The sequence below is a fragment of the Podarcis pityusensis genome, assembly GCF_964106645.2.
Source record: "Podarcis pityusensis genome assembly, chromosome: 2".
Lineage (NCBI taxonomy): Eukaryota > Metazoa > Chordata > Lepidosauria > Squamata > Lacertidae > Podarcis > Podarcis pityusensis.
This window is the reverse complement of record NC_138029.1, coordinates 100,328,082-100,399,703: the sequence shown is the minus strand read 5'-3', so window position 1 is coordinate 100,399,703 and position 71,622 is coordinate 100,328,082. Positions and strand designations below refer to the sequence as shown.

General features: G+C 44.4%; 1 protein-coding gene and 1 long non-coding RNA gene across 6 annotated transcripts; one reads left to right on the top strand and one right to left on the bottom strand.

Annotated features, from left to right (window-relative positions):
- Positions 1 to 13,251: 13,251 nt before the first annotated feature.
- On the bottom strand, positions 13,252 to 39,948 carry LOC308471668. 3 transcript variants are annotated; one of them, XR_013983048.1, is made up of 4 exons: positions 39,808 to 39,948; positions 35,795 to 35,887; positions 13,557 to 13,669; positions 13,252 to 13,364 (listed from the first exon to the last, which is right to left on the bottom strand). It is a non-coding gene; the product is annotated as an uncharacterized lncRNA (long non-coding RNA). The 3 variants fall into 3 exon arrangements; XR_013983049.1 differs by lacking the exons at positions 13,252 to 13,364; positions 13,557 to 13,669 and adding exons at positions 23,590 to 23,608; positions 31,079 to 31,207; XR_013983050.1 differs by lacking the exons at positions 13,252 to 13,364; positions 13,557 to 13,669 and adding exons at positions 25,702 to 25,716; positions 31,079 to 31,207.
- Positions 39,949 to 40,108: 160 nt separating this feature from the next.
- Positions 40,109 to 69,355, top strand: KBTBD8 (kelch repeat and BTB domain containing 8). 3 transcript variants are annotated; one of them, XM_080995755.1, is made up of 4 exons: positions 40,109 to 40,238; positions 54,389 to 54,599; positions 56,904 to 58,018; positions 64,698 to 69,355. In XM_080995755.1, exons 2-4 carry the CDS (start codon positions 54,451 to 54,453, stop codon positions 65,159 to 65,161), a joined length of 1,728 nt encoding a protein of 575 aa, XP_080851881.1. In that variant the 5' UTR covers positions 40,109 to 40,238; positions 54,389 to 54,450; the 3' UTR covers positions 65,162 to 69,355. The 3 variants fall into 3 exon arrangements, with proteins under 3 accessions (XP_080851881.1, XP_080851883.1, XP_080851882.1); XM_080995757.1 differs by lacking the exon at positions 40,109 to 40,238 and adding an exon at positions 40,442 to 40,501; XM_080995756.1 differs by lacking the exon at positions 40,109 to 40,238 and adding an exon at positions 41,495 to 41,539.
- The last annotated feature ends 2,267 nt before the right edge of the window (positions 69,356 to 71,622 follow it).

The window sequence follows — 71,622 nt, the reverse complement described above, 5'->3', positions numbered from 1 at the left end:
TGTGTGCATGCCCGCTTGCATGCCCAAAATTCTATATTTTGACAGTGGTTACTGATGTTCAAGAGGAAGACTATTAACTCCATCTTGGACCCAGTTCCAAGAACTATCCTATTTTGTATTTCATCACACTGTACTCCACAATATCATCAACCTTTTTACCAACACAAGTTGGCATTTGTTTGTTTGTTTGTTTGTTAAATGTGTGCCACTCCCTCTAGTTAAAAAACCCCAACAAATCTTGGGTGAAAGTACAAACTGGACGCACAACTGTATCTTTTTATATTTGAATTCACACAAACCACAGTCCAGGCTGACCTTCTGTATCAAGAGGCTTCTGTAGTGTGGAGCTAGGAGTGAACGCCTGACAGCCAAAGCTGAGCACTGAGCAGATGGAGAATGAGATCAGGCAAATAGCAGCTCTGAACCAAGGTTTGCCTGTTCTATGACTGGGAGCTCAAACCACGGTGTAGGATGCTTTATTTGGTTAGCACAAACCATGGTTTTGCATTATACCTGAACTGAGCCATTGCTTGACTCTCTGCCTTGGGGAAGAAACCACCCTCTTGTTCTGAAGCACTGGATGTGCTTTGCTTAGACCTGCTCCCTCCCTCCCTCCCTGAACGATTATCAATTTCTCGTCTCAGTGTAAAGAAGTTCAGGTGTGAGCGAATAATAGTCTTTGAATTCAGCCTTGCTACAGGCACCATGCAGAAATGATTTATTGTCTCCTACGCCCCTTAAAAAGGATGTCTGACAATTGATAATGTAATGGAACAGTAATTAAGCATAAAGGAGGCTACTAAACAATTGATTGCCACTGTCAGGAAAGCATGATTAAATTAGATGCTTGGAGAGCTGAATCTGCCCACCTACAAATTAATGATTAGTAATTAAAGTTACAGGCCATGGCCGGTCTCCTGCTGGTACTTCAGTTAGGAAACAAACACAGGGAGTTGCTTAGGCTGATTGTTTTCAATAGCATGTCTATGCCCAATTTTTGCTGGCCAGTACTGGGGTGACCAAGTGCTTTGAGGATTTGGCTCTGCAAAAACTGCCTGTGCTCCCAGCTCAGCAATTTTTCATAAAACCGCCATATAAGCAACTCTGAGCAACCTGGGGGAAGGATGCATAGCAGTACAATAAAGTACATTGAGATAATCTTCTGAGGCCCTTCTTCGTGTGCCTCCTCCTCAAGAGGTCTGGAGGGTCGCAACACAAGAACAGGCCTTCTCTGCAGTGGCTCCCCATCTGTGGAATGCTCTCCCCAGGGAAGCTCGCCTGGTGCCTTCATTATACACATTTAGGTGCCAGGCAAAAACATTCCTTTTTAACCAGGCCTTTGGTTGATTTGATTGACATTCTATCAGGGCCGTCTTTAGCATACGCACCACCAGGATGCAAATTTAGTTTAGTTTCCCCTGGGAGGGGAAAGCCAAAGTTGTTAAGTTGTTGACCTTTTTTTACGGGAAGTGAACTCAAAGTTTTTTTTGGGGGGGGGGGAAATGCTCACCTGTAACAACGACGCAGTGGAAAAAACTGCTTTTGTTTCCTGGCTCATTGGGAATATTTGATGCTATGGAGTAACAGAGCGACAGAGGAGGGGCGGGGACTTTTGCTCCAGTGCTTTTCACTGCCGCCAATCGAGAGGGACTGGTATACAGTAAGTATACATTTCGCACCCCCCATAATTTGGTGCCTGGGTGCCCAGCACCCCTTGCACCCTGGATAAAGACGGCCCTGCATCCTATGCCCTTTTAAAATGTGTTGGGGTGGGTTATTGGATTGTTGTTGTTCTCATTTTGATTATGTATGCTGTAGTTTTATATTCTGGTTTTATTCTGTGAACCACCCTGAGACCTGAAGGGAATAGGGTGGTATATAAATAATAACAGTGCTCCCCCCCCAAAAAATGTTTAGGGGTACTCTCATTTGACTCAAGAAAATCACCATTTTATAGTTCAAATTGGGGAAAATAAATACAGTAAATGGACAAAAGTACAAAGATTCACAAAATGTTTAGGGGTATGTGTACCCCTGCGTCCCACCAGAAAAAGGCACTGAATGATAATAAAATAATAATAATAGTAAATGGTCATGAATTTGCCATCTTTAAAGAAAGTACGAAGTTGTGAAGGACGTTGCATATAGACTGTACCAACCCAGGATGACTCTGTGATTTGATTGTGGTTTTTCCTCCACCTGATTGCACAAGGATGCTGTCAGCGGTGGCTGGTGTTCATTGGCACTGGTAGGGCAGAAGGCCAGGGAGATGGCCAGCAAACGGTGACATTGCCTGTCAGATTCTTCCTCCTTAGTCCCAGTGTTGCCCTTTTAGCACTCAGCAGGGAGGAGGATGGGGACAAAACTTGAATTAGTTGGCTCCATCTATCATTGGCTCTGACTCCACCTGTTGTTGGGTCTCCCTGCCTTCCTCCCTGCCGCTCTCAATGGGCCATCACAGTTTACTGAGCATTCATTCTGATTTGTTTGCTGGGCAGTTAGCCAATGTTTTATTAAGCACAATTTACAGTGCATTTTCCTTGCCCTTTGCTTATCACAGAAAGTCTCCTTGTGTATTTTGTGTATTTGGTGTTTTCATTTTTTACTTTTATGTTGTGAACTGCCTTGGGATTTTCGGATGAAGGGTGGTATACACATTAAATAAATTAATAAAATATAATAAATCAATTCATTCCGAATAGTTTGAAGGAGTGTGTTCTTTTCCCCCTGTCCTGGACCTGTGTGTCCTAGAGGAGTTAAATCATTCAAAGATGACAGAGAGAATCTGTGATTTTAGTTCGTCCTAAGAAATGTCAGGATTCTAATCATTAATGAGCAAAGGAATGCCATCAAGGGATGAATTATGTACCCAAGCGATATATTAAGTTTGATGACAATCAATGGGGGGGGTCATATATTGGAATAGCTGAGAATTATATTAATATTGGATTAAAGACCTAATGAGGAAATTAAAACAAGAATGGCTTTTGAAAAGCAACTATTCCAGATTTGTCTGGTTAAGAAAAATAACAAATTCATGGAAGCCTGACCTAGATTCATAAGATGTTATGTATGGCTGAAATTTCTGTATGGATAGACATGAAGGAGGCAATAAAAATGGACTTGAGGCAGATGAAATGTGTATTTTTTTTAGTTTTGGGCATGTGCTCTCAATTGGTAAAATTAGGTAACAATTTTGGATCAAGTGCAGGCTGATTATATATATTTTCATGGGTTTGCGGGAAGGAAGGATCCCCTAAAATTCCTGGATGCCAGATGTTAGATTTAAAATGCAGGCTAAACCAGGAAATCACCTGTGGGGGGAGAGGGCCATCAAGGTGTAATTATGGGGCAGTGACCAGCCATTGACCCTCTGCCCCAGCTCTGGTTAAATAGCAGAGCTAGGAGGAGGAAGATCACAGGAGGCATGAATCAGCAACAGGAAAGCGTCCTTTTAAAAGTGAGGCTTGGGATAGTGGGCGATAAGTGGGGGCGAGCAGACAGATGGGGAAGAGTGGCTTGGGTTCTTGAGAAGAAGACAGGAAGTGGGAAGAACTCTATGCGGCACTTGCTAGAGGAGGCTGCACCAATAAGCCAGCGGCCATAACTGGGTTCTGCTTTGGACATGAGCTGGCGAAAGCTGTGAGAGAAGCTACAAGGGATGCTCTTGGGATGTAATGTTCTGCATCTCCCTCCACTGAAGCCTTCCAGGTGTAAATATGTGTAAAATAAACCATATTTCTTAGACACTAGTATCCACTGTGCCTAGATAGATAGATAGATAGATAGATAGATAGACAGACTGGTACATAAGAGGTATGTGCATTTTTTTTTTTTTTGGACATCTAATGAGATCTGGAAAACAAGGGAAGGCAAGGTTGACTGAGTAGTTCTGATGGATCGGCTCAGTCCATTTGGCTCAGTCATGGTAGTCCTGGATTACTGTTTACCTCATTAAAGAAACAGGTGGGCATATTGCAGATTCCTGAATATGTGCTTTGGAAGTGTGATGTTGAAAACATGTGAGAAGGCATGTGGTCCCATGAATAGGATTCCAATATGAGCTCAACTCTCTGTTCACAGGAAGCATTTTGTACTGGCTGAAGGAGATAAAAGACTGACTATACCATTGGGTATAGGGACGCGGGTGGCGTTGTGGGTTAAACCACAGAGCCTAGGGCTTGCCGATCAGAAGGTCGGCGGTTCGAATCCCCACGACGGGGTGAGTTCCCGTTGTTCAGTTCCTGCTCCTGCCAACCTAGCAGTTCGAAAGCACGTCAAAGTGCAAGTAGATAAATAGGTACTGCTCTGGCAGGAAGGTAAACGGCATTTCTGTGCACTGCTCTGGTTCGCCAGAAGCGGCTTAGTCATGCTGGCCACATGACCCGGAAGCTGTCTGCAGACAAACGCCGGCTCCCTCGGGCTATAGAGCGAGATGAGCGCGCAACCCCAGAGTCGGTCACGAAGGACCTAATGGTCAGGGGTCCCTTTACCTTTTTATACCATTGGGTAACACTTAAGTAGTTACGAATTGTGACATAAGTAGCTACCTCGGATATTAGGAGTCACGCTGTTGCTACAGCAAATGTGAGACTTCACATATGTTTACCAAGGAGCTGTCAGTCTAAGTTCAAGGTGCTGGCTTTGGTGTATAAAGGCCCTGTGCTTGGTATTAGGATACGTGAAATTTCCTATCCCCCCTTATATACCTATTTGACCACTGTGCTCTATAGGTGAGGGCCTCCTGTGGAAGCCATCTTATCAGAATGTCCTTTCCACACAACATAAGAATTGGGCCTTTCGTATTGCGGCACCTGCCCTTTGGAATTCCTTTCCCTTGAATATTTAGACAGGTGCCACCTCCATTGTCTTTTTGGCATGTACCAAACACCTTCCTTTTTCAACAAGACTTTAAAGTTACCATCTTTCCCAATCTGCATCAGTACTGGAATTGTTGTTCAGATGTCATTTAGATGTTTTAAAGATGTTTTTATTGCTTTATCACTTTTTTGGCTGCTCTGCCCTCCTTTAGAAGGGCAAGGTATCAAATAAAGAAAAAAAGGAGGAAGTAAGTAAATCTCCTTTCTCCAGTGGCACTTTAGAGACAATCTTCCCTTTACATTACATCCATTTCCAATGGGCCATGAATGTGTTGTGAAGAACCCACAGAGAGAACAAGCAGTGATTACTGCTCAATTCCCCATTTTTGTGTATTTCTCTCATGGAAGCCCGTGAACACAAGGGCACCATTCTCAACCGATGCCAGGAACATTATTTTGTACTCACAGCATAAGATGTCCTGTCAGAAACAACAAATCAAAGAGGCAATGCCTTAATCAGCAGATGGATTCTGAATACACAACAATAGATGTTTCTAAAGGTTGATATGAACACACCCAATAAGAAAGTGGGTGTGGGTGGGAATGTATTTTATGATGATGCTCCAAGAAATATGAATCGCATCAAAAATGAGAAGCCACAATAGTTGTCTTTTGAGTAGATCCAAAACATGCCGTAGTGATTAAATGGCAGTGTGACTTTTCGGGCCAAATTTATTTAAACCCAATCAGTGTGGGAAGTCAGCAACAAAACGTAATAGCCACGGATTTATGAAAGATGCTAGATCAATTTAAATCCTCAAAGGCAAGCTGTCTGACAGAATTATTTGCTGTTTTCATCGTAGCAAATGTTTCCCAAATAATTTGGCTGGCAGGGGTTCATGTGAAGATCACCCACTTCAAGCACCCCAACCTGTTTTGCACAGTGAAACTACTACAGACAGCTCTTCGCTAGCAAACATACAAAGAACGCCTTTCTAAACATGTGGTTGACTCTTAATTTCCCCCAGTCCTCTGGCAGATCAACATGTTCATTGGAAACACTGACACAGCCCTGAGCGTTTAAATGTTTAAAGCTGCCGCAGGATCCTTGGTTGCTTTTTCCTGTGACAGACCAACATGGCTACCCCTTCAGCATTCGCAAGATGGTAAGTGCCGGTGTTGTCGTTTGTCAGGATGACACAGGAGTCCTCCCCGGCATACGTTCAGAGCAGACAGTGCCGTAATTACCCCCATACTTTCTCTAAACTAGCATCTGGCACAGGCCACTTTCACTGACAAAATACAGGATTGGACAGGATCACGGAGACATTGGTCTGACCCCTCCAGATCTGGTCAATGTGAACAGCTGGAACAGAGCAGCCCAACAGCTTTAAGAGAGACCCATGCCCGACAGAAGCCTACTCAATGTGCTATAAATACATTTGCCATCTCCCAGGAGCTTGACGCGAGCCATTTGTCAGCGGAAAAGTCACATGGGCTTCCTGTTGTCGCACTTCATCCTCTCCCCTTTTGTCAAAGCGATAATTCCTTCTTGTTTGAGACTGTAGCTCGGCATTCGCCAGGTGTAGGGTATTTCTGCAATAAACATTGGTACTGACAGCTGCTGCGCCAGGTTTCTAATTTCCAGCCAAGCTGGCTTGGGGTATAAGATGCCAGATGAAATTAAGCATCTTTTTCTGATGATGAGGCTCTGCATCACCATCGCAATGCACCCTCCGCAATGACCTATCTCAGGAAGGGTAATATTGGAGGCTGCTTTCGCTCCAAGGAATTAGCACGAGAAAAGAGCAAGCCAACACATCTATTGACTGGCGAGGACGTGTTGGCTTGATTGGTAGAAGTGCGATGCAACATTGCTGTCAAAAAGCAGCATAGCCCGTGATTAAATAGTGGCCGCAAGAAGATTAACCATATGTGATTTATTTAATAGAGAAGCCACTGTTGTTTTCTAGGGGACACAGTTAGATCTGTCCCTGACTACTTCTGACATAATTTCAATTTACTACACCCGTCCATGTTCCATCCCTGTTGGAAGGAACAGCAACAATAATAATTACGTACAAAAATTGTATTTCATCATTCCTGTGAGGATCTCAGGATGGCATACATAGGATTGCTCCATTCCATTTTCACGACTATCCTGCCTTGTAGCTTAAAGTTGAGAGGTGGGGCCTGGCTCAAGGTCAGCTAGTGAGCTTCATGCAGAGTAGGGATTTGATCCCTCTTTGATTCACTGTTCACTCTACCAGACACGGGTGGCTCTGTGGGTTAAACCACAGAGCCTAGGACTTGCCGATCAGAAGGTCGGCGGTTCGAATCCCCGCGGCGGGGTGAGCTCCCGTTGCTCGGTCCCTGCTTCTGCTCACCTAGCAGTTCGAAAGCATGTCAAAGTGCAAGTAGATAAATAGGTACCGCTCCGGCGGGAAGGTAAATGGCGTTTCCGTGCGCTGCTCTGGTTCGCCAGAAGCGGCTTAGTCATGCTGGCCACATGACCCGGAAGCTGTACACCGGCTCCCTAGGCCAATAAAGCGAGATGAGCGCCGCAACCCCAGAGTTGGTCATGACTGGACCTAATGGTCAGGGGTCCCTTTACCTTTACCTTATACCAGACTGGCTTTCCAGAAGGATCTGTTGTGGGATTAGGTCTGGTAAATCACTTGAAAATGGGATTAGGTCTGGTAAATCACTTGAAAATGAGCCTCACTTGAAAATGAGCCTCAGGAACATGGCTTTCATCTGCCAGGCTATTTAAAAAGAGCCAACCTCATCCTTCCTTTAACTTTCCTTGTCATTGTCCGGCATAAACTGCAAATCTCTGGATGCAAAGGTATCTGCTAGCCACATTTTTTTTTACTTAACTTATACAGCTGTCCTTACAATAGTTTACTCGTTCATACACACAGCAATGCTATGGAGTACAGTCTAAATTTAAATCTTTTCCTCATATGGGAGCTGCTCCAGCACCTTGATCATTTTATTTGCCTTTCTCTCCATAGTTTCTAGTTCTACAATATCCTTTCTGAGAGGCATCCACCAGAAATATACACAGTACTCCAAGTATGGCTGCACTATAGACCTGCATGAGGGCACTGCGGTATTATCGGGACATAAAATGTCTGTCTTGGCTGGATCCTGCAATCACTGTTCACCTTAGAGCTTTTCCTCCGAGTATGAGACAACCCAACCCCATTTCCTGCATTGTTCTTCTCTGGAATAGACATCCCCCCCCCATCAGCTTTTCTGCCATATTTGGAGCACAAGAGGACACCCTCTCACCTTCACTATCTTTCTATCATTGAAAACTCAAACACGAGCATTGTTTAAGGAATATTGCTTCCCGTTTTGAACCAAATATCACTGACGTGGATTTTGCATTAGATCATGCTTGAATTTCCAGTGCCTTGGGCTTAAGCTACTGCACATGTGGCCGAGTTATGTGAACATCTGGATATTTATGAGATTGGCAGGCAGTCTATTCTACTATTAACACCTGCATAATATATTCGGTTCTGGAGCTTTGGTAAAATGTTTATGCTTGACACAATTGCCACTAACCCCTAATGCTTCTGACATTGAAGGCTGCAGATGGTGTCCTCTAACGCATGCCAGGCTGAAACCTGCTCCCTAGAACTCCATTTATCTGCGGAGACAAAACGCTTGCTGTTTGCCCTACATTTTGCTTGATGTCACGTTCTGAATCACTTCGTTTTGTTATCCTGCATGTCATTGTTTGAAAGGAAGCTGGAATAAATCCAAGCAGTTTTTATCCCACCCAATTTCCTGCTCCTGGTATTTTAGCTTTTTTTATTATTTTAAAAAAGGGCCAAATTCTTATGGTCACGGGACTTAGCAAACAATAGTGAATGACTGGTTTGTGTACAGCCTCTAGTACACAAGCCTTAAAACCTGAGTTGCTAGGCTTCTGGGGATTAAGATACTTGTGTGTGAAGCGTTCATTGGTCAGGGACTGTAACAACGCAATGTGTTTCAGCTTTGTCCTCAAGTACGTCTGATTGAGTTGGCTTGTACGCTGCAAAGGCACAATTTCAGTTACATAGCTTAACAGCAAACTTTTCCTCTTACTAAGATTGTCCCCTCGAGCTATTGGTTGAGCCGCTCTGACATCATGGAATGTGTGTATGTGCCCTTCTTGGGTCTGACAAGGCTCCATTTCATAACTTTCTTGCATTTTGGCAAGGAAACCAGCAACCTAAGCAGGTTTCCCCCTTCACAACTGGCTTTAGGGGCATGGATTTTGTACTCGTCTATTTGTGCCCGAGTATCAACAGTATCTCAATATGTTTTGAAAAGGGCCCTGTGGTGGTTTTCTGCAGATTGCAGACCAGATAATTTGGTGCACTGGCAACCAATTCCAATTCCAACCCCACTCCTCCCCCCTCCCCAAATCTCTTCTATGGAAGCTTTGGCTTGGAGATAGTTGGGCAAAACAGGTGACTGAAAAACAGTTCCAGGGCATGAGAAAAGCCCTTCCCCAAAGAAATCTCAACAGCTTGAAAATGAGCCTCAGGAACATGACTTTCATCTGCCAGGCTATTTAAAAAGAGCCAACCTCATCCTTCCTTTAACTTTCCTTGTCATTGTCCGGCATAAACTGCAAATCTCTGGATGCAAATCTCCCTGTCAAAGGTACAGGCAGACACCTGATCAAAGGTCATCCTCTCTTTTGTGTTTCTATTTGATACTGACATTTCTATTTCATTTTTTAAGTGCCATGGTCAGTTAGAGGAACTGCATTTTGATGGAGAATTACTGATGTGCTTCATGTCTTCTCCAGGAAGGGGTGTGTGTGTGTGTGTGTGTGTGTGTGTGTGTGTTTCTACTCATCTTCTCCCATCTCCCTGCCTCTTTTCATATCTTATGGGTGTTTTAAATTGAATGTGTTTTCATTTTTAATGGAGTAGTTAAATTAGCTTTGAAAGTGCAGCAGCTCAGTGCTTCTGAAGATTGCCTGCTTATTAACTGAAGCTTGGTTTACTACGAGACGATACCCTGGGAACTGATAAAATAATTATCATTATTTTATTTGTGGCTTCATTTCATTCTTAACTCTCAGGCAGCTTGCGGGATGTGAAAGGGCCAGAGAGACAGGATATTCAGTAAAACGGGATGGGGGCGTGCAGGGGGAAGGTTGGAATACAATGCGCTGCTAAGTGAAGGTTCTGTCAATGCCAGGGTTTTTTTCTTGCACAATGGAAACTTCCTCTTGCACAAAGAGGAGAGATGAAACATTAAAGCAGGGATGGAGGGCTTTTGGCCCCTGCTGGGGACGATGGGAGTTGTACCTCCAGGTATAGGACGGTATATAAATTCAATTAAAAATAACCACCACCACCTCTGGAGAGCCCAAGACCTCCCACTCTAACATTAAATTGTGGGGTGTTATGTTTGACAACCTGAGAGGACACTTTTCATTGTGAGTGATACATACTAGCCCTATTCAGGTTATTGCCAGAGGGAAGAAGCAACACAAGTACAATGAGGTCCTGTGTATATAAAGTCACAGAACATTTGTGTTGAAAATGAAGCGCCTGTGATCAGCTTCATGGATGATTTCAACAAAACTGACCTTCCAATGTGACAGAAAAGCAAGTCTGGGAAGAAAAGGATAGAAGAATATTTGTTCCTGCAGCAGCAAAGAGCCTGCATGCTTTGTGATTTTGCTCATCTATCGATCAGCTGGGATTAAATTCACATGTAGGCAGGTGGGATTGTAGCATTTGTTAAGATTTACATTAAAAAAAAGATGGCAAGGAAATAACAGCTTGCAGTAGCCAACACCTGGCAGTTCTAAAGCTACCCTGTGGGGAAAACACATCAGGAACATGCTTTCATCTGGTCAGGAAAAAACAGTAAGTGATGCATGCCGGTTTTCATTCATTCTGTGCCTGAGAGTGCCTCTGTTTTGAAGCTGGAGAAGAAGATGGAGAAACACTTTCTCATCCAACTGCCAACACTTTGGGCTCTTTTGAAGACAAGCTCCCAGAAGATGGCAGCAGAGCACTTTTCATTCAAACTCACCTTGATGCGTACGGAATAGGATATTACAAATGCTGGAATGTTTTCCTTCTAAAACCATCAAGGTTTCCCCAAACAACTTCCAACACATCTCTGATTTCTCACTTTAAAAATATAATTATGCAAAGTCATTGTGGCATCTAAAAAAAAAAACGCTGATACTTTTTCTTTTGCAAACTGCCCGGAGAAATAAAATATAAATACAACAAAAGAAACAAACAAATGTGAAAGAAACAAACCTTAAATCTCGAATTATGCCTATTACTGAGATTTAAACAAAATAAACAAACTTTCACCATTTTTAATTGATTTGCCTAATTTATTTCAAGTCCAGAAACTTGAGCTTCTTGGCTGAGGAGTCAAGATCTCTCACTGTAGAACTGACCTAGAGATGAGGGAAGATAGCCAATTCAGTTTGCATTTAAAGGAACACCTTCCTAATTTGCCCTTTTCAAAAAAACGAGAGAGCTGAAATGCAGCCATCCTTTGACATTCACACATCTCTGAAATTTGCAAAGCAGTTGTCCTGGGCATCAGGGGTGGGGATCCATTAGAACTCCAGGTGTTGCTGAACAACAACTCCCATCAGCCCCAACAAGCATGGCCAATGGCAAGGGATGAAGGGAGTTGCAGTTCAGCAACATCTGGAAGGCCAAAGGATCCTCACGCGATGTAGTTAATAGTGTAGATAACACTGAACTAGATGGACCAATGGTCCATCTCAGTATAAGGCAACTTCCTATGTTTCTATGGAAGAGACAGTGTGTTTTACAGTTGCCTTCTATGGCTCTCTATCTTCTTTCAAGCATGGGTGTCGTTCTGAGGGAGGAAGGGGCACCCCCTCCCCTGCATTTCAGACCACAGTTATTTCATCAGGAGCACATCTATCACTAGTTAGATCATTGGTTCTACAGGCAGAGGGCCACTTTTCATATAACTTTTTTTTAGGTGTACACCTAAAATGTTTTATGCACACAGCTAGAAATCTTAACATGTGAATGTGAAAAACTCATGAGAACATACAAATTCTACAGGGATGCTGAGCTTGTCAGGCATCTGAAACTGACCAAGCTCTATGTTCAGGTTTGCTGCTGTGTAACATGTGAAATGGGCCTGAACAGCTATGGATATTGACAGGTAAATTGGCCCAGGTGAATGCATATTCCTTTGATTCATTCCTTTGCTTTCCTGTGCTGATAACATTGCTGTAGTTACAGTAAGGTGTAACAAGAAGAAAAATGATCACAACAAACAAATGCTCTTAAAATATGCTTTCCCACAACACATATTTAAATATATAGTCAAGCAGCAAGGCTTTGGACCTTGCAAAATGTTACAACCTCTCCTACCCTCCCAAGGTTTGGACCATATTTTCTACACCAGTCACCCCAATCCTATTTTAAGGCTGGTCACCTCTAAGACTAGAGGTCTTGTTATGCTTGTTATACTCAGAAGAGATCCACTGATGTTAATGAACTTCAGTGACTCACCCATTCATTTCAATAGGTCTACTCTGAATATGACTTAAGTTGGCTATCACCTTATATGTCTCTGGCCTGTCTGACACCTTACATAGTGTTAGTAGCAAACAATGCTATTGGGGAGGGGGTGGGAAACTATAATGGCGGTGGTAAAATCTATTGTCTCAAGGATGGTCTCAAGGGGGAGCAATTTAAAAATAAAATCCAATCCAGGGAATTCCCATAAAAGTTATTTAATTTGGCTGGCAATGTTATGAAAGATTGGCAGGTCGGTATGTTATGTGCTGGTGGATAAAATATTGCTCCATTGTATTCCTTTCAAACCAAATCAGCAGGAGAAACTTACCTTCAGTCTCTTGTCAGCAATTCATTGACTGGCTTCTATTACCATTTTGATTCTGCTTTTCATTGCATTTATGACACTCCCTAAATATTTATTAGCTTTCACACTGATTATAGGAGTCAGTCAATTTTACCTGTTACTTACTGGGCCAGTTCAAAAACCATTAGCATAAGAGGCATGATGCAATAAAGATTCTCATGGTAGATTGCAAAGACAGCCTAACCCTAACACTTTAAAATGCAACTGATTAAAAAGAGCACCAAATGGGTAATTCTGAACTTTAAATAAATAGGGGTGTGTGTGTTTTTAAGTGTAGGCTCCTGCAGGAGCTGGAAGCCTGTGTGATGGGGACCGCACCTTGTGTAGAAACAAAGGTAGGTTATTGGTTTGTTTTCATTCTTGTATTTTGTGTACTCATTCTGGGGTTTTTTGGGTGAACCACCCTGTGATCTCTGGATGAAGGGTGGTATACAAATTTACAGAAGAAGAAGAAGAAGAAGAAGAAGAAGAAGAAGAAGAAGAAGAAGAAGAAGAAGAAGAAGAAATGCTTACACGCTCCATGCAGAGGCACTGGAAAACAGGACAATGAAGCTGGGATCAGACCCAGCAGGTCCTTTCTATACATAGGAGGGGTCATAATAGAAAGGCCCTTGATTTCACAACCTGTGGAAAATGAAGAATGGCATGATACAATCTGTGTGTGCGCTTGCTGGGAACCATCAACTCTTCTTTCTCTGCTGGCCACATATCCAGGGAACAGGTTCTGATGACCTGTCTCTACTGTATGTACCAGCAGAGGCACTATTGTGTTGCACAGGTAGTCTGCGTGACTTGTGGAGAGCTGAGTGGACATACCCATTCTGGTGCACATCTAGGGCTAGTCCACATGCCACACATTTCCTATGGGGGTCATTCCACGCCAAATCACCTGGTTTAATACCCGACCATGCTCTCACGTCTCAGATTTTCTTCAACAACAAAAAAATATTTATGTGTAGATACTTATGAGATAACCTCAAATTAAATTTTAAAGGTTTTTTTGGTCCAAAACTGAGTGCAGGAGAATTTTTTAAAAATTTCAATTTTTGCACAATTTAGGCTAATGTAATTTCTGTGTCTGTTTAGAGAAAACCTCCTGTTCTGCTTATTCTTCAACCAACTGGGCTTATTTCGGTATCAAAATAACGCTAATTTTGGTCTCTTTCAAAATAAGGTATAAAAATGGTATGAAGTGCCACAGAAAAGGGTCACCAACCATTCAAAGTGAATTTTAGTCATTTTCTACCTTGGTATGTTCGATAGGCCATAGCGCACAAACCACAACTAACACATATATCATACTTTTTTTGTAGAATGGGCAAACCATGTACTTGTTATGTTTCAAAAACAAGAAGGGTGTTTTTTGTAGTTATAAAATATTTTTTTTTAAACTAAGTTTTGTTAATTATTTAATAAAAACAAAATAAAAACAAAAGAAATATTGCAAATTTCTTGCTATATGGCCTCTTGTGAGCAGAGAAAAATCAGAGTACAGCATTAGAAAGTACAAATAAAATACTGGAGTTTCAAGCCATTTGAACATAAAAATGAGTGCTCTTCCCATATGTGAAACTGTACACACTAACTCCTGCATGGAACAAATATCCACATAGGAAATTCACTTGAGGACATTAGCTACCATCTCATTCTATTTGATCTCACTGGCCAGCAAAACTGCCCTGTCGCTTATGCACTGACACAGGTCTGCTTCTCACATGACAATTCTGTTGATATTACCAATCCTTACATATGAGTTTGTTGGATATTCTCTGGGAGTGTGAGAATCATTTGTTCCAGAAACAAAGAAGTTTCAAGAAGCAGCAGAAGGCTGAGATTGTTTTGTCTACGCAAGGACATTTTCTGTGGGAACTGTTCTTTGGACATGTGCAGTATGACAGGAAGTGCTGATAACAATAGTTCTGTGTAACTTGTTGTGAGTCTCTTGCTTGCGCCATGCAGTGAGAGAAGTAGAGAGAGAGAGAGTCTTGGACTCTTGTTGGACTCTAAGCATGCCTTGACCACGGCAGTGGTGAATGTCTGTACATATTTGCTACCAATATGCTTTTATGCCTGTCAAGTAAATTTCTACACTTGACTGAATCTTTACAGCATCCATGAGTGTTTCTTGCCTTCCACTTGCCTTCTTGTACCTTCAACCCCGAAGAAGCTTCCAAGAAAGGAGCTGCGCTGAGATGTAACTCTGCTGAGTATGGATACTAGGACACACGTGCAGCAAATGTGATGCAGGACCCAATCCTTTTAAATCACCCATCAGAGGTTGAGGGATTGATCCAACAGAGTTTAACATGTTATTAGTAATGTACAGATGGACACATGCTACAAGTGCCTGGAAGCCAATCCTAACTGCTGAGAGAAATGATACAAGCCTAGACACACGTGTTGCAAAGCACATGTGCCTCCGTGCATGACTCACATAACTGTGGCATTTGCCACAGTTCCCAGTGGTGGGATGGCATTTTGCCACCAAGTCACATGGAGCAAACAGCCCAGCAAAGCCATTCAAAAAACCAAAGAGACTGATTAAACACGTCTTAGCCGACTGGGTTATCTATAAAATTTTCATTAAAATCTCAAGTGTTAAATTTATTTCCTTGCTTTGTCACAGTTTTCTTTAGTCGGTAGCAATAATTACGACATTAGAGATTAAATGAACCTCATATGCTACATCTTTGGGCTCTCCTAGGAGACTCGGAAAAGTGATTTAGGGAAAGTGCAGTTGCTGTTGCTCCTAATCAAGTTACAGTAATTGTCACCTATAATTTTGGCTTGACTGTTGTGTGTTTAATCAGAAGCTTTACCAAGGGATCCATTGCCACAGAGCTCCCCCTTATCACCACACGCACACACACGCACATTCCCTTTTTCAAGAACGAGCCCCCTTCAAAAGAAGCAAATCCTCACTTGCTGTCCTGCTGATAAGCTGGCTTTCCCTCCAATTTAAAGGCAGGGAAGTAAGATGTGGACAGTCCAAAGGCTAAACTCACTTAGTGGTTTCCAGCAGATCATAATCTAGAGCGACAGCGGAGGGTTTTCAGTGCCCAAATACCATCTCAGAATTGACAGGCAAAATGTGGAAGGGCAGCACAGGTTGTTTAAAGAGCCATACAATGAGCAGAACTTTGTGCCCTGCTGGGGTGCTTGTCACGAGACAATCATATTCTGATAACCGCTTTTCTATGTATGAGAACCACCTGCTTTAATTGCAGAAATGGAGATTTTGGCCTGCTCAGACCAAGAAGCTGATTTAGCTGTGAGGGCTTTTGTAAGGCTTGGTGTGTCCCGTGAGGTCAACTGACTGCATTCATGCCAGAAGAACAGTAGCCTAGAGGGTATACTTGTTCCAGAGATCCTGAACTGCCTGGCTTGTGGGGATCCCAGCGCTGGTGGTGCCAGCAGTATGGTTAATGTGCTGCTGTTCATATGTTGCTGAAGCTCCCATCATCCCTGACCAGTGGCCATGTTGGCTGGCGCTGATGCGAGTTGGAGTCCCACAACATCTGGAAGGCCACAGGTTAGGCACCTCTGTGCTAAGGACCAGGCTGGGAGGCTCTGCTCCTTGGTGCCTTATGCAACCCTATAACTGAGCGTGGTGGGGATAGTGAGTCTTGAAGTTGGCATTCGGTTCTATCCCCCATTATCAACTTTTACCGCTCCTCGCTTTCTTCATCTGAAACACAAAGAGCATCTTCAGTGCTGTACTTGTGCTACAACTGTACGAATCAAAGCAAGTGCCAATTAGAGCAGGATTGGAGCTGCTTGTAGGAGGCCAAGCGATCCTAGGTTTTCAGGAGTAAAGAGAATTGAAAATCCATGTTGGGGGACCCTTGCATGTCTCTCTTCCCACTTCAGCTCTAACTGGAATCTGTGTATTTGCACCAGGTTTGAAGCTTCAATCATATGCAAAATAACCGAAAAGAAACAATAACCTGCCCTTGAATAATTCATGCTATTTGTGAGACACTTTAAAAGCTTCCCTCTTAAATCGCAGATTAGCATTTTTGTTGCTTTCCTAATCAAAGGGTGTTTTTTAAAACAATTCCCAGTGCTTCTAAGATGTATTTCCACTATTTTGACTCTGGATTCGGTTTTTGTTTCTTTTTTCTCCCCCTTTGTGGTTTGATTTGGCCTTTGGAAAAAGCCTCATCGCTTGTTCTGAAGCCCACAAAGTTCAAGAGCTTTCTGCTAAATGGTGAGTGCTTAAAAACACACACACAAAAAAAACCCACCAAGGAAGATATTCCCCAATTTGTAAAGAGTCCTTTTAAACTATGTGATTGAGTTTCCGTTACAGGATTTAGGCTGCAATCCAAGGCACACTTATTTCGGCGTACGTTTCAATGAACTCGGCAGGGCCTACTTCTGAGTAGAACATAAGAAGTGGTTACTGGATCAGGCCAGTGGTCCATCTAGGACAGCATCCGCTTCTCACTGATGCCTATGGGAAGTGTACAAACAGGATCTGAGCAGAAGTGAGCCTCCCTGCTTCCTGTGTGTTCCAGTAACTGGTATCCAGAAGCATAGCTGCCTCCAACTGTGGCAGCAGAGAATAGCCATCATGGCTAGTAGCCATAGATAGCCTTATCCTCCGTGAATAAGTCTGATCCTCTTTCAAAGCCATCCAAAGACAGATCTACACTCATGGTTTATAACGTTAAAAATGTGTTGTTAAAATGTGACACTAGAGGGCACTGCAGAGCAGCGAGCCACTGGCCAAGGGAAACTGCAGTAAATGTTACAGAACATTATATCTAAGTAAAAGGTAAAGAACCCCAGGATGGTTAAGTCCAGTCAAAGGCGACTATGGGTTTGCGGCGCTCATCTTGCTTTCAGGCCGAGAGAGCTGGCATTTGTCCACAGACAGCTTCCCGGGTCTTGTGGCCAGCATGATTAAACCGCTTCCGGCACAATGGAACACCAGGACGAGTGCCAGGGCGCACGAAAACGCTGTTTACCTTCCTGCCGCAGCGCTATCTATTTATTTACTTGCCCTGACGTGCTTTCGAACTGCTAGGTTGGCAGGAGCTGGGACAGAGCAATGGGAGCTCACTCCGTTGTGGGGATTCGAACTGCCGAACTTCTGATCGGCAACCCCAAGAGGCTCAGTGGTTTAGGCCACAGCGCCACCCACTAATAATGTTGTTGTTGTTGTTGTTTAGTCGTGTCCGACTCTTCGTGACCCCATGGACCAGAGCATGCCAGGCACTCCTGTCTTCCACTGCCTCCCGCAGTTTGGTCAAACTCATGTTGCTAGCTTCGAGAACACTGTCCAGCCATCTCGTCCTCTGTCGTCCCCTTCTCCAACATCAGGGTCTTTTCCAGGGAGTCTTCTCTTCTCATGAGGTGGCCAAAGTACTGGAGCCTCAGCTTCACAATCTGTCCTTCCAGTGAGCACTCAGGGCTGATTTCCTTAAGAATGGATAGGTTTGATCTTCTTGCAGTCCATGGGACTCTCAAGAGTCTCCTCCAGCAATAATGTTATCTCAGAACTAATAACATTTAAAAGATTGATGTGGATCCAGCCCAAATTGGTGGGCATCAATGCCCCTTCTGCGAGACAATGCCATAGTTTAACTATGCCCTGTTTGAAGAAGTACTTTGTCCTGAATCTTCATTGTTCAGCTTCATTGGACGGCCCTAAGTTTTAGTGTTATGAAATGCAGGTGGAGGGCACTTTTCTTAATCCATTATCTTCATACCATGTGTGGGTATATACATCTAGCACTCATTTCGGTGTTAATTGCTTCCAGAAAAAAAATCTGTTTGCGACCTTGCTAACCTGGAAAATCGTAAGAGTAAAGTGACCAAATTTGGGGTGGTATACCAGCACACAGTTATTTCCTGCCATTTTCATGGTAGAATCATGAGGGAATCATGGGGTCCAATGATGTTCGTTGTTGACATTTGCTATTGTGTCACACCATGCCCACCACTGTGAATGAAATTTAGACTGATGTGCTGGTATCATCAGTCAAAAAGCCACAAGGTGCAATAGGTACTGCAGCATGAAAGGAATGTTAGACAACAGGACAGAAGCCCTAGCGTTATCATCAAGGAAATGAATGCAATATTCCCCATGTCTGAATGCACCCTCAGGCACTGAAAAAGTGTACTTTCAGTGACTATATTGCTGCTCATCATATCTCATAGCTAAGACTATACGAAATGTCAGAAGAATGGTTTTCCCCCAGTTCAATAGTTTCTTTAGGCCAAAACATCAGACACAGCCAAAGAGCTTTCTAGCTCAGGGCATGATCTGAACAGAGGTTTCGTCTTCTGGGACATGTGGTGTACAGTGAGCTGAATCTGCAGGTGTTTGGTCAACCAAGTCTGAGCCACTGCTGCACCAAGGCCATGATGACAACTGAGCCGGGAGATTACAGACAGAATGATTTTTTTTACAATACAATCCTATGCTAGAAACTTTGAAGCAAGTCCACTGTTTACAACCGGGGTTTACTTTGTGAGAAGCATGCTTCTCAGCCTTAAAATCTTAATAGCTGAAAAATTACAAGGTGAACGATCCTTAACGAAAACCACATTTTTTATTAAGTTGTTCAAGATTTTTGGTTCTCCTTTCTAAAAAAGGAAAACACAGAAAACACAGCCTGTTGGCTATCAACATTTAGTGGGAGGGATTCAGTTGCATACGATTAAAATGAATTAATATGCTCTGTTGCTCTGGCACAACAAATCCCCCCCCCCCCCAATTACAGTTGTTTTAGGATTACTGGGAACATCCCTTCTACGTAATGCCAATGATTCATTCTACAACTATATGCCTTTATGACGACACTGAAAAATACATTTAACGTGCTTTAATCCTCCCTTCTTGCTTTTCTACATTCTGTTTCGGGAGTTTTCTGTTCTTCTTTTAAATTCTCTGTCGACTCATTTGAAAAGCAATAAAAATTATTTGAAAAGAAATTACATTTTGCCAGTCCTCACAATCAAACTCAAGCCGTTTCTTCCAGGGCTACAGAGCCTGGAGCTCTCCACATGTTGCTGGAGAACTTCCATTATTCCTGATCACTAGCCATCTGGGCTGGGAATGATGGAAGGGCTACAGGTTCCTCGCTCCTGATATCTACTCTCAGTGGCTAGCATGATTGCCTTAACACTGCCCTGAAACACTATTTACCACAAAAGATCACGACCTACACAGAGGGCCCTTTTCAGTAATTTCAAGAATGGCGAAAAGGCCAGATGTAATGGACCTGCTTTGTTCTCTTCCACAGAAAGAGGATTTGATTGAAAATGAAAGTACGGCATACCTGTCAGTATAATCCTATATAGCAAGCAAGGGTTGTTGACGATAAGAGGGTACCAACACCAGTGCCATGAACAACATGACAGCATCACATTAAGGATGGGGGAATCTGTCATTAGGGAGGGGGAAGGGCCAGGGCCATAGCTCAGCGGTAGAGCATCTGCCTTGCAAGCAGTAGGTCCCAGGTTCCCAGGTTCAATCCCCAGCATCTCTAGTAGGGTTGGGAGAAACTCCTGCCTGAAATCCTGCAGAGCTGCTGCCAATCAGAGTAGACAATACTGAGCTAGATGGACCGGAGGTCTGACTCAGTATAAAGTAGCTTCCTACGTTGCTATGGGATGCAGGTGGCGCTGTGGGTTAAACCACAGAGGCTAGGACTTGCCGATCAGAAGGTCGGCGGTTCGAATCCCTGCAACGGGGTGAGCTCCCATTGCTCAGTCCCTGCTCCTGCCAACCTAGCAGTTCGAAAGCATGTCAACATGCAAGTAGATAAATAGGTACCGCTCCGGCGGGAAGGTAAACGGCATTTCCGTGTGCTGCTCTGGTTTGCCAGAAGCGGCTTAGACATGCTGGCCACATGACCCGGAAGCTGTACGCCGGCTCCCTCGGCCAATAAAGCGAGATGAGCACCGCAACCCCAGAGTCGGCCACGACTGGACCTAATGGTCAGGGGTCCCTTTACCTTTATGTTGCTATATTGATTTCAGTTTCTCTCAGTTTTGCGTTTTCATAATCTGAAGTTCAGTTTTCCACATCCCATTTTATGCTTTATTTATTTTTAAAGTCCCCATGAAAGTTCATCAGCATTTTTGCATGAATTTCTCCCAATACACACATTTTTGCAAAGCAGTTTCCCGTAAGGCAATACATTTTTAAACATGATTCTCATGAATATATGCACATACTGCCCTAGCATATGCATTTTTGTACACATTACTTGACTGGAGAGCTGCATTGCAACGTTCAGAGAATTGCCCAGAATGCACTGTTTCAGAAATTGCAAATTAGGTAGGTTTGTCTTTAGATGCAAACTGAGCTGAATTTATCCCCCACCTCTGTGTCACATACAACTCAGCTATTATCTCTTTATCTCTTTAGGCTATAAAATAAAGATCAGACGGAAAGGGTTGTGTGCCGGGCAGACTGTGTAGTCCTCTGTCCTGCTCCATCTCTCTGCTAAGGCTGTGGTAAAACCTTCCCCTTTGGCTCTTCCTCCAAAAGGTGAAAACCCAGCTGTGAGTAGTTGTCCTTGCTGAAACAAGCATTCTTATCAAGGATGACTAGCCTGTGATCTTCCATTAACTCAACGAGGGCAAATTCTACTGACCTCATTAGGAAGGACCCAACCCAACCTTGTTGCATTAGGGATTTCTCCTGCATGAGAAGACAGGCCCTGGCAGACTGAGCAGACGAGACCAACAGTGGGTCCAATGGTCAAGAAGGTGGTTTCTGCATGTGCTGTAGAGGGAAGTGAGGGGCAGATGGGGCTTGTCAGCCTGGGAAAGTAGCCCATCTAGGAGAAGGAAAACTCTGGTCCAAAACTCTGCTGCCTTGCATGATATCTTGGGGGGGGGGGGGAGAAGAAAAGGCTAAAGAGTAAACCTCACACAAATCCAGAGTGGAGTCTCAAAGAGAGTTGGATGGTGCCTTGTATGCCTCCCTCTGGCAACCCCTGCAACCAAGCTGATGCCAAACATATTGTTCTGCTGTCCTTTGGACCACATCACCTAGGCTGTCTGGGAAGCCCAGGACCTCCACACACACTGCCCAGGCTTGCACTTCGGTGCTGCTAAGGCAGCAATTTGACTTCACTGCCAGAGGCTGACTTCATTGTCTCTTGAGACAGACAGATGCCAACAACATTGGAAGGACCGTAGCTCAGTGCAGGAGCACACAGAAGATGCCTGGTTCAACTCCATCGGTAGGGCTGGGAAAGACTCTTGCTTGAAATGCTGGACAGCTGCTGCCAGTCAGGGCAGACTAGATGGGCCAGTGGAGGCTGGTTCTTGAGGGCGCAGTGGGTGCTGCCCCATCACCCTCTGTCTGCCCTTAGCCAGCCCCCATCCGCCTGCCTTCTTACAACCCGTCAGCAAGAAGCTCTGCCTACCTTTGACTCTCCACCTACTGTTGGCCTCCTTGCCTTCTGCCCTACCAGTCTCAATAGGCACCAGCCCCCACTGAGCGTAAGGCAGCTTACCCAGCAGGGTGGGAGAATTACTGACTGGCAATTCCAGCCAGCGACAGCATTGTTCAAAACTCTTCTATTAGAACTGCAGCTCATTCTGCCTTCCCAGCTCGCCCAATGACAATCTGCTGCTCGCACACCGACAGGCTGCTGAAATGACAGCTCAGGATTTCACACGCGGGTGCACCGTAGTCACAGGGGAGTTCCTTTTTTTTATTCCCGTTCCACTATTAGGTTTCAAACTTCCCCACTGAGTGGATATCCTCAAGCCATGCTAGGTATGCTTAGTTATGCATTGAACTTACAGAGTGGAACTAATCCAGCAATTCGGTTTCAGATACAGAACAAAGGGAAATAAGCCCAGTATCAGGTGAATGTTCAAGGCATTGCAAAGCAAAGGCGAAACAGAGTTCTAACCACACACACTTTGCCTATCTGCAAGCAGCTCAGCTAACAGGGTAGGTGATCAGGACTGTGCCACAGCTGTCCTATGTTCAGTTTGGTGCCCTTTCTAAATGTTAGGAACCTTTTCCTCTGTAGCTACTATATATTTTGGAAATAGGTTTGTCTGTTTGCCAGTCTGTTCTCCATTGGCTTGTCCACCTCTTGAGATATTGTCATCTAGCTTCCCAAGGTCGCAGCAGCAGATGTTGACATTTGGATGCCGGGCGCCATTTTGAATCAATATGGTGGACCAAAACATGACTTTGGTTTGACATTGCCTGGCTTTTGGCGTGATAGGTCCAAACTGGTATATCATACTATATATATATTTTAAAATCACAATATTTTATGGTTTCTGCAAACGCCTAGGCAGATGCCTAAAAGATGAGGAGACAGAAACCCTCTCCAGGCATTATCAATACAGGGAAAGAAACACATGTGGGGGGCAGCAGCAAGGATGACTGTGGTGACTCTACCTCATGCCTTTTTATTATTATTTACTGAAATGATTTATATGCCGCTTAACTACAACAGCCTCTGAGCAGTCTATTAAGATATGATACAAAAAATAAAAATAAGTTAAAACTTTAAAATCAAACTCCCTGGAATAATAATTTTATGTCTTCCATAGGCACCAGAAGTGCAACCAGAAGGGGGCCTGTCTGAGCTCAGCTAGAAGGCAGTTCCCTTAAATTGAGCCCCCAAGTCTAAACACATGGCTCCTGGTGGATCCAAACCATCAATCCCAACCATGACTGCCTTGAAGACTTCAGTGATTGGGCAGGGATATTTCTGTTTCTTAGGGGCTCCCCATGTGGTTTGGAACCCTGCTAAGAAAGACTGCCTACTTCACCCACTCAGCTGCCCTAAGTTGGAAGGCAATGGAAGCACCTCCCTCTCACTCCTGCTCACGTGTTGCCTTCCTCACACCTCGAAGAGAGTGTGCTTCTTCTGGAGGATGAATCCGCACATGGATATAAGTGTTAAGGTCAGCTTATTTATATGCCACTTTTGCACAGCGAACTCTGCCCAAGCAAGGTCACATCAGAAGGAGCACAGGAAGCTGCCTTACAGCGAGTCAGACCAGGGGTCCCTCCCATCTATTCCCAATCCATATCTCTTTCATCTGCCTTACCCGTAAATCCTTTCCCCCCCTGTTTCCCCATTAATCTGCATGAAAATTGCACACAATAGTCCATATTTAATACAAATTTAAAACATGCTTTTCTAAGTGTTTTCACTCTATTATTATTATTATTATTATTATTATTATTATTATTATTATTTTACACATTGTATTTTTTTTGTGGGAGGCTGAAAAATCCACCTGAACATTTGGGAAGTGTGACAGTCATGGAAAATTAGGCATTAATCTGGGAGGTGCAGATCAGATCAGCTGGAATTCGCCAAGATAAAGTTCTTCAAACATCAAGGTGCTGGTGTCTTTGGAGGACACCTGAGAGCTGTGCTACTTTTTCCCTGTTCAGGAGTACCCTGTGGAAAGTTCCATTATACAAGCATAAATCCTTGCACTGACAGGATGCATTATTTTGATAATGCCCTGAGTTTCTATTCCCCATAGCTTCAGTGGGAGGGAAAAAAATACTTTAAACCTTAAAATATATGCAGCTTTTAGAGAACCTGTGCTTGTAGCATCCCTGCCCGTTCCCCCCTAATTAAAGATAAATATACAAATGTTTTCTCATTGTACAATCTACAGTGCCTTTGAAGCAGCAGAACCAGTCTGACCGCACACACAAGTCAAGGAGGCTTTCTACAGAAGAAAGCACACCCATATTTAGTCTCCTTTCAAATCAAGTCTGAAATCCATTTTGAAGATAATCCTTTCCAGATTGTACAAAACCTGGGTTTTATTCTTAGTGCTGAAATAGCACGGTTTCAGAGGTCGTATTTGCTCATTTGGGTGGCTCCTTCTTTAAACTAGTGGTGGAAATGCATAAAACCAATGAAAGTCGACTGTGCACATAAAGGAAATGTAGACCCTATAAAATAAACAATGCCTCTTCTTCTTCATCACCACAGCATCATCTGAAGGCTATGGGCACCGTGTTAAAAAATTGCCTGCTGAATGCAATCCCTATGACATAATCAATAATCACATAAAATGTCTTGGCAAAAGCTATTTCAATAACTTCATCAGCTGGCTTTTTGATGCCCTACTGATCCAAATTCAACCCCTGTGGGAAACCCTAGGAGTTGAGCCAGACATGGATTTGGCTAGAGGCACTGGAATAAAATGGAATGAGGAAATAAAGTAATTTAATTGCTTTGGCTTTCCAGCTCAGGAGATCTGTATTTAAGTCACAACCAAGGCACTCATTTTCCCCCTCTGTGGATTCCCCACTGCAAATGCAGAGCAAATATCTTGTCGGTCTGTACTGCAGTCTATGGTGCTGCTATTTTAAGAAAATGTTGCTTGGCTTGACTTATGGCTAGTAGTGACTGGTGTGTAAAATTGGCTCTTTCAGATCAGCTTGCCCCAGCATGTCACTGGATCCTAGGGCTTGTCCAAATGAGCATTCATCCTGATTTGCTTGCACAAAGCTTACACGGATGTTAGATGATATCCAGTTTTTTATTGAGCGTTCATTCTAATTTGTTTGTGGGAGTTATATAGCCATGAGCATTGATCTTCATATGTTTGCAGGGTGTTTATGCATCTTCCCATAAAATATTCATTCATCCCACACTCTTCAGTGCCTTTCCTAACTGCAAAAAGTCCTTTTAAAAAGTGGATTTGTTCTAGGATGACAGAGCACTTTAATCCACTTTAATTGTGCAATGCTAAATTTCCAGCATGCCCTTGAATATCCTCCTGAAAATAGTGACAGCCTGGAAACACACCTAATTTTCTAGAATTGGAAAGTCATTTTTTCACAGGTTCATTGTGGACCACAGATCTGCGTCAGAGAATATACACCTCTGATGAAATTCAACAAAACCTAGAAACATCTCTCTGTAAAGCTAGCTTATTTCCAGATGCTTCAATTTTCCCTAGGATATGTTGGCATGGGTTGGCTTTCGTCATTTTCACAGGTCTGCAAAAAAACACACCAAAAAAACAAACAAAAACAAATGTGAGAAAACGATGGCAAAAACAATTTTGCTGAATTCTAACAACTCCTGCAGATAAATCAGTGAGAATTACAATCCAATCCTGGGCACATTCACTTGGAAGTAAGGCCCACTGTTGTTCAGTGTTAAGTATGCACTGTTCATTTTCTTCCTTTCCTCTGTCTTCTGAACAGCGGCGTAGCGTGGGTAGTCAGCACCCGGGGCAAGGCAAGTAATTTGCGCCCCCTAACCCGGGGCAAGGCAAGTAATTTGCGCCCCCTAACCCCTAACCATGGTCATTAATACTGACGGCTCTACTCTGGGGCAAATTTCGTAGTGACTACTGCCCTCCGTGGTGTTGTTTTTGCAATTAAAGGACCCCTGCCTCAAATAAAGCATGGGGATTGGGCACTGGGATTTGCCAAGGGAGCTGGGAATTGCAGTTCAGTGGCGGGTCAGGGGGAGAGGGTCCCTTCCGCGTCTGGGTGCCGTGGGCCCCTTTGCGCCAAGACGCGCGTCTTTGGGCGTTGCGGCGCAGCCTTCTCGGTCTCCCTCCCCGGCCCGGCTAGCCCTGACGCGGCTTCTTTCTGGCGCGGGGAGGGGGCGCCTCTGGGGCCAGTGGGTTGGCCAGCCTCCGGCGCGGGTGGGCGGGCCCCGTCGGGGCGGGTGGGCGGCGTGGCGCTTGGTGCCGAAGCCTCCGCCCGCAGCACCCCATCGGGAGACCTGGCCGGAAGGAGCCTCGAGCCGGCTGTCGGACGCGGCTGAAGCAGCCAGGGCGGCATGGCAGGCGGCGGCGGCTCCCCGGCAACTCCATGCGGCCAGCCCTGCGCGCTGGCCGAGCCCCGCAGGCGAACGCTGCCCGTCGGTGAGGAGGGGCTGCCTGGCGCGCCTTCCGCAGCGAGCGCTGAGAGCCGCTGCCATGGGGCTCTGGGCGATTCCGAAGGCAGCGAGCGCGCCCCCCCAGAAGTTGCGCCCGGTGCGGCCGGCACCCCTGGCACCCCCCACGCTACGCCACTGCTTCTGAATGGTCTTCCACTCATGTGTCTCAAAAGCTTCTGCTTTGGAATCAGTGACTTCATTTTGCATTTAAGTCTCAAGTGGCAGATTTGTGAAGGCGCTCAGTTGTGTGAAGCATCAGAAAGAGGTGGTGATACAATGAAAGCTGCTTATCTTCTCCTTTGATCCAAGGGAAAGGGGGGGAAACGGCAGAGATGGGAGCAGGCCAGGCCACTCAACTAAAGGCTACAATTACTATAGCAACCTATGATGGGTGATGAGGGGTTGTGGTAGTGGAATGTAGGATCGTCTTGTTAGAGGCGTGTGGTGGGAAGGATATCTGCCAAATAAGAAATGAATTTTTGATTCCAGCACAACACAACTACTGAGAATTTCTAACCATGCTTGATCAGCCACCACCCACTCTGACAGCAAAGTGCATCAGCAAATGGAAATGAAATTCCTTGATTCAGCACCTGACCTCTTAGCACCAACGTGCCACTTTAAAAATTCATCAATGCACTCCTTGGAGATCCTTCTTGAAAGGAAGATTGCCAAACATGAGATTTGCACTTCTTCACACTTGTCAGATCCACCTTGCTGGGTCATTGGCTGTGAGCTTATATGTCAGACTTGTCCATTTGCCCTCTTTTTTTAAAATTAATATCAGTGGAAATGGTAAGTCTCTGATCTCTTGGGCAGACCTTGTCATGTGAAGCTAGCAAGGCAGGAGTGCTGTTGTGCCCTTCACTTTCTTATCAGTCATACCTAGCTAGGATGTGTCCCTAATGCAGCATTAATGCGCATGTGGGTCCCACAGATTCCATTTTTTTCTGTGTGCGCTTTTGTCCATGTAAAAGCACTTTTCATTCTGTACTTCCGAAATCTATTTCACTGCTTCCCATCCACTAGTGGGCAGTGCTTGACGGGAGGGATGGATCTGTGCAGCACAGTCTTATCCCCTTCCCTCTGTGATTCCTTCCTTGCCTTTCAATCAATGTCAACCAGACAATGATGATCACCGGAAACCAAAATAGTTAAGAGTGATTAATTAAACAAGGCAGGGTTGGTGGTAGGTAGCACAAACATCCTGGCATTGGCAAGATGACACATGTAAGAGAATACGATTAAAAGTGAAAATTTTATTTAAGCCACAATTGTCCGATAAATTGAAATTCAAGGAGAAACTCCAGCAGGAAGTGAACGAATTACCATTTATGGGGCAATTAAGTAATGTTACCTGCAGGTTGAATCGAGATTACAGTTTTAACAAAATAAAAATAAAAAACAGCACATGTTAATTAGTGTATCAGTGCCAGGATTTGTCATCACCAATGCTGTGGCCCTTGCTAACTGATCACTGTAATTATTTAGCATCGCTGCCTGGTTTTTTTGCACTTCATTTCCTTCTGAACTTGCTCCTCTGTGTTCCCACCCACCAGAACACCGTGTGTGTCTTCTTGCACATTCAGGATTACTTCATGTGCCGGATGAAATGGACTGTGGTTCATGAAAGCTTATGCCATAATAAATCTGCTTGTCTTGAGGGTGCCACATGAATATTTGTTTTTGCTGCAACAGACTAACATGGCTAACCTTTTGGAAACTGTTCTTTTTAAACAAGCGTTTGATGTTTAATTGATTCTCTGTGTGGGCTGGTTGATGGTTCTTAGATGTAGCCAGCTTATTACGAATGTTACATCATTTTTAAAAAGTCCATCTATTTGATGCACTTACGGCTTTTATTAAGTTACTTTTTATGACTGCAAGCAGCTTTGAAGACAGGGGGACAGAAAAGTTGTCATATACACAGCCAAATCCAAATATATTTCCAAGTCAGGCTGCTTCTATGGGAAATGAGAGCTGTAAAAAAAGCAAACCACGGCCACGTCCATGTCAGCAGTATTATACCACTTTAAACAGCCACGGCTTCCTCCAAAGAAATCTGGGAGCTGTAGTGTGTTAAGGATGCTGAGATTTGTTAGGTGATCCCTGTTCCCAGCACAGAACTACACAGGGCTAGCCCACCCATGAGGTTTAACAATCAAGCTCTCTTCCTAAGGAACTCTGGGAACTGTAGCTCCGTGAGAAGAATAGGGGACTCTAAACAACTCTCAGCACCCCTAAGAAACTATACTTCCCAGGATTCTTTGGGACTCTCTACTGCCTTAAATGTATGGTGTGGGTATGGCCCATCACTTATAATAATAATAATAATAATAATAATAATAATAATAATAATAATTTTTTATTTATACCCCGCCCTCCCCAGCCAAGGCCGGGCTCAGAGCGGCTCACAAGCAATAATAAAAACAAGATGAATGATTACAACTTAAAAACAAAAATAAAATACAACATTAAAATAATGGAACATTAAAATATTAAAATGCAGCCTCATCGCAGGAGGAGAAGGAAAAGAAAAAAGAAAGAGAGGGAGGGAGGGAATCAAATTGGCTCCAAGCCAAAGGCCAGGCAGAACAACTCTGTCTTACAGGCCCTGCGGAAAGAAATCAGATCCTGCAGGGCCCTGGTCTCATGAGGCAGAGCGTTCCACCAGGCCGGAGCCAGTGTTGAAAAGGCCCTGGCTCTGGTTGAGGCTAATCTAACTTCCTTAGGGCCCGGGACCTCTAGAGTGTTGCTATTTATAGACCTTAAGGTCCTCCGTGGGCCATACCTGGAGAGGCGGTCCCATTGGTACGAGGGTCCTAGGCCATGAAGGGTTTTAAAGGTCAAAACCAGCACCTTAAATCTGACCCTGTACTACACCGGGAGCCAGTGCAGCTGGAAAAGCACTGGGTGAATATGCTCCCATGGCAGAGACCCCGTGAGGAGCCTCACTGCAGCATTTTGCAACTGGTGGAATTTCTGGAACAGCTTCAAGGGTAGCCCTGCGTAGAGCGAATTACAGTAGTCAATCCTGGAGGTGGCCATCGCATGGATCACTGTGGCCAGGTTGGGGTGGTAAAGGTAAGGGAATCAACTGCTTGAATCCCTCCTGCAAAATATTGACTGTCTGGAGGCACACTCTGATTTCATAGGTTCCAGTTGCCCCCATATGCCAGGACCATGAACTGGCTAGGTCGGGGCGCGAAAGGTAAGGGACCAACTGCTTGATGCGGCGAAGGTGGAAAAATGTCGCCTTGGCTGTTGCTGTAACTTGCGCCTCCATGGAAAGGGAGGCGTCAAGGATTACACCCAAACTCTTAACGGAAGGCAATGGCACTAATTGGGCCCCCGCAAGAGAAGGGAGTTGGTCCCTCATCCCCATGCCATCCTGACCTAGCCAGAGGACCTCTGTCTTCGAAGGATTTAGTTTCAATCGGCTCCCACGAAACCATCCAGCTACAGCTTCCAAGCATCTGGTCAGTGTGTTCGGGGCCGAGTCGGTGTGGCCATCCATCAGCAGATAGAGCTGAGTGTCATCAGCATATTGGTGACAGCCCAGCCCAAAGCTCCGGATAATCTGGGCAAGGGGGCGCATAAAGATGTTAAAAAGCATCGGGGAGAGAATTGCACCCTGCGGCACTCCACACACCAAGGAGTGGTGCGACGACATTTCCCTCCCTAGTGCCACCCTCTGTCCCCGACCTGAGATAAAAGAGCACAACCAGTTACGGGCTATGCCCTGTATCCCCACGTCTGCGAGGCGGTGGTCCAGAAGATCATGATCGACCATGTCAAAGGCTGCTGACAAATCTAAAAGGATCAGCAGTCCTGACCCGCCTCGATCCAGTTGTCTACGGAGATCATCTGTTAGGGCAACCAGAGCCGTCTCCGTCCCAAAACCAGGACGGAAACCGGACTGAAATGGATCTAATGCCGATGTTTCCTCCAGAAACCTACCAAGCTGTTCAGCAACCGCTCTCTCAATTACCTTACCCAGGTATGGAAGATTTGAAACTGGGTGGTAATTGGATAGGTCTAAGGGATCTAATGAAGTTTTCTTTAAGAGTGGACACACCACTGCTTCCTTCAGTTCCCCTGGGAATGTCCCCGTGTCAAGGGACAAATTGATCATTTCAACCAGGGGGGTCCGCGCAACATCTGGACACTCCCTAATCAGCCAAGACGGGCACGGATCAAGGAGGCAGGTGGTGGGCCTATCAACTTGGAGGAATCTATCCACATCAGTAGGGAGTATCTGATCGAAATGGTCCAACACTGGACCTGAAGTCAGTCGAGGGGCCTCCAGTTCAGTCACTGTATCTAAATTGGCAGGGAGGTCACAGCGGAGCAACAGGACTTTTCTCCTGCCTTATGGGGCAGGGATGCAGCCAAATCAATTCTGTTGCATTGAACATTACATAACACATTGAAGTACATTACATTAGACAAAAGAGTATGTCTCACCTAATTCAATACAAGGATCCAACCATGAGTCTGGAATCAGATTATAAAAACATAAGAGGATTCCTGCTGCATCAGACCAAAGGCTCCAAGGATTTCTGCACCCTGTTCTTATTGATGCTCGTGGGAAGTCTGAAAGGAGGATATAACGGAATGCCAAATGGCATATTTTAACCTGTTTGGAATTCAGTGAGAATGTGAACTTGCCGAAGCAGGAGATTCCAGCAACAAAGATTAAGGCCACCAAGGTTTATTATCATTAAGAAGCTTGTCCTTCTATTTGATGGTATTTTCTGAATGTTTTCCCCCTGCATCTGTGCTGAAAACAGGAGTATGTATATAAAATTTGGATCATGTCTTTCTTTTCTTTTCTTTTCTTTTCAAAAAGCACGACACTGGCCTCTTAATATTTTAAAAGGACATGCAAAATATGATCCAGATGTCACTGGCTTATGGCCATTTTATCCTGCCATTTTAGATTTGGAAAACTTTATTTGACTAGGAACAAAAGCTAAATCCCACTGCTCATTTCCATAAAACGCCTGAGCTTAGAGGATATGAAAGGATTCCACCCAAAAGGATTTGAAAGAATTCTGCCCAAAGAGGAGTTCAAGAGCCTTGGTATAAAGAACTACTCATAGGGTTTAAGGTAAAGGGATGTGCCAGGATTTTGATAAGAGGGGAATCATACGAAGTGAGTTGATTTTTCAAATTGCTAATTACCATCTATGCAGAGGACTGCGGCCCTGGATAAAGGCATAGTATTTGAAACATGATGTGTCTAGCTTCACAAAATGCTGCTTTTTATTTTTATTTTGGTGGGGGTGGAATGGCACTGAAGGGTTGGAAAACAACCCTGCTCTGCAGGAATATTTGCAAATAATCACCAAATTATTCTTTCACAGTAGAATCATAGAATTGTAGAGTTGGGAGGGACCCCGAGGGTCATCTAGTCCAACCCCCTGCAATGCAGGAATCAAAAGCATCCATGAGAGATGGCCATGGAAACTCTGATAAAACCTCCAAGGGAGAGTCTACTACACCCCAAGGGAGTCCATTCCACTGCTGAACAGCTCTCTACTGTCTGAAAGTTCTTCCTGATATTTAGTCAGAACCTCCTTTCTTGTAACTGAAGCCATTGCTTTGAATCCTACCATCTGGAGCAGGAGAAAACAAGCTTGTTCCATCTTCCATGTGACAGCCCTTTGGATATTTGAAAATGGCTATCATATCTCCTCTCAGTTTCCTCTTTTCCAGGCTAAACATACCCAGCTCTCTTGACTGCAAATGGTATTGCAGATGTGGTGGTGTGGTCTTAAGAGAACAAAATTTACACATCTTGAGGTCACGCGCATGTGTGCGAGTGGAGTTGGAACGTGTGGCTGGGGGTGGGCTGTCTTCCCAAAACAACAAATGGTTCCAGTAAAAAATGCCCCTCCTGTTAAGGACGGGGCTTCTTTTCCTTGACATTAGCAGCACTGTTGCCCATCAGGGGTTCTTGTTTCCAACAGCTTGCCTCAGCGAGATCAAATCCAGTGGGCAGCATGTGGTAATCAGAAATGGCAACCTGGCTATCTGCCCCATTAATTACCCCCTGCCATTCTTTGGTCGATTCTGATGTGACATGCTTTGCGCTCAGTGTGAAAAGATTAATTTGCTTTCAAGGGCAACTGCCCCCCAGTGATCTCTCTTCTTTGCTTTTCCCTGATCAAGTTAACCGCAATAATGAACAGCATCAACTCAAGGATTCTTCAAGAAACACACACACACAAAACACCCTCACCAAAGTGTTGTACAGAGCGAGTCCTTAAATATGAAGCTGGCTAATTAAATCTATGTATCAGTGTATTTAATTACCGTAGTGCTACTTAATGGACACGTCTCCCAAAGATAGCGTTCCTGCAGTAAATGACACACTTCATCTGCTTTTGAAAGATTGAACAATGGCAAATTATTCAAGGCTTCTGCTCTTCTTCTTCTCGACAGCGTAAAGGGTGAGGCATATCAGGCTTCGGGGCTGGCTGAGAGCTGTCAAATATTGCTATTGAGGTTGCAGTTCAGCCACATTCACTATTAGAATGAGCAGTGATGTGGTGTCCTGTACTGGCTGGGAGGGTGGTGTTCTGCGTGGAGGTAATGTTGTGAGGACTCCCATGTCACAGAACACCTCCTGGTGAAAGCAGCTGTCACTGTGATGATTAGACCCTGGAGAGCTGGTTTGCCAGTTACGACAGTCTGCCTTAAAGATCCACAAATAGATGTGGATCTTGAAAATAAATATTTGATGTACACTTCTGTTGAGGCCACCATTCTGTGTGCTAGAGCAGGATTGGAGCCGTTCTCTGTAAAATGTATACTTAGAATGTATTTTATTTATGCTTATGTTTTTAAATATGCTACAAATCACTTGGAGAACTGTATGGAACAAGCAACTAACAAGCCTAAATAACAGCAGGAATAATAATTTATTTCCCTTCTAGTTTCTTTACAATGTAATGAAATAAACTTCTTGAAACCAAGTTCTTCCACCTGTTGATATCTGAGAGGCTCAATGAATGTGGGAGTGAATTATGTGCTTTGTGCTGACTTCCCTTGACTGGCCTCAGGGCATGATCTTGGAAAGATTCCAATTCAATTTTAGCTTGTCCTGGATCCTTACAGTGCCAGAAAGGTAAGGTGCTAGTAAATATTAGCATTTAGCACATCATGGCTATATTTCCTGAGGCAGCAGCTGAGGACCACTGAAAGAACCTCCTTGCAAAAATAGTTCTCTGCTTCTGCCAGCAGTAAAGATATCCCAAGCTCAGCAAACCATCAAACAAAGCATTTGACCATATCATCATGATTGTTGGCTTGAGACCGTAACAGTAAGTCTTGGGTATCAAAGCAGTGCCAAGGTTAGTTTTGTTTGACCATCTAAAAAAGATCCCAGCTCCTCCTAGGATGTTGTTGTTGTTTAGTCGTTTAGTCGTGTCCGACTCTTCGTGACCCCATGGACCAGAGCACGCCAGACACTCCTGTCTTCCACTGCCTCCTGCAGTTTGGTTAGACTCATGTTTGTAGCTTCGAGAACACTGTCAGCTGGGTGGGCAGTCAGCTGGGTGGCTGGGTACTCTCGCTCTCGGCTCGATTTGGGTCGCAGGGGTGTGTGTCAGTGGTTCCCCCAGTTGACGCACCGGGTGTCCCCAGTTCCCCCTCGGCAGTGGCGGCAGCAGTGGCTGTCTCAGCAACCCAGAGCCAGCCTGGTAGCGCAGTTGGCTCTGGCTGGCTTCAGGAGCTGCTCGCTGCTGTGGCGCCCGCCGTTTTGCCTCACTGGAAGTCCCCATATGATGTGTCTTGTGCCGTTGAACCAATCATGCAACATTCATTCTCTACTAATAAATCTACAACACTTAAAATATAAATCCGGGGACATTAAATGAAATCCGGGGACATTCCAGGGACGGATTTTGTCTAGGGACAGATTTGTAAATCCGGAGACTGTCCCCAGGAAACAGGGATGTCTGGTAACCATAGTCTAAGGGAACTGTTACCGTATTTTTTGCCCTATAGGACACACCGTCCCATAAGGCGCACCTAGTTTTGGGGGGGGGAAATAAAGGGGGGGAAATTATTTCCCCCCAGGCGCAGAGTTGGGGCGGGGGAAGCTCGAGCTTCCCCCGACCCCAGCCCCCAGAACAGGCAACTCTCCGCAAGCCGTGGGAGCCCGGAGATCTGCGCGAAGCCTGGAGAGCGAGAGGGGAAAGCCTGCATTCACCCCATAGGACGCACACACATTTCCCTTCATTTTTGGAGGGGAAAAAGTGCGTCCTCTGGGGCGAAAAATACGGTAATTGCAAAGTGAACCAAACGGATGCCATTATTTAAATCATGTAGGCAATATTAGGGTGGAGTGCCTCCCAGACTTATAAGCTAGCTGCCATCCTGCCAACATTATTTATTTTGTACATGTTTGTTTATTACTAGATTCCTTACCTGCCCTGCATCATGAGGTAGCAGAGCAGGTTACAGTAATTTTAAAACACAATATTAAAAACAGATTACAATTAAGAGAATAAGGTCGGTCCTAAAATATATACTGATCTTGGTGATTTATACAAAGTATTGGTAAAATGCCAATTCATTTGGGGGCAAAACCCATGATGTCATAGGAAGCTCAGTACAGCATGGTGGCAGAGGCAATCTTGCTCTCCTGCTGCCATTGGCTACCCTGAGCCTCCCACTCCCCATCTCAGAAGGCAGCAGCAACCACAGTGTTGGGAAGCCGAGAGGCCAACAGAGCCCCACTTGCACTGCCCCACTGCCCTCTACTGCCTCTATTTTAAGAACATTTGCATCAGGACAGCAGCCTCAACAAGCACACAGGTCACCTGGCCAGTCTTCCCCACTATGATAAGTTGCATTTTATTTATGTTTATAGTATTTATTTCTTAATTTGCATCCTTCCTCTAACATTTTCATGCATTTTCATTGCAAGTCTCTGCCCTTTTTTGTCCACTTTTATTTTGCAGCCGTGTAAAGAGGCCACCCTAGCCATTGATGATAGATGGCCCTACAGAGTAAGGTGCAGATAAAAATCAAGTTGGTGGTTATAATTCCCCGCCCCATCCCCTTGCATCCAAGTCAGAAGCGTTACAAAGGAAATCTACCGTGAGAAGAAAAGTTTCCTTTCTGAAAGACAAGATTAAATTATCCATATCTGTATTAGACAACACTCACCATTTCATTGCTTCATTTTGCACACTAATCCAGCCAGCCTCTGCAGCAGGAGATAGGAAACAGTGAGGGCTTCAGGGAAGCAGGACCCGCCGGCTGAGAAGGACAAATATCCAAGAATGTCATTTGCTACAAGGTAGGAGTTGTAGGTATTCTTCCTCCACTTTCATTTTTATACAGCGCTGGTCAATTTCACAGCCCATAGCAATGCTGAATGGGGAAATTGGAAACCAGCAGAATCGATTTGCAGAAGTGAGGTTCTATTTTCTTTTACAGCTCTCTCATCAGAGTTGCTATCATTCCCGTGTTATGTGGTATTATTATCGAAAAGAAGCCTGGGCATTGCTGATAATTGCTAAGAGAGGCTGAAGCCGTCCTCTTAAAGTAAAAATGGAACCACATTGCCACACTCCACAAAGGTGCTGGTTCTGAATGTTTCTTTAGGTTGTCAATAATACATTGGAAGGGTCAGTGCTTAAGGTTCTCACATCAGGAGCCTGTCTGAAACTGGCACGCACCTGGAAGCCTCTCCTGCTAAAAATGGAGGTGTGCTAATAATGGAGTTACCCAAGAACTAGGGCAAGGCACTCTACAGATGCGCAAGGGCATCCCATCTTTGGCATTCTTTCATGTGCTAGATTTAAGCATTTATTTTTAAAATGTGTTAGTGGGATTTCTGTTGGGCATGAACTGAAGGCAATGTACAATTAACAGCAAGTTTTAAAAAATTGTTTTGAATACATAAAACAAAAGAGAAACAAAAATATAGCTAAATGAGCATAGAAAGGCACAGCATGCTGCTTTCTCACCAAATGCTTCTGGGAAGCCCATCATCAAGAGCATGAATGCGCCAGACATCTCTCCCGCCCCCATGTTGCCGGCTAGCAACCAATCCTCCTTGCAGGGTCAGCAAATCTCCCCCCACCTGCCCCAGTCAAAGTAGAGAATACCAGATTAGTTATTCTAGTGTTTTCACATGAGTAGAATGTGTGCTTTTATTTAAAATGCATCTCTGGGGTTATTTGTGGGGCATAGGAATCCGTTCATTTTTTTCTTCAAAATATAGCCTGGCCCCCCACAATGTCTAAGGGACAGTGGACCGGCCCCCTGCTGAAAAAGTCTGCTGACCCCTGTTCTAAGATGTCGAGCCAATGTTAACACAGTAGGGTGCTGGCTCAAAAAGAGACATTTTCTACTGTTGTCTCTGTACCTACCTCTGCCATATGTGAAGTAGCAACTACCAGTCACTTCAGATGTCTTGTGAAGACATACCTTTTTGCCCAGACTTTCCCTAACCCATAAGACTGTACCCTGCTTCATGTGTTTAAATCTTCTGATTGTGTTTTATTTCTATTTATTTGCTTTTATGTGTTATTACGCAGGTGGTGCTGTGGGTTAAACCACAGAGCTTAGGGCTTGCCGATCAGAAGGTCAGCGGTTTGAATCCCCGTGACGGGGTGAGCTCCCGTTGCTCAGTCCCTGCTCCTGCCAACTTAGCTGTTCGAAAGCACGTCAAAGTGCAAGTAAATAGGTACCGCTCCAGCGGGAAGGTAAACGGCGTTTCCGTGCACTGCTCTGGTTCGCCAGAAGCGGCTTAGTTATGCTGGCCACATGACCCGGAAGCCGTACGCCAGCTCCCTTGGCCATTAAAGCGAGATGAGCGCCGCAACCCTAGAGTCGTCCCTTTACCTTTTTATATGGCTATTTTAATGGGTTTTGGTTGTGTTTTTGTTCTTTTAATACTGTGATGATATATTTTTTGTTTTTTAGACTGTACTCCACTTAGAGATTTTGGGAACATTAAGCAGTTTATAAATGCTTTAAAATAACCAAACTTATTTACAGCTGCTATACACAACAAAAGCAGGATGAAAAGAAACAAAGAAGCCCTCAAACATTTGTGGTATGAAAAGCTATAGGATTTCAGCAGGAAGTTACAGGGCATGCACCAATTGGAAATGAAATGATCCCGAAGCTTTTGCAGACCCAAACAGTATTAAAAGTAGGATCACAAATAACTACCCTCATACCCTCATGAGCACAAATCATCATAGATACACAGTAAAAAGGATGCCTGAAGGGGCCCTGAGACACACTGTTTATTATTGAAATAAATTATATTTTATTTATATCTGAAAGTTTCAAAGCACAGTAGATCCTCACAGCATCCCTGATCTGGTTAAACTGAAATACAGGCCACATGCAGCTGAATCCTATGCATGTTTATCAGGAAGAAAATTTTACTGTGTTGAATAGGGCTTATTCTCAGGTAAGAATGCAGGTCAGTCTTGATAATTTTAATGCGTGAGCAGAGATCTAGAAAAGGGAGCCTTTTGGGCCTAGCTTTATTTTTACATATTTATTTTACAAAATGTATATTTAACTTGACTGGTGTTTTTTTTTTAAGAAAGCCTTAAAGCCGTTTACAAAAAGAACAGAACATCTTTTTTTTTTACCAGTTAAAAACAGATATTTAAACACGCACAAAATTAATTAAAATCAACGGATAAGCTAAAAACCAGTTTAAAATACAGGTCAACATCACATATGTCTGGATTGGCTTGCCTAAACCAAAGTGATTTTAGGATCATAGAATTGTAGAGATGGAAGGTACCCTGAGGATCATCCAGTCCAACCTGTTGCAATGCAGGAATGTGCAACTGTCACATGGGGGATTAAACCTGCAACCTTGGCATTACCAGCACTACGCTCTAACTGACTGAGGTGCTGGAAAGCGTGCAGCGAAGGTGCCTGCCTGATGTCAAACAGAACCAAATCCTCAAAGGACGAGTAGGATGCAGCACCTGCAGCAGTTATGTAAAACGTTGTGACATAATGGCCTCCCATCCGATGTCAAAGAAATAAACAACTATCTGACGTTTAGAAGACATCTGAAGGCAGCCCTGCTATTATGCTAAAGGGAAAAGAACACTGCATTGAAAACAATCCCTATTTTCTCCTAGGACTCTTGATGCACTCAACTCACTAGCAGAAATAATAACAATAACAACAATAATAAAAAAATTATTTATACCCCACCCATCTGGCTGGGTTTCCCCAGCCACTCTGGGCAGCTTCCAACAAAATATAAAAAACAGAATAAAACATCACACATTAAAACTTCCCTAAACAGGGCTGCCTTCAGATGTCTTCTAAACATCAGATAGTTGTTTATTTCTTTGACATCAGATGGGAGGCCGTTCCACAGGGCGGGCGCCACTACTGAGAAGGCCCTCTGCCTGGTTCCCTGTAACTTGGCTTCTTGCAGTGAGGGAACCACCAGAAAGCCCTTGGATTTGGACCTCAGTGTCTGGGCTGAGAGATGGGGGTGGAGAAAACCTTCATTGTTGTTGTTTAGTCGTTTAGTCGTGTCCGACTCTTCGTGACCCCATGGACCAGAGCATGCCAGGCACTATCTTCTACTGCCTCCCGCAGTTTGGTCAAACTCATGCTGGTAGCTTCGAGAACACTGTCCAACCACCTTGTCCTCTGCCATCCCCTTCTCCTTGTGCCCTCCATCTTTCCCAACATCAGGGTCTTTTCCAGGGAGTCTTCTTTTCTCATGAGGTGGCCAAAGTAGTGGAGCCTCAGCTTCACGATCTGTCCTTCCAGTGAGCACTCTGGGCTGATTTCCTTAAGAATGGAGAGGTTTGATCTTCTTGCAGTCTATGGGACTCTCAAGAGTCTCCTCCAGCACCACAGCAAAGGCCTCCGACTTACATTTTACTTACGTTTCCACGCACAGAAGAATGTATTATCTTATTAAAACTATGTAAACTTGTGGACTTGACAAATATATCGTGTGTGTGTGTGTGTGTGTGTGTGTATATATTCTCTCACACACATATAATATATAATATAATATAATATATACATGTCATATATATGTCATATATATGTATACAGAAATTAATAATGGTGAAATGCCCTGAGATCCTGGAATGAAGGGCGGTGTATACAAATTTAACCAATAAAACAAACTTAATACGAACGGCAGCAATAATAAACCACCGCACCCTTTGATCCAAAGCACCAGCCCTGGCCGAAGCACATATACCGGGCCACACACAAGTCATCCACCGCGACCTCTGCGGATTATCTCCTCAGAGCAGCGAGCCACCCGCTTGGCGAAGAACCGCGCGCTGACTTCAGAACTACGATTCCCGAGGTGCACTGCGCGGGAGTCCCGCGGCTGCGACTGGGGCGGAACACACCCAACCCCGCCGAACGCAGACGACACGCACGCACGCGCGCGCACACATATTGAAACTACAACTCCCAGCGGCGACCGAGCGCTCGCCGGCCAATCCGCGCTCGCGAGCGTGCGGCGTGTCTGTGAAGTAGGGCGGGCTGGGGAGCCCGTCCTTTGGCGGAGCCGACTGGAGGCCGCGCTGGCGGCGGCGTGATCCGCTCTCGACGGGAGGGTAGCCGAGGAAGGCAATAAAGGGTGTGTGTGAGAGAGAGAAGCTTCGGCGCCCCCCTTCTTCTTCCTCCTCCTCCCCCCCCCAGCCTCGTGGTGGGCCCACCCACTCACCCTTCCCCTCGCCCGCCCCGCAGTATGGCTGCCGTGGGAGGTGGGCGCAGCTGTGCCGGGGCCTGAAGGCGGTTGGCGTGGGGCGGGGGGGGGGTAGGGGAGCGCGCGAGGTAGTCCGCGAGGGGTTTTCGAGGCCTGGCTGCTGGGAGGGGCCGGGCAGCAGTTCCATTGCAAGGGTATTGCGGGGGGTGGGGTGGGGGGGTAGATGCACCAAAGTGGGGGGGGGGCGTTGCTGATTATATGTAGGGGGGGCGTCTTTGTGAGATTGGTGTTGTGGGCTATTATTATTATTATTACTACTACTACTATTTGCGAAGTCCAAATGTGCTGGGAAGGGTTGTCAACTTAATCAAGACGCATCAGCGCCCATGGCACTTCCTTGTGCTGTGTGTGTGTGTGTTATTAGCTGGGTATAGACAAGTGTGGGAGGTGTCAGTCAAGAAGCCTTACGCACATCCCCCATACTCAGAAATAAGCCCCACTGTGCTCACTAGGGCTTTCTGGCAGGTAAGTGTTTGTGTGTGTGTGTATAGGTTAGCAGCCCCAGTTAGTTAGGCAGGTTTTTAATTCATTTAAGCATTTGTGTGGGTAGGATTTGAATCGGATAAGTGGCCCTTGGGTTTTGGGGTGGGCGTGGGTGGGGTCTGACTTGCCACAGGTGCCATCTTGGAAGAGGCGTCGCTTCCCCTTGTGTAGGAAGGAGGGCTGGGGGTGCTGGTGTGAGGTAAAAGGATAATAATTAGAAGGAGCCTCTCCAAACATCTGTTATCTCTGGCGCGCACATGCCAGTGTCTGTGAGCAACAGGGTCTGGATTTGGAGGTTGTATAGCTGAAATGTATAGGACTTTGTCAATATGCAGCATTTCTGTGTCATGAATGTACAGTGGTACCTCGGGTTACATACGCTTCAGGTTACATACACTTCAGGTTACAGACTCCGCTAACCCAGAAATAGTGCTTCAGGTTAAGAACTTTGCTTCAGGATGAGAACAGAAATTGTGCTCCGGCGGCATGGCGGCAGCAGGAGGCCCCATTAGCTAAAGTGGTACCTCAGGTTAAGAACAGTTTCAGGTTAAGAACGGACCTCCGGAACGAATTAAGTACTTAAACCAAGGTACCACTGTACATGTAAATTGAGTTAAGTGGCTTGAAGATATGTTTCCTCTGTAGGGTCCTGGGGTATGTGGAAACGGAGTACCTGGATGAGGCAATTGGTGAGTGCACTAGATATCATTAAATGACTAGACACTTCTCTGAGGCAGTAGATGAATTCACTATCAAATGCAGAATTGTTCAGTTATTGTCAATCTACAAAATGCAGTTGCCATAGTTGCTTGGCAAGCATTATCAGCCCCAACCCCCAACTATATCATGAAGATTGGCTGTGATTTCAAGCTGCACTTTCTGGGCACGTAGAACACCTTCCAAACTGTCTCCATTGTAGGATGGCTTTCCAAGAACAGGCAATTGTGGACTCATGTTAAATTTCTGACCCACCTTTTGAAGAAAAAGGCTCCCAAAAGGTCAACAACAACAACAACGTTATTACTTGTACCCCGCCCATCTGGCTGAATTTCCTCAGCCACATGTTGTATTTAAGCAATACAATATAGCATACAAATTGACACCAGCCATCTCCTTAAAATATTGAATGAAAAATCTGCAAGGCAGAGAGATCTTCCCAAAAACCAGCCCTGACCCACAAATGCTGGAAGAGATCAGGAATAAACTTTTCGGAGTCGCCTTGTAGGGGTCGATAGGGCAGAACTTCAAAGACTGAAAGTTTGTGTGAGTGGTTGTCTCAGCAGACATAAAACTTGGGCAGGATAAGTCAATTACTGTGCAAGAGATAGGTGAAGTATCATGTAAGAATTCTCAGACTTTATAGTGGAAGCAGAAGTATCCAGATTAAGAGTGTTTTGATAGTAGAATGGGATTTGTAATATGTTTAAATACCCAATCTTCCCCTCTGGGAATTCTGCTTGCTTTGTTGCTTTAACAAAAGGTTGCTTAATTGTTACTTTTCTTGGCACTCCTTGCAAGATTTTTATGCTTGGTCGTCTTTTTTCGTTATGTACTAATGGTTGTACATAATGATTATAAAGATAATTAGATTAAATGCAATTTATGTCAGTTTTTTTAGATCTTATCACAGAGGTAAAATGCATAATAGGTCTTTCAGGGCTTTTATTTTATTTTTGTCAGTTGGTTACAAACATTAGCCTATTTCCAATCCATATGAAGTTTTGCTCTAGCCAGCATTGAGTGGTGATAAATCATAAGCAGGTTTACTTCCCCAATACAGAATTGTTTCTTATAGTACAGAAGTGGCATATGATTAAAGCTTTAATTATGAACCAAAACTGCAAATCACTTATTACAGCGGTACCTCAGGTTACGAACTTAATTCATTCCAGGGGTTCGTTCTTAACCCGAAACCGTTCTTAAACAGGTGTGTTTTCGCTAATGGGGCCTCCCGCCGCTGCCGTCGCGTGATTTCCGTTCTCATTCTGGGGCAAAGTTTGTAACCCGAGGTATTACTTCCGGGTTAGCAGAGTTTGTAACCCAAGGTGTTTGTAACCTGAGGTACCGCTGTAATACATATGCTTCAGGTTACAGACTCCGCTAACCCAGAAATATTACTTCGGGTTAAGAACTTTGCTTCAGGATGAGAACAGAAATTGTGCTCCGGCAGCAGCAGAAGTCCCCATTAGCTAAAGTGGTGCTTCAGGTTAAGAACAGTTCAGGTTAAGAACGGACCTCTGGAACGAATTAAATACCTAACCCGAAGTACCACTGTACTCTTAATGGGTTGGATACTTGTATCTAAGCATTTGGAAACACCAATACACAGAGAGCTCTGACTTGGAGCTAAAGATGAAAGAGGAGTAAGGTAAGAAAACCCAACTCTTGCTTCCAACCTTATAATCAGGCTATCTGTTTTCAGTAAATATGAGGAAGACAAGCATACATAATGCCTGGGGAGGTCTTATTATGGCCTGTTGGGTTTTAAAAAATGTATTACTTCTGCTGCACTTAATACAAATTCCTGATTTTGGGGATTACAAACTGATACCATTACATCAATCCCCTTGCCCTAGTATTAGTTGCCTCAGTACTAACATCTTATCCCTGTCCCCAAACCCCCTATTAAAAAAAATAGCAGTGCAGGAGCTAGGAACATGGTGTCTTTGGCTTTGACAGAAATGCTTAGTTTGCCATGATGAAAGAATTAGTAGTTCTTTTAAGTTTAAGAAAAGTCATGGCCAAGGTTCTTGTTTCAGCGTTCTACTTTTAACAGTGGCTGTTCAGATACTACTGGGAAGTCCAGGGACAGAGCATGAGTACAACAGAGTGTAAGGTTTTTGGATATTAAGCAACTGGTCGCATTCCCCATGAAAATTGATTATTTTCGAGAAAAGGCGCCTAAGCATCAGTTGAGTTCCAGCTGCTGCCAATCAGTAGACAGTACTAAGCTAGGTGGACCATTGTTTTGACTTTGTATAAGGCATCTTCCTGTGTTTATCAGTCAGGTGTTTAATTCTGCTGATCTTCTTTGTTAGTTACAATTTCTAAGTTCTTCCGCTTATGAAGAAAAAGTTCTTTTTTATGAAAATAGGAAAACATATTGTCAGGGAACTGCCATCAGTGCCGGGGGGAGAGAGCAAAATTCAGAGGGATTCCGGAGAACGTCCTGGGATTGGGAGAGGCAGCCCATCTTCTGGGGAAGAGAATCAGCGTAGCACCAGTGGAGAAGGGCGGCAGATGGGGGAAGCGGCGAGGCGGTCCCATGACTCCTTGCCGGGGACCAGCGGGGAGAGTAGAGGTCCTCCGCTGCCTACGCCCTCCTTGCGCAGAAGGCTTTCGCGCAGAGAGAGTAGGAGGAGACTAGGCATCAAAGAGCTTTGCTGGAAGAAGTTTAAGAAACGCCCACTGACGGATTCTGCCAGCGATTGAGACAGCCACGGGTGAGTGGCTGTCCGGACAGAAAAGGTTCACTCAGGCAATCCAGCCAGGTGTTTGCTTACACATGAGCAACCCCTAGAACCATTACAGCAATCCGTCAGTCCCTGACGTTGCTTGTGCGCAGCACCGGAGAGGCAGCACGATGAGCCAAACAGGGCCGGCGGAGAGACAGAGCAAGAAGCCATGGTGCGAGGTCTGGTCGAGAGGAACCGAGACCTGGAGGCGCATGTCGCTACCCTGTCTGCGCGGCTGGAGGAGAGACGGGCTCAGGATGCACAGGTTAGAGCCACCCCGATAGGGAGGAAGGTCCCGGGGCTGGTACACAAGTTTGGTGGAACGCCCCAAGACTACAATGCCTTCTGGACGGAAATTCAGCACGCTTTGGAATTGCAGAATAACGACTTTGCGGATGACGGGGAGAGGGTGGCTTACATTATTGGACATCTGCGCAAATGGATCAGGCCCTTGATGGCATCGGGGAATGCCGCTTTGAAAGATCTTAAGAAATTCTACCTCGCGATGGACGCGATGTTCTCCAGTGAGATTGAGCAAAGCGTCACACGGAGGGAGCTGATGGGGTGCAAGCAGGGGAGCCTGACCGTCAGAAACTACTGGTCACATTTTGCGATGTTAGTCCACAAGTTCGGGTGGGATCTGGACTCGGAACCAGTAAAAATGTTGTTTGAAGCGGGTCTGGCCCCCAAAGTGAAAGACGAGTTGTCCCGAGCTCCCCGCCCCCGGTCGATGGATGAACTCACAAAGGCTGTGCTTGCGATTGGTGTACGCAAGGAAGCGCGGGCTCAGGAAAAGCGGGAGATAAGGGCGGAACGTTTCCATGACAACCGCATTCCGGAGATGCCGAGGGAGCCTTCCCAGGCGGCGGAGCCGATGGAAATTGATGGAGCGCGCGAAGTTTCAAACGCTGGGGAAGGTCGGAAAAGGGAGGGGAAGGAGTGGAAAACTACCAAGAAGTGTTTCCTCTGTCAGAGGCCGGGACATTTTGCAAAGGTCTGCCCTCAACGAAAAGCCTGGCAAGGCATGATGGGGGCTGCAGGCCACGACGATAAGGGGGAGGAAGAGCAGGTGCAGGAAAACGACAACGCCTGGCTGCCAACCAGCAGGGGCAGCAGCCAGGCCAGCAACCAATAGAAGTGCCCCAGCCTGACCCCCCCCCCAAGGCAGCTATAGCCATAGAGGTGGTGCTAGAACTCCCAAATGGGCGTCAAAGTGGAGGGGCTGCTAGATTCTGGCAGCTCGTGTAATTTCTTCAGCAGAGACTTCGCTCTGGAGCATCAGCTCCACCTGTTGCCACTAGATTTTCCCTTGCAGGTGACCACCATCGATGGCAGGGAACTCCTGGGAGGGGAAGTGACACACCAGACACCGCCAATGCAAATGAGTGTCTCCAGACACGGAGACCATTGCCTTTCACGTGGCTACGCTGGCAGGACCCCCGATAATACTGGGAATGAGCTGGCTGGCAATACATGACCCAGTGGTGTCATGGCGTCAGCGGTCGGTCACCTTTGGGTCAGCTTACTGCTTAGAACACTGGGGGGGGGAAGGAACCAAGGAGGACTGTGGCTGGGGTGGCCCTGGAGCAAAAGAGGGAGGTACCAACACAATATGCTGATTTCAGGTCTTCAACGAGAGGGAGGCAGACAGACTGCCCCCCCACAGGCCATTTGACTGCCAAGTCAACCTACTTCCAGGGGCTCAGTTACCGGTGGGTAAGCTGTATGCCATGTCCGACCGGGAGATGCAGGAGTTGCGGCAGTTTATTGACAAGAACCTGAAGAGAGGTTTCATAAGGGAATCAAAGGCGGTGGGAGGCAGTCCAGTGTTCTTTGTGGACAAAAAAGAGACTAATCAGCCCAGATTAGTCGTGGATTACAGGGCCCTAAACCTGGTGTCAGAACCCGTGACTTTCCCAATGCCCAGGATTGACGATATTTTGACACGTGTGAGGCAGGGGAAGATTTTTACCAAGCTGGACCTCAGGGGAGCATACAATCTGATTAGGATAAGGGAGGGGGACGAATGGAAAATGACCATGTTCACCCCCTGGGGGCTTTTGAGTACTTAGTCATGCCATTTGGATTACAATCGGGGTCCGCCTTTTTTCAAGCCTTCATGCACCATGTGTTGGGGTCCCTGCTGTACAAGAATTGCGTAGCCTTCTGGATGACGTCTTAATCTATTCGGACAATGAAAAGCAACATGTCAGAGACGTCAGGGAGGTGCTACAGAGATTGAAGAAGCATCAGTTGTGGGTCAAGCTGGAAAAATGCCAATTCCACGCCAGGGAGGTCGAGTTCCTGGGGTACAGGTTGTCAGACAAAGGACTAGCCATGGATCCGGGCAAAGTGAAGGCAGTGCTGGAATGGAAAGCCCCCCTAATACACAGAAAGGATGTGCAGAGGTTCCTAGGCTTCAGCAACTTCTATAGGAAGTTCATAAAGAACTTCGCTCACTTGACAGCGCCCGTAATGGATTGTCTTAGTAGCAAAAAGAAGTTTGCGTGGACAAAGGATGCGCAGCAATCCTTTGAAAAACTGAAGAAGGCATTCGCCTCGGAAGAGCAGCTCCTGCACGTGGATCCGGAGAAGCCCATGAGACTGGAGACGGACGTGTCCGACCGCGCGATCGGAGCGGTCCTTTTGCAGCCCCGGGGCCAAGCAGAACTGGATGCAGTGTGCCTTTTTCTCTAGGAAGCTGAGCAAGTCGGAGCAAAACTACACGGTGTATGACCGAGAACTGCTTGCGATCTATACGGCATTTCGGCAATGGAGACATCTATTGATAGGGGCGCGGCACAAGATCCAGGTCCGAACGGACCACAAGAACTTGGAATACTGGCGGACCGCACGAGTGCTCAACCAGAGACAGATCAGATGGTCTCAGGAGTTCTCCAAGTTTTTCTTCGAGATCCGATACGTGCCGGGAGAGGAAAACGTAAGGGCAGATGCTCTCTCCCAGAAACCGGAGTACATGGAAGGAGAGGGGCCACCAGAGACCAGGCACGTGTTCCCCGAGGACCGGTGGGTGTGGGGGGGAGCGTTGGTTGGGAAACGAGAACTGGCAGGGCTCACCAGAGACGATGAGTTTGCTCAGACAAAAATCGGGGAACTCAGGGACGGAAAGGAAGTCAATGGAGGGTTTGAGGAAAAGGAAGGACTACTGTACTATAAGGGGGCGCTGTATGTACCAGGGGAGACTTTGAGGGGGAAGGTACTTAGACAACTCCATGACAACCCAACAGCTGGGCACTTTGGACAGCACAAGACCATGCTACTTGTCACCAGGCAGTTCTGGTGGCCAAAGGTGAGGGAAGACGTAAGAGAATATGTACGAGGGTGTGACTGATGCCAGAGGGCAAAGGGGGAAAGGGCTGCCCCTGCGGGGCTACTGGAACCCTTACCTACACCAGAAAGGCCCTGGGAGGTGGTGTCCATTGATTTTATGACAGATCTGCCCAAGTCAAGGGGAAAGACAGCAGTCATGGTAGTGGTCAATCTACTGACTAAAATGTGCCATTTCATAGCTTGCTCACATGCAGCAACTGCAGAGGAGACAGCCAGGCTGTTTGTGGATCACATTTTTAGACTGCATGGGGCTCCATTGAGGGTAATCTCAGATCGCGGGAAACAATTTACTTCCCGGTTCTGGTGGAGACTCATGAGCTTGCTACAGGTCGAGGTGAGCTTCTCGATGGCGAGGCATCCAGAAACCAACGGACAAGCCGAAAGAGCGAACGGCATACTCCAGCAGTACCTACGCTGCTATGTTAGCGAGAGGCAGAACGATTGGGTAGAGAAAATAGCTTTGGCTGAGTTTGCGTACAATAACGCTGAACACGTGTCCATGGGAATGAGCCCTTTCATGGCCAATTACGGGTGTCACCCTAGGGCCTTACCGGGGTGGGGGGAGGAAGGATGGAGTGTACCTGCGGCTGAGCAATTTGTGGAGGAAATGGAGGCCTTACACCAGCGACTCAGGCTGAACTTGGAGCGGGCCAAGGAAGTCTACAAGAGGCAGGCAGACCGGCACCGTTGGGAGGGGGAGGCCATAAGGGTGGGGGACAGGGTGTGGTTGTCGTCCCAAGGGTTACCCCTAAAGGGAGGGTGCAAGAAGTTGCAACCCAGGCGGCTGGGGCCGTTTGAGGTTAACAGCAGGTTAACCCCGTGGCATTTAAACTCAAGTTGCCTGACAGCATGAAGATACATCCGGTGTTCCATAGGTCCCTACTTTCACCGTACAGGGAGGGGCGGGAATTCCCGGGACAGGAGGGAGGGGTTACCACCCACCCTCTGGTAGAGAAGAGGGAACACTCTAACGAAGCCATGGAAATAATCGATTCAAGGTGGCGAGGTAGCCAGGTAGAGTACTTGGTAGCCTGGGAGGGGGAACCTAGGCCTGAAAACACTTGGGTCCCTGCTGAATCAATCACTGACGGGTATCTGGTGGAAGAATTCCACAGTTTGTTCCCGGAGAAGCCCAAACCATTAGCTAGATTCTGGGAGGAAGAATTTAGACCCACAGATGACGAAGGGGACTTTGTGGGTTTCCCTGCCTCTGAAGAGGAGGGAGGGGAGGTGTCCGAGGGAGAAGGATCAGACTGGGAGGTTCCACCAGCGGGGAGAAGTCCGAGCGGATGGGAGGCTGGTTTTGAATCCTCAGAAGATGATGACAGTTCCTTCAGGGGATTCCCCGCATCGTCGACCGAGGAGAGAGAGGAGGTTGTACTGGAAAATCGGGCCGGGGGTGGGGGGAGTCCTGGGGAGGAGGTGGATGTCAGGGAACTGCCATCAGTGCCGGGGGGGAGAGAGCAAAATCCAGAGGGATTCCGGAGAGCGTCCCGGGATTGGGAGAGGCAGCCCATCTTCTGGGGAAGAGAATCAGCGTAGCACCAGTGGAGAAGGGCGGCAGATGGGGGAAGCGGCGAGGCGGTCCCATGACTCCTTGCCGGGGACCAGCGGGGAGAGTAGAGGTCCTCCGCTGCCTACGCCCTCCTTGCGCAGAAGGCTTTCGCGCAGAGAGAGTAGGAGGAGACTAGGCGTCAAAGAGCTTCTTTGCTGGAAGAAGTTTAAGAAACGCCCACTGACGGATTCTGCCAGCGATTGAGACAGCCACGGGTGAGTGGCTGTCCGGACAGAAAAGGTTCACTCAGGCAATCCAGCCAGGTGTTTGCACCGGCTTACGCACAAGCAACCCCTAGAACCATTACACATATTCATGACTTGGGCATTGTAAACAGCAAATGAATGAATGGTAGGGCACAGATAAATAATGCAGTCATAGTGAAGTGAATACATCCAGTAGATCTACATTGCTGTAGAGTCTCAGTGTTCTCATTCCCAAGTATATATTGTACAAGCTTCATTTTAGCTGAAGGCATGAGAGGGGTTGAGATTCTTGTTTGACTGCTTTGTGTAAAGTGATTAATAATTATGGAGTGATTTTTTAAAATTGTTTAGAGCTGTAGTTCTCAACCTTTTCAGACCTGGGACCCACCTTTAGCCCAGACATGCATTTGGGGACCTTTTCTATATTACATTTGTACTGTGGTAGCTCTAATTTTGCACCCACCTTAGGTCAGATGAATGTTACTGGATCCTGTTTCACCAGTAGAGCTGAGTGATATCTTGTTTTCAACATGACAATATATCACCAGCTAAATTTCATGATATCTCCTGCCAACCTAACAGTTCGGAAGCACGCCAGTGCAAGTAGATAAATAGGAACCGCTGTGGCGGGAAGGTAAACGGCATTTCCGTGCGCTCTGGTTTCCATCATGGTGTCCCCTTGCACCAGAAGCGGTTTAGTCATGCTGGCCACATGACCCGGAAAGCTGTCTGTGGACAAACGCCAGCTCCCTCGGCCTGAAAGCAAGATGAGCGCCGCACCCCATAGTCGCCTTTGACTGGACTTAACTATCCAGGGGTCCTTTACCTTTTCACCTATATCACAATATATGCAGTGATGGAGGGTCTTGTCACGCCTCCCCGTGGCAGCAGAGGGTCCCGCTGTACCTCCTCGCAGAGGGTGCGCCGCACTTCCCTGCAGCAGCTGAGGGCCTTCATCAGGCTCCCTATAATAATAATAATAATAATTTATTATTTATACCCCGCCCATCTGGCTGGGTTTCCCCAGCCACTCTGGGCGGCTTCCAAAAGAATATTAAAATACTATGATACATCAAACATTAAAAGCTTCCCTAAACAGGGCTGCCTTCAGATGTCTTCTAAAAGTCTGGTAGTTGTTGTTCTCTTTGACATCTGGTGGGAGGGCGTTCCACAGGGAGGGCGCCACTACCGAGAAGGCCCTCTGCCTGGTTCCCTGTAACTTGGCTTCTCGCAGTGAGGGAACCGCCAGAAGGCCCTCGGTGCTGGACCTCAGTGTCCGGGTAGAACGATGGAGGTGGAGACGCTCCTTCAGGTATACTGGACCGAGGCCGTTTAGGGCTTTAAAGGTCAGCACCAACACTTTGAATTGTGCTCGGAAACGTACTGGGAGCCAATGTAGGTCTTTCAAGACCGGTGTTATATGGTCTCGGCGGCTGTTCCCAGTCACCAGTCTGGCTGCTGCATTCTGGATTAGTTGTAGTTTCCGGGTCACCTTCAAAGGTAGCCCCACGTAGAGCGCATTGCAGTAGTCCAAGCGGGAGATAACCAGAGCATGCACCACTCTGGCGAGGCAGTCCGCGGGCAGATAGGGTCTCAACCTACGTACCAGATGGAGCTGGTACACAGCTGCCCTGGACACGGATTTAACCTGTGCCTCCATGGACAGCTGTGAGTCCAAAATGACTCCCAGGCTGCGCACCTGGTCCTTCAGGGGCACGGTTACCCCATTCAGGACCAGGGAATCCCCCACACCTGCCCGCCTCCTGTCCCCCAGAAACAGTACTTCTGTCTTGTCAGGATTCAACCTCAATCTGTTTGCCGCCATCCATCCTCCAACCGCCTCCAGACACTCACACAGGACCTTCACCGCCTTCACTGGTTCTGATTTAAAGGAGAGGTAGAGCTGGGTGTCATCTGCATACTGATGAACACCCAGTCCAAACCCCCTGATGATCTCTCCCAGCGGCTTCATATAGATATTAAAAAGCATGGGGGAGAGGACAGAACCCTGAGGCACCCCACAAGTGAGAGCCCAAGGGTCTGAACATTCATCCCCCACCACCACTTTCTGAACACGGCCCAGGAGGAAGGAGCGGAACCACTGTATGACAGTGCCCCCAGCTCCCAGCCCCTCAAGACGGTCCAGAAGGATGTTATGGTCGATGGTATCAAACGCCGCTGAGAGATCCAGCAGAACTAGGAAACAGCTCTCACCTTTGTCCCTAGCCCGCCGGAGATCATCAACCAGTGCGACCAAGGCAGTTTCAGTCCCGTGATGAGGCCTGAATCCCGATTGGAAGGGATCCAAATGGTCCGCTTCTTCCAGGCGTGCCTGGAGTTGTTCAGCAACCACTCGCTCAATCACCTTGCCCAAGAATGGAAGATTTGAGACTGGGCGATAGTTGGCCATCGTGGCCGCATCTAAAGATGGTTTTTTAAGAAGCGGTTTAATAACCGCCTCTTTCAGCGGGTCTGGGAAGGCTCCCTCACGGAGGGAAGCATTCACCACCCCACGAAGCCCATCGCCCAGCCCTTCCCGGCTAGCTTTTATAAGCCAGGATGGGCAAGGATCAAGGAGACAGGTGGTTGGTTTCACTCGTCCAAGCAGCCTGTCCACATCCTCGGAGGTAACAGATTGGAATTGATCCCACACAATTTGACTAGACAGGACTCTAGCACTCCCCCGCCCCGGCCCTGCTCCCACGGTGGCGTCTACCTCTTCCCGAATCTGAGCGACTTTATCTGCAAAAAACTTTGCAAAATCATTGCAGGAGATCATGTGGCCCTAGAGTGGTGGAGGGCCTTAAAATGTAAGGAAGTAGTAGATTTAATAAAAATATTAAATAAACTTCTATATATTATATTTTCATCTAATTTATGAGTAGTTTAAGTGATTTACTAGTCAAGTTGCATCTGTTTCCTCAGAGGTCTACGTGGAATCTGCGTGCATGTCTCACTGAGTTCAACTAAATATACTTTTACTTTCCTGGGAGTAAGTCCCATTGAATTCAGTAGGGCTTGCTTGTGAGTAGACACACATTTGCTTTCACTGGTTACTGGAAAATACCCTCCTCATCATTGTCACACAGTACCCAACCTCCCATTTCATCATAAGGCAGCCAGCTAAATCTTTCTCCTGCCATCCCCCCCCCCCGAAGGCCCCCCAAAAGCCGCCATCCCACCAATTCTCCCTTTTTATCAAAGGGAGGGAGGGAGGGCAAGCAAGCAAAAATATAGTCTCTTTTACATTCAAAAAAGCACCCTTCTTAATATGGAGGAAAGCTATATAGGGGGAACCAACAACATAAACACCTCCAGAAAATAAAAATAAAAACTCTTCCTATTTTTTTTTCACTGGTGAGGAAAGAAAGAAGTGCTTTCCAGTTCTTTGGTTACTTTGCCTCTTTGATTGTCTAGCTGTGGAATTGTTTGCAGGCTCTGCATGATTAGCTGAGCTCTAAGTGGAAAGATACTGGTGAAGCTGAAAGAGTTTGCTGGTTTGTGTGAGGGCTTATTGTCATTTTTTATTGGTAGGAGGGTGGAGGGAGAGAACAAAAAATGCTGGAGACAGTGCCTGCAAATTATCTGTAAGGTATGGTTCAGCTGAGCTACCCCGTGGGAAGCCGTTAATTCTTCAGCTTTTGTTCAATGGTATATTGCCTTGTTGAAACACTTACCACGGTGTTATTTCAATACAATTCAACATATTGTGATTTATTGCATAGTCCTGTTCACCAGCTGAAGATTACTGGTTCATAGTATCTGAATATATGGGAAGAATGGACCCTGGTTTCATTCAATCTAAATCTGAACCCTAAGAACTCTGGTGTTCTGTGGGGACAGGATGAAGATGTTTGAAGCATTCCCCTCTGAAATTTTTGTGGATGGTTAAAATTGTAGCTTTCAAAACAAAAATGAGATTTCATTATTATAAAGCACCTTTAATTTTTAATTTTTTTTTGCATGGCGTAGTATGTTCTTAACGCCTGTTTTGTGGTTGTTCTGTAATAATGGAAGCTTAGCCCTCTTAATTAATCCTATTGTTAGATGCTGATGTGAGGCAACTCTGGCATGTCCTTAAAAAGTTGTAGAAAATTCATCCAGCCCATTCTTCTCTGTTGAGAAAGTGTCACTATGTCCAATATATAAAACAGCTTTCAATTCCAGTTGGTGTGGTTATTGGAAGGCTGTGAGTGTTTCAGTTATAGATACACTGGGATAAGTACAAAAACAATTGAGCCCTCTTAAGTTCATCAGGACCACCTGTTGGGTTGCTGCTGGACCTGAGGTGGGTTGCAAAAGTCGCACTGCTACCATGCAAATATGATTTAAAAAAATTAAGAAAGGATTGCCCAAATTTAAGAAGAAATGAAAGTCCACAATGGTTTCAGTTCTTTCAGTACGGGAATTTTAGAAAATTCACAGAATAGTACTTTGAAGAAACCCTTTGCCAACCTTTGAATTGCTGATAAATCAGTGAAGTGCTGATGGGTTAAGAAGCTGGTGTGTTACTAAATTTACCAGAGTTTGCTTTAAAACAAGATCTGTGGTTCGAATGTGGCACTAAGCTGGGATCACTGAAAAGTGAAACTCTTCCAAAAGTTGCAGTTCTTGTTGTATCAGGGATGTGAGTGGGTGGGAGTGTGCAAGGCTGATGCTTTGCTTGGGCTTGTTCGTGCTCATCCATGTAATGTTAAACCATGTTTTAATGTGTACTGAATCTCTTGCCTAAGAGATGTATGGAATTCTACCACAAGGTGACTGATGAAAAAAGAAATCTGTAAGGCCTAGTATGTGTTGTAGCTTGTGTGAAGTCTTGGGAAGGCATCTTGTCTCCTTCAAGGTGTAAGCACTAGTGTTCACGACGTATAAAATACGACTCGTTTCTTGATCCATGAAAACATGCAAGAAGCTTGTGAGTCTTCTCTTTTTACTCTGTGCTAAGTTTTATCTGTTTCAATGTTTTACCAGAACCGAGCAAGTTCTCACAAATATTGAATGGAACTCCTGTTTCAAGCACAGCCAGCGTTGGGATGGATCCCTCCCATGCTTGTAGCATTCTCCAGCAGCTCAAAGCAATGTATGATGAAAGACAGCTGACAGATATTGTGGTGGAAGTAGATCATGGGAAAACTTTTTCTTGTCATCGGAATGTTCTTGCTGCAATCAGTCCTTACTTCAGGTACATTTTGAGAGCAATGCATTGTGTTAATGTTCCATTCATTATATTTTAGCTGTTGCATTCAATATTAATGTGCAGACATTCGTTTAAGGTTTAGGAATAATGGCAGTAGAAGTTTGTGCATTGCAAACTTCTGGATTGATTAATCATGTTTCCATATCAATATGAAATGTGATTTATTCATTTTCACCAAACTTATTCTCCAGGCAGATGTTCTACTAACCAGTTGAATAAATGAGGTAGACTGTGGTATTATAAATGTATGAAGTATTGCTAATTTGCAAGAGTGCTTTACAGCCTTGGACATTTGGCCTTGTGTTATGCTCCGAGTGAGGCCGCTATTAATATTAATATTATTAATTGAATTTATATACTGCCCTATATCCGGAGGTCTAGTTTTGCCACTAGGGAAACGTATAGTGATCACAACTTAAATGTTCAATCTGACAGGTATGGAATTGGCAAAAAAGAGGTTGTATTCAGTACTTGTGTTGGGTTATTTAGTGTTGACTCTGTAATGAATACATTGAAAAGAAAAAGAAATCATTGACAGTTTTTGCTTAAAAGTAATGAGTTTCTCAGGCAATTATAATTGGTTGCTGGTGTAATGTGATTTCAGATAGGTTGCAACAGTGAACGTAGCCTTATTTCTTTCTTTATTATTATTTTATATCTTGCCCTTCTTCCCAAAGGCGAACAAATACACTATTTTTAAAAATATTGCACATGCTTAGAAGAATGGAAGTATATTTGCTTGCATTCTAGCAAACTTTGCATGCATGCCACTGTGTTATGCTGAAGAATGGAAAGACAGTTGCCTGCTTGACAGAAATCATGCCTAGGCTTTGTTTATGGTGCTAAGTTGTTAGGTCATAGCACATGAAAAAATAAGGCTTCTGACTGAACAGCAACAAACATAAACCAAGAAAAATATGCCAAGGGCTGCTTTCCGCTAGGGAAAATAGGGTCTCCTCCTTTGTCCACCTAGCTGTTCTACCACTCTAAAAGTCTGGAGAAGGTATATCCGTGTAAAAAACCAAAACAGACCTAAGATCTCTGGCCAGTTTCAGGTTCTGCACCAGTGCTACCACATTTCTCTCTATCCCTTCATGGGTTTGCCACTGAGCGAAACTGCAGACAAACAGGAATGCATTATTCCTGTCCAGTCTGAAATTGCTGATGAAGGAAAGGAGATGAAACGAGGCAACTGAGTAAATGGGGACCATGTAAGTAAAGTACAAACTATAGAACTCTCCCACTGCACCCAAGTTCCGATTTGCTATTTGCATCATTGGCTCTTTGTGCCAGGGAAAGTTTGTCTATCCTTAAGTTTACTATACCAATTTTGATTTGAGAGCTTCCCTTTCCCCCCTTCTTCTTTTTGATCCCTAATAAAGAGGTATGTAGCTGGAAGCCTCTTTTCTGTTTCTTCCCCTTTTTGCCCATTATGTTGAAACAGACCAAAGTAAACAGTTTCAAAAGAAGATGACTTTAGGCAATTTCAACAAAGCTGAATTATGCCTGCTAGCTCCTCCTACAAGAATGTTTGTTACACAGAAAATCAGTCCAGTCCATTTTTACCTCCTTACACTTCCTAGCTCAAGGAAGTTGTGGGTATCCTCAGTGGAAGAAAAATGGCAAAACTGGTTGCTTTCAAGCCCCATGAGTATTTTATATTGCATCAAAACTAATCCAACTTGGAATAGTAGAAACTGCTTGTACGCTTAAGAACTTTATAACTTTTAAATCATTTAAATCAGGGGTGGGAGGCTCTTTTTCTGTAGGGTCATTCACTGTGCTGAACCTAGGCTTGGCAGTGTGGGTGTGGCTGCTAGTCTATGATAGGCAGTTACTCTGGTCATGTATGTAGTTGTAGTCTGCTATTGCAGCTTCACAAAGTTGCATTGCTGCAATATGCAACTATAGCAGAACATTTAATTCATTACCACAGGAGTCAGACTATTTAGCATGAACTGCTGGGAACAGCAACGTAGGTGGTATATAATATATAGCTATTCACTGCAGTGGTTGCAAAAGAAACCTTGCTTGCCTTGTGTTGCAATCCCTGCCCTGAGCAATAGCATGCATATTTGTATACCATCAGTGGATGGTGGCTCAATAAAAGTCAGAAGTCTGTTCAGCTGTCTGAGTAAATTGTTTGAGCCAGCAATCTAAGATTAGAAATGTGTCTTGTGTTCTACAAAAACCAAACTGATTAGGTAATTGTTAATACAAAGATTAGCTTACTGTTGGCATGTTAACAGTAGTTCCTTATAAATAACTCTGCATGTTTTCGTTTTGTAGATCAATGTTCACTAGTGGCCTTACTGAGAGTACCCAGAAAGAAGTTCGGATTGTTGGTGTTGAAGCAGAGTCCATGCATTTAGTACTGAACTATGCATATACCTCCAGAGTAACACTGACAGAGGCCAATGTCCAAGCTTTGTTCACTGCAGCTAGTATCTTCCAGATCCCTTCTATCCAGGACCAGTGTGCTAAATACATGATCAGTCATTTGGATCCTCAGAACTCCATTGGAGTGTTTATCTTTGCTGATCATTATGGGCATCAGGAACTGAAAGTGAGCTCACAAGATTACATTCGTAAAAAGTTCCTGAGTGTCACCAAAGAACAAGAGTTTCTCCAACTGAGGAAGGACCAACTCATAAGCATACTGGACAGTAATGATTTAAACGTTGACAAGGAAGAGCATGTCTATGAAAGCATTATAAGATGGTTTGAACATGAACCCAACAAAAGAGAAGTCCACTTGCCGGAAATTTTTGCCAAATGCATCCGCATGCCCCTGTTGGATGAAGCATTCGTAGAGAAAATTCCTCCCATGTTTGCACAGGCTATAGCCCAAAACTGTGTACAGAAAGGAGAAAGTAGTGCCAATGGCTATACCCAACGGCTTGGAATGACTGCTTCAGAAATGATCATCTGCTTTGATGCTGCCCACAAACACTCAGGAAAGAAGCAAACAGTGCCTTGTTTAGATTCCGTCACAGGGAGAGTGTTCAAACTATGCAAACCACCCAATGATTTGCGGGAAGTGGGGATTCTTGTGTCTCCCGACAATGACATTTACATTGCTGGAGGGTACAGACCAAGCAGCAGTGAGGTCTCCATAGACCACAGGGCAGAAAGTGACTTCTGGATGTATGATCATTCAGGCAATAGATGGATCCCTAAGACTCCACTGCTTCGTGCCAGAATAGGCTGCAAACTGGTTCATTGCTGTGGTAAATTGTATGCAATAGGTGGTCGGGTGTATGAAGGAGATGGGCGCAACTCCCTGAAATCTGTGGAGTGTTATGATGGCCGAGAGAACTGCTGGACAGCTGTCTGTCCAATGCCTGTAGCAATGGAGTTTCATAATGCTGTGGAATATAAAGACAATATCTATGTTTTACAGGGTAAGATGCTTTGTGTCCCTGTGGTATCTGTGTGGGAGCATCTACAAGTGGAACGTTTCACAGAAAAAATCTCATTCAGGCCTTTACTTCGGAATAACTTTATTACGGGTTATAGCTTGTATAAAGGAAAGTTTCTACTTATGTCCACCTAAACTGTAGGCAAAGGGAAGTTAATTACTCGGTGACCTATGTATTGCCTGCTTTTTTAGCTTGGTAATACTAGGTAATACTAGTTTGTATCCATGGCTTAGCATTGGTTTGACACATACTGCCAGTAGTTATTACTTGATGGAGGAGAAATATGGTATTGTGTGTAGTTGATGTTACAATATATTCCACTACTTAAGAGTCATGGTAGAATGTACTGGGATTGCTGTCCACAACACAAAGTGAATGATTTCAGGAAGCACGAGCAGCATTATTGACTGGGCCATAGATCAGGGGCTGAGTACATGGCTTGCATGTGGAAAATCCTAGATTTAGTTCCTAACAATACTAGTGAAAAGGACTTTGGGTAGCAAGGCTGGCAAAGACCTATCACTGTGTGAGGACCTGGGAAGTTACTGTCATTCAGAAAAGACTAGTCAGATTAGGTATAAGCAGTGACGTGGGGTGGAACATTTGCCAGTATGGACAATTTGTCAGAATTCTCTAGTGCTTAATTTTTCCTTGGAAAATATTCCATTTCATAAGTTCATTAGTAACAGTGATTGGATGCCAGTTGCAAATAAAATGCAGTCATACCTCGGCTCCCGAACACCTTGGGAGTCGAACGTTCCGATCAAAAACCATAAGTGAGTGTTCCGGTTTTCGAATGTTCTTTCGGAAGCTGAACGTCCAATGGGGCTTCCTGCAGCCAATCAGAAGCCGCGCTTTGGAAGTTGAACGGACTTCAGGAACAGATTCTGTTCGACTTCCAAGGTACAACTGTATTATACAAGTGTGGGAGTACAAAGTTGTTGGCTTTCTTTGTTAAATGCAAGTAAAACACACTAAATTAGGTCACTCTCTAGGGCCTCAGAAAATTATCAGCACATAATATCTTATGCAATTTAGCCTAATTTGCATTGAGATTTTCCCCCCCAGAAACCTTGCATCACTGGGTATAAGGAAATTCTGGATCTTCTATGCAGCACTTGCCTCTGAATATGATTCTGTGATTTCTGCTCCCCCCCCCCCCAAGTATTCTTCTTTCTAATCTGTGCCACATTTTTCTAAGTTCATATGCACATTCATAAATAAGGGTAGCCAGCAATAATTAGTTATGGATGGGAAGGAATAAACTAGTCATCCTCTTTGCTTGCCTATCTTCCATCCATCCATCCATCCGATCCTTCTTATGCATATATATACCCCAGTGCTGCCCCTACCAACAGAGCAGCCTTCCTCAAGTCACCAAACCCTCGGCTTAAATAGAATTGCTCTGTTTCAAATCACTTGGTAGGCTGCCTCTATAGAAATGGCTTTTAGAGTAGCCTTGTGATTGATATTGAAGCAAACCTAGTTAATCCAGGAAATCCCTGGATTTGGTAGGAGTGTTCTGGAGATTCATGGAGACCTATAATATAACAAGATGAGTGTGTGTGTGTGGAAATGGGATGGTGAAAATGGCTGAAATTAATAGTAGGATAACATGCATCTGACATTTTTATGGGATTTGATGCTCCTTTCTAAATGGATCCACACTTGGCATCAGCAGTTTCCCACTTCCCCCCCCAGCTTTATTGTGCTGCTTCAAAGAGAGACAATAGCAGGGCAGGCAAAAAAAGGTCAGGTAGATGTATTGCAGCTTCCTTTCTGTCTTGGAGGATTCGTAGCACATAACATTTTAAGTCCCTATTACTGATAAAATCTGGTTCAGTCCCACCTCTTCTGTACTCTAACATTATGCAAAGTGTTTGTAGTGAGGTGGTTCCTGTAGTGAGGTGGAAAGGGTTGAAAAAGAAGCAGAATTCCTGGAAAATTGTGTTTTCCTATTACAATGGGGCTGCTGCCTGGGACTAGGCAAAATATATTTAGACTAATACTTCTCATTCTTCCTTGACCTGTCGTAGTAGTAGTAGTAATAATAATAATAATAATAATAATAATAATAATAATAAATTTATTTATACCCCGCCCATCCAGCTGGGTTTCCCCAGCCACTCTGGGCGGCTCCCAACAGATAAAAACAGAATAAAACATCAAATATTAAAAACTTCCCTAAACAGGGCTGCCTTCATACTTGGTCAAGGGTGGGGCACCAGTGGCCCTCTGGATGTTGGTTTAGCCCTCCCATCATATCTGTCCATGGGCCATGATGAAAGTTAAGAGTGCAGACAACCTCCAGCTGAAGGTTTCCCATCTTTCATTTTTTAAAACTGGTTTTTAATTTCAAATAATAAAACATATCCATACAAGGAAAACAGAGCTTAGCGGTTGTACAGAAAAGAAAGAAAAATACCAGTTGATGGTTGCAGTTTTAGATGTTCCAAGAAAGGCAATAATATGAAAGTATCTATATGAGGTTCCATGAGTAGATGGAGGGTGAAAACCAAGTTCAATTGTCTTAACAAAGTTAACAAAAGGCTACCATGTTGTGTGGAAGGTGTGAGCCCCAGATCAATATTCCTTTTGTGAAATTGTTAATTTATCCATAAGCATGATGCCCCATACTTGGGTTCAAAAAGATTTGCATTTAAAGTAATTAGCTGCATTTAATAAATGGAGGATGAGGTCTTTATTGGTTCTTAATGTTCTTAATCTAGGGGGTAAAATAAGAAAGTAGGGCTAATTTTGGGTCTGGTTGCAGTGTTTGTCTCAACATCTGATTAATTGTTTGAATAACTTTTTCCCAAAAGGGAATAATTTTGGGGCAAAACCACCACATGTACTGGAGAGCAAGGTAAATTGCATTCTTGCCAGCAAAGGTTGGATGTGTTAAGATTTTGTTGTTGTTTAGTCGTTTAGTCGTGTCCGACTCTTCGTGACCCCATGGACCAGAGCACGCCAGGCACTCCTGTCTTCCACTGCCTACCGCAGTTTGGTCAAACTCATGTTGGTAGCTTCAAGAACACGATCCAACCATCTTGTCCTCTGTCGTCCCCTTCTCCTTGTGCCCTCAATCTTTCCCAACATCAGGGTCCTTTCCAGGGAGTTTTCTCTTCTCATGAGGTGGCCAAAGTATTGGAGTTAAGATTAAGTCCATATAATCTGTCTGGGTACATGTACCAGTGATGTGCTTTTCTCGAGTTCTAATTGAGATGAAGCCAAATGGTAGCTTATTCCAAATTTGTTCCCAGAGTTTTTACTCTAAGTCTCAAAAATCTCTTTCCCATTTTAGTCTTCATGAAGTAAGAAGAAGGGTAGTCAATTGTGTGAGGATTTTATATAGTTGGAAGTTGATTCCCCTTCCCAGAGGGTTGGTTGAGTTGAGTAGTTGCTCAAAACTACTTAAGCTGTGTAATGCTTGAATCCTTATATTTGGCTGATTTAGAAAATTTATAATGCGTATCTCCAACCAGCCACCTGGTATATCTCCCAATATAAAATTTATTTCTGGAGCTGTAAAGGGCTTTTGATAAATGTAGAAGATTCTGAGTTTATATAATCCCACTGTTTCCCACTTTTCGAATGAGCCTGATTTGGCTGCTGTGCACAAGGAAGAATGTTGAGTTCTTGGGACTAAAGGAAATCAAAAGGTAAATGTTTCAGTCTCCCATATGGACAAATCTGATTTTAGAAATGGGTTAATAATGTCTTCTGATGTCGTTTTGTTCATTTTCTGATAAGGGAGTGAATGCATAAAGTCTTGACGTATCATCCTCCTTTTTTAACCATGGGACCTGGTCTGAGCCTTGTAAAATCAAAAGAATATTGTGTAAGTAAGGGAGCAAAGTCCTTACCTTTCTAGGTTAGGTATTGCTATACCTCCTGCTTTCTTGACTATAAAGGGTTTTATGAGATCGTTAAGTTCTCTGGTTTGCATGAATAAAATTTAGTATTTTTTGGCCAATTAATTAACGTGAGAAATGAATTGCTAAGCTCTGAATAAAGAAAGATTGTGCAGTAAGGGCATCATTTTTGCTAAAGAAACTCTACCCGGCCACAAGAATGTAACCTAAGACGATTCTTTGAGCATTGTGAATTCTTTTATCAAGGCAGTAAAGTTCAATTTTTCTAGTTTTGATAGATTCTTAGGTATAATCACTTCCAGGTATTTAAAGTAGATATTACAGAGATTCAGGCCAGTTGTTTGTGCCAGTGCATTTGTAGGTTTGGCGGGGTGTACATATACATAAACTCAGATTTGGTGAAGTTAACAGTGAATCCAGATATCTGTACTGTTTTTAACACTTGATTGGGAGCCGCCCAGAGTGGCTGGGGAGACTCAGCCAGATGGGCGGGGTATAAATAATAAATTATTATTATATTGCCATATATAACAAGTTGGTGCATAACAGAAGGTAAAGAGGCTTCATAATCAGAAAGAAATAATACTTTGGCATTTTTTTCCTATATTGAGCAAATTTCACTTAGAACCCCCCCCTCCCTACTGCAAAAAAGTGAGTCAAGAGAGTTTATACCAGAGGACAAGCATTGCTAGAACCCTCAAACTGTTTTTAAACTTAAACCCTTTTAAAACTTGATGAGAACTATTTTATAGGAGGGTGTTGCATTTAAATGTCCTTCCTGTTCAAAATACTAAATGTTTTATTGCTGCAGCTCTGCCTGAGAACATGTCAAGTAATGGTTTAGACTCTAGAGGGCCTCTGAGCCTAAGAAAAGTGTCCTTCCTGCTGAATATTCACACTTATGCAAAAAAGGTGCAGAAAATAAAACCTCTAATCAGACTCTTGAAAACCTACAAGTGAAATAATAATACTTATCAGTCTCTTTTCTCTGCCTGTGCTCTACTTAAATGCCACACAACTTATCCCCATTAGTAGCAGGGCTTTGCCAATGGGGGAACCTCAGGTTAGCAGGAGTCAAGAAATTAAATGAGATAAAGGGCTCACTTCAATAGGGAAACATTTAAAGGACATCTACCAATGGTAGGAAACACTTGGAAATGCGGTTTACAAAACAAATTGGAAAGTTTCTGACAAAGTACAGCTAGATCAGGCATAGGCAAACTCCGGCCCTCCAGATGTTTGGGACTACAATTCCCATCATCCCTGACCACTGGTCCTATTAGCTAGGGGTGATGGGAATTGTAGTCCCAAACATCTGGAGGGCCAGAGTTTGCCTATGTCTGAGCTAGATAATCTACATGTGTACTGAAAGCTAATTTGCCTGATTCTGATATAAAGAGGTTAGACCTTGCTGGAGAGGTGCTCCAAAATAGAGACTCTTGGGTCAGCACCTGTTAACCTGGAGTATTTTGAACTTTCCTAGGCAAGTGGGAAAGTAGCTATTAGTCTCTGTTAAATCTGCAGTAAAACAGTACAAAGAGACTTATTTCAACACTGACATTCAAAAGTAGATGTAGAACAGAATAAAAAGTAAAAAGGTTGATTGAGTGCAAAAGGTTGATGTAAATGTCTTTAGAAACCATGGTTTATCTTGTCAATGTATAAGCTTTACCCAAACTGTTATTGCACTGGTATTATTGATTGAAATTGTTTTAAACTGTTTTCAATACTGTACTCTTTGCAGTCTGTCCTGGGACTTTAAGGTAAAAAGCATGATTATGATGATCATACAACTTCATAGAACTGTAGAGTTGGAAGGGACCATGAGGGTCATCTAGTCCAACCCCCTGCAATGCAGGAACCTTTTGCCCAACGTGGGGCTTTAACCCATGACCCTGAGATTAAGAGTCTTATGCTCTACTGACTAAGCTATCCCAAATGATGATGGTGGTGGTGATATTCCTGTGAGTTTCAGCAAAATGTATGCTATTCCAGGAGTCACGTGTCTGAAAATGAATTAATGTGGAAATCTTAACTGTTTTCTGCCTAATTAAGTTCTACATGGTGAAGTATGGTGGTGCACACCACTCAGATAGGTTTGATATGGACAACTCTCTGTAGTGGACGAAGCTGATAACTGGTTTTAATGAACAGCAGCGTTCATGGAATTCAGTGGTATTTAGGTAGCCCATTTAAGATTGTCACCTAAGTTAATGCAACTCACCTCTTAAATTGGGATAAATGAGTTTTCACCAGCAATGTTTAATATATAAGGAAAGCATAACAATTACTATTTTAGTTTAAATTTAACTATTTAACTATTTAAATTCAGTTTCACCCAACTTCCTAGATAGTCAGAAAATTGGAAAATTTCCTATCTAGGAAATTGGATGGGGTTTTTTTTATCACTGCATGAAGCAATACTGTGGAACCTGTAGCCCTCCAAATGTGGTTAGATTCCAAACTCTCAACAGGCCTTGGCAGCATGGCAGATAGTAGGGAATGTTGAAGGTTGTGGCCCTCTGTTTTTGGGTTGCATTAGGTATATATTTGGATATCTAACATAAAAGCAGCACTTCTTGCGGAGTAACCATACCCAAGTCCTAGAATAATTGTATTTTAAAAATGCATTTAAAGTTTGAGACTCTTAAGCTAGGGTAACATTGTGATGAGATGTCCTTTGGAAAGCCAGAAAGGGAAATCTCTTATTCTGGACTTTGCCCACTGTCATATTAGAGCAAACTTTAAGTTCTTATGCTTTGGTCTCTCTTCCTTTCTCTCCCTAGGAGAATTTTTTCTCTGCTATGATCCTCGAAAAGATTACTGGGGTTTCCTAACTCCTATGACTGTGCCTAGGATCCAGGGTTTGGCAGCTGTCTACAACAACTCCATCTACTATATTGCTGGAACCTGTGGAAACCATCAGCGTATGTTTACCGTAGAGGCCTATGACATTGAGTTGAACAAGTGGACTCGAAAGAGGGATTTCCCGTGTGACCAGTCCATCAATCCATACATTAAACTCGTCATCCTCAAAAATAAACTTCATTTGTTTGTCCGAGCTACTCAAGTCACTGTTGAAGAACATGTCTTCAGAACCAGCAGGAAGAATTCTCTCTATCAGTACGATGAAGTTACTGACCAGTGGCAGAAGGTGTATGAAACCCCAGATAAGCTTTGGGATCTTGGACGTCATTTTGAATGTGCTGTTGCTAAATTGTATCCACAGTGTCTTCAGAAAGTTATTTGACTTCTTCTGTCCCCAACCCCCTCCTCCTTTCATTGGTAAAAGGCCTTAGTACTTTGGTATTTAATGGTAGCAGAAAAATCTGTTTTTAAAGAAAAAAACCAATTCAATTCTGTCAGTATTTAATGTGAGCTGAAATGGTTGCTGGTTTGTTTTTTTTGGTTTTTTACATGGGGATGGGTGCTCTTTAAAGGTTGCAGTGGGGAGAAGGGAATTAGTAGTTTAGTTTCCTAATGGATGTTTTCCTGCGGTGAAAGGTGTGGGTTACGAAGTGCAATTATCAGCATTTTCTTTGCTAGAGTCATTTGATCATGTTGTTTCAGAGTGACAGTTTGACTAAAAGCAAGAGTAGGTGGATTGGGGTAACGCAGAGAGCAAAAATCTAACATGAATAGCTGAAGTGAAGAGAGCAAGTTTGAAGTGACTTATTTAAAATACGGGTAAAATCTGAGGCAATATCACTAGTTTGCTGTTTTAGATTCAGTGACACTAAATAGACAAGTTCCTGGTCCTTTTACCTCTTCCATATGTATAAAGGTACTGAAATATTTATGTTTATAAATTATGGTAGCTACTGCAGAAATATCAAAATTTGCAGCAGAACATGAGCTACCACCTTGAAAAAACGCCTCCATTAGGTGGCTGCATCACTCCTTTTCTGTGAGTTTTAGTGTGTGTGATTGTCTACTCTTGAACTTCCAGTGGCATCAGAAGAACCATTTTCTGCCAATTAAATGTATAGCTTCAAAAGCAGTTGAACACATTGGTCACTCCATAAAGGGCTTAAACCCAATGGTGCTAGCACATTTTTAATACTTGCAAGTTTGAAATGGGTCAAATGGGACTGCTAATTTACAGCACTCCATTAGTATTAATGTCTCTAGTCTTAAACATGTATCTTAGTGCTTTGTATATGAGCCTCTATTTTATTTTGACTTTTTCTTGTGAAATTTGTTCTTGCATAGAATAAGGATAGGCAAAGTATTAATGTCTGTTAGTTTGGGGAGAGTTGTTCCAGCTTTTAGAAGGTTAAGCGCTGAATGCACTTTTTTGTCCATCCTCCAGTAAGACTTAACAGTCAAGTTTGTGACATCTCTTGTCATCCATAATTTGAGTTAGGCTGCACTTATTTTCCCACTTACCTGGGAGGTAAACTCCATTGAACATGGAATAACTTAATTCCACGTAAACATGCATAAGATTGTATTGTGTGAGAGCTGGCTGTTGGGAAAATAATACTGAGCCATCCTTCAAAAATATGGCATATTAACTCATCACCTTATGTTTCCTTCTGTTGCCGTTTTGGCATGTGCTTGTCTTTGCAGCTGACAAATTCTCATGAAACAATGGTTTCCCCCAGTCAGCTTAATGTAGAAGCAGTTCTGGCTTTTGCCAGTACCGTCGGATCCTTCTAACTGATATTAAGCACTCCAGTTACTTGTGGAATAATGTGAAAGTTTGCACTACTGAGCTTTCTTTGTGCTCAAAGGGTAGCCACTTTAGGAAGTCCAGACATAAAAGCTTTTGGAACAGAGTAAGAATCCAGTACATTGGGACAAAGCCCTGATGTTTTAAACCATGGTTAAAAATAAACTTTGGCTTAATTGGAATGAGCACTGTGCCATTTCACTTGGTGAGCTCCTGCGGTGCTGCTGGGAGGCAAGTTTGTCATGATGTCTAAACCTGGGCTGGTGGTCGGTTTCTCTCTAAACAAACAATAATTGGAAGCCAACGTTTTGTTACTGGCTTGCTACTCCTGCTTTATTTTGGAGGAAAGAAAACAAGGAACCTGTGTTCAGTTGTTATAATAGCTCCAGGTTGCTTACCAGCAGCACCGTGGAAATGGGGGAAGGATAAAAGAAGCACTGCATTAGTTCCATGTACAAGCATGCTGCTCATTTATGTTAAGCCATAGTTGATATTTTTCTTTTACTGGTTTAATGTCAAGTACAGACCAGGTCTAAGAAGACTTTCTAGCTTTTCATTTGGAGTGACTAAGGATTTGTTAACATCTCTTTAGGATCTAAGTGTTGAAAGTAGGCCTCTTACTGGTGATACCTTGCCAGGGAGAACAGGTTGAGGAGCATGGTTGCTCAAGAATGAAACATGCCCTGCTTTCATCTTGATTCAATTTAAGTTCCACTTTGAAAGATGGTGACCGGCCTTATACCCAAGGATGATAACTATTTCTGACTTAACTATTTCTGACTTTATAGATATGCATGTCAGTGAAACTGTGGTTTAAAGAGATTACGTTTAGAATATTCAGTAAGTATCAACTTGTAATCCCCAACTCGTTTGTGCTAACATGATCCCACTTGTGTTTGTACGTTTTAAATCTTGCACAATACATAGAACACAACTGTGAAACTGAAAGGACAATAAAGCCTCGTTCTATTACATACCTCATCTTTCAGAGATTCAGCAAGAAGCCTTTTGTCTTTGGGTTTCTTTATGTACCGTGCTCAAGGTACAGTGACCTGAACGTAAGAGACAAAATGGGCGCATCGGTCATGATGTGTTTATATTTTTTTCCTCATTGTTGTCTCTCTTTAACAGCATTGAGATGTCAGGCTAGTAAACGATATAGGCTGGGTAACTAAAAAACTAATGCTTTTCTTCACTTTTCTTTGCAAAAGTTCATAACTCTACATTTCCACAATGATGCTTAATCCGTGGAGTAGCAGTGCTGCAGAACTGCGTGCAAAATAGTCTGTATGCCTACAGCATCTAATCTGCACCTTAGTCTCTGTGTAGCCAACTGGAGATGTGAATTGGTGCTGCAGTGTGTCTGAATGGCTCAGCAGTTTCCATTCAGCGTGACAAGGCTGTCTTGTGTGCCCATCCTATTAAGAAATGGCGATGGGAAAAGAATGAAGGACAGTGAAATGTTCCCTTGATAGTTGAACATGAATCCAATGCTTCAAATGGTAAGGTGCAGTCAGTCTAATGCCTTAGATGCGAGTTCAGGTGCTTCTCTAAAAGGCTAAGGCTTTGATGTCTTAAGCATAGTTGCCGTGACTAAATTCTGAAATAAGTTAATGGTGGGGATACTGTTCACACATATCCAGTTGCTTTCACATATTTAACTTTTCTTAATCCTTAGTTGGCTATATTTGCGCTGTTGTAAGCCTCTTAGCTGCAAACTTTCTGAAGCACCCTCCCATAAAAGTTGTTAGTATTTTATTTTTTACAAAGAAGGTGTTATGTGTCTTTCAAAAAAAAAAAAAGTTCTGTTGAAAATCTTTACAAGACTTGTTGCTGCTTTTTGACAATCTCCTGTATTTATTTAGTAGAAATGTCAATCTTGACTTGAAATTTAAAAAAAATAGTTTAAGTTAGCAAATGACCCTGTCATGTGATGTATAGAATATGCTGTGGTTAATTCTACAGTTGGTTTGTTCTTAATTTTCATTTTTATCTGCACTAAATACAAAGATCTTTTTTTGTCTAACCATTCACACTGGGGGGGGGGGGGGGATTGGTTGTAGCGTGCTTGAAAGCTAACTCTTGAATTTTTTGCCATGGGGGTGAAATACACTGAGTCTTATGCATGAATAATTTAAGCAGTTAATATTAACCAAGACATTTTAGTTGTTTACATGCTTCTAAATTATCTAGTGAAAATTGCCAGTATAAAACTTGCTTTTTTAAAATCTGATTTTAAAACGAACCCTGCACAGCATGAGAACAGACGGCAAAACTGTAGTTGTGCTAAGCTCTGCAGGGCTATGTTTGATCTATCTGCCCTTTTTATTGTTCTTCTAGCTTAGCTTCTTGAGACATTACTTTTCCATTTTAAATGCTTTTTTTTTTTTTTTTTTTTGAAAACGATCCAAGTTTTATTCCAGAACTTTTTGATTTGAAGAAACACTCCGCCAAGTGCTTTGCCTCACAGAAATAAAAGCGGTGCTGTGTGGTGGTAGTGCCTGATGGGCTGCCCCTCTACCCAACTACAGCTGGCTTTGTTGTTTGTGCAGTGCATGTAGTTTGCATAATATCAAAACTCCTTGTGTTCCAAAACCTGTTTAGAATTGACATCAGAAGTTCAGTGCTCAGGTATGTTAGTAAGAAGTACTGTAGTCCTCTGAGGGCAAATGTGTGGATTTTTTAAACATTTTGCCATAATTGCACAATTTTTGCATTTTTACTTAATGTCATGTTAATTTTTCTTATAATAAACCTGTTCAAATATGATTGGTTCCGGTGTTTTGTTTTGTTTTTATTGTTTTGCATGAATATTGTCTTAAGTTCATAGCACATTTCTGGAAGGCTGTGGTCTGGTATTAAAACTGAGCATTCACATGTGGGTGGTACTCAACAAAGTTCTGTTAGCACAGGTATGTCCAATGTCCATTTTGGAGGCCTAATCCAGCCCGCTGGTCAATTTAATCTGGCCCCAGTGGCAGTATATGTCCTGGGGTAAAATCCTTTAAAAAGCTCAGTTTGGTCGGCCCTCACACACGTTCACTTCATCAAATCTGGCCCTCTTTGGAAAAAGTTTGGGCACCCCTGTGTTAGCACAATGACTGTGCAACACAGATTCCCTGTGCCCCCTAAATTTGTTCTGGGGTTTCCCCAACACTCTGGAGCCAAGGGTGGAGAGGTAATTCCATTTTGCAACTAGGTATCCTAGCACCAATGTAACTGCTTTGTGGCATCCCATAGTTTGGTTCCTGCAAGCTGCACTGTTCCCTTCCCTACCCTCTTTCCATTCTAGTGTTTGAAATCTTTTTCACAAGCCTAGTAATGACGGCACCCCTTAGTTAAAATATAGAGGATTGCCACTGCTGCGCTAAGCAGAAAGATTTAGATAACTTGGTTGATGCCAAAACAGCTCTGCTGAGGAGTAATCACTCGTGAACCAGCCTGTGTACTTCAGGGTCAAACTGCTTGGTTTTCTGTAATTCTTCCCCACCCCACTCCATCCTCCTAAGTTCAGAAAGCTGTATTTGCTCCAGGCTGCTGAGACCAGCTTCAATAGGTAAAATTTACCATACAGAATTTGCCCCTGAAAAAAAAGCCCTGAGCTCCACGTTACAGCTTCCCATAGCTGCTTTCTTAAAAATAAATAAAATAACATATCCATCTGACTTTGGATCATATGCAGTTTGATTCTAAATGCTTGCCCAAATAGGAACATTCTGCTTTGCTTCTAGGAAGTCAAATCCTTTCTTCTCACTCTCAAGCAGCAATGTTCTATATACTCATGATATGTCTTTACAAGCCTTAGTGCCCAGAGCCCCGGTTTGGGAAAGGTCTGGGTCTAATAAGTATAATAATAATAGCTTAAGCAGCATCGGGAGATTTTTAGCACTAAGACTGATAGAAGAAAGTATAAGGGTTGATATCTGCATGTTATTGTTGAAAAAAGCTCTGCATGTCCCAGCCTCTGAATAGTATTAAAGATAACACTAGGGTAAAGGTAAAGGGACCCCTGACCGTTAAGTCCAGTTGTGGACGACTCTGGGGTTGCAGCACTCATCTCGCTTTACTGGCTGAGGGAGCCGACATTGGTCCGCAGACAGCTTTTGGTTCACGTGGCCAGCATGACTAAGCCGCTTCTGGCGAGCCAGAGCAGCGCACAGAAACACCGTTTACCTTCCCGCTGGAATGGTACCTATTTATCTACTTGCACTTTGACGTGCTTTCAAACTGCTGGCCACTGAGAACAGGATGCTGGACTAGACGGGCCATTGGCCTCAGTAGCAGCCGGTGAGAGTGGGGGTGGAGGCGGGGCACCATTGCTCTCATGCTTCCAGACACAGTGTGTCATTGGCGCTTACTGGAGGAAGAGGGGAAAGCTGTGGGGTGCATGGCTCTGTGCACAGTGCCAAGTTCTCCATGCCTTGCCCCCCCTCCTTGCAGTAAGTACCAGCAACAAACTGTGTATGGAAGCTGGGAGAGCAGCAGTGTCCCATCTCTGCTGCCCCACCAGCCGCTTCTGATTGGCTTCATTGATAACAGCAGGCTGGTCTTACGTTCACCTTGGGCAGGTTTAGGGATGTGGCGTCCATCTGCTGACTGTCATTTACCAGGCTCAGTGATGATGTATTCAGCATGTTTATGAGGTGCACACCTGTGCTTTACTCCATAGTTTTGAAAATCCACAAGAAAGCCCCCTCCCTTCTTACATTTCAGATGCTTGCTCAAGCTTTTCCTCAATTGATCTTATACCAACTTACCATAAGAAGAAAAAGAAGAGGAGTTTGGACTTGATATCCCGCCTTTCACTCCCCTTAAGGAGTCTCAAAGCGGCTAACATTCTCCTTTCCCTTCCTCACCCACAACAAACACTCTGTGAGGTGAGCGGGGCTGAGAGACTTCAGAGAAGTGTGACTAGCCCAGGGTCACCCAGCAGCTGCATGTGGAGGAGCGGGGACGCGAACCTAGTTCACCAGATTACAAGACTACCGCTTTTAACCACTACACCACACTGGCTCCTGTAGGCTCCACAAGCAGGC

Coding starts and splice junctions, on each gene's coding strand:
- KBTBD8 (XM_080995755.1), top strand. CDS start 54,451: ATGGATCCCTCCCATGCTTGTAGCATTCTCCAGCAGCTCAAAGCAATG. Junction 54,600..56,903: donor GCAATCAGTCCTTACTTCAG/GTACATTTTGAG, acceptor TTCGTTTTGTAG/ATCAATGTTCACTAGTGGCC. Junction 58,019..64,697: donor CAATATCTATGTTTTACAGG/GTAAGATGCTTT, acceptor TTCTCTCCCTAG/GAGAATTTTTTCTCTGCTAT.